The following is a 72,089-nucleotide window of genomic DNA, read 5'->3' as shown; positions in this document are numbered from 1 at the left end:
TGGGCAGGAAGGTGTATAAGTGCCCTGTATTGAAGTGGTTAAATAGAAAAAATGGAAAAATGGACTTTCCAGGCACCAATTATAGAAAAAATATATAATTTTTATTAAACACATAATACAAGAAAAGACATAAAAATATTGCAAAATAAATGTAACACTCAGCTAAACCTCTCCAATATGGATCATGAATGTCAGGACCATGTTGATGTGGACATGGGTGACTATACTAACATATAACACACAACAAAGCTCTATATGTTTTGCGAAAATCGCTTCTTCAGGAGCTTGATAAATATTCTAAGGAGAGAAAAAGGCAATCAATAACATTCATAGTAATTTGTAATAATGATATAAAGTCTCGAGAACTGCAGAGATTATCAAAACGGCAATCAAAGGGAGGCTAAAACCGAGGCATGCAAAGGGTGCACATTACATACTAAATACAGGTGTAACATGCTTCAAAAGGTGAACCTATCCTTTAAACATACTGTATAGAGGCACTTTATGGACTCATTTACACCTGTGTCACTTTTTGAAGAGCGAACTATAGTGGATCACTATTCAGAGAGCAGTGCAGGAACAGCTGACAGACATTCAGGAGGCAATACTGCCACTTCCTAAATGACTGTGTACAGATTCACTAGACAGAAGTGTGGTCAGTAGTCTGGGTTGGGGTTGGTAGCAGAGGCATGCAGTGTATTTGAGCAAACAACAGTAATCCAAAAGCAAGGTTAGAGAGGAAGTTGGGCCAGTAGCAGGATCAAGATGTGTATCAGGAACTGGATCACAGGAACAAGACTGAAGACCATTCAGCAAAGAACTAGTACAGAGCTCCAGTTTAAATAGGCTGGTTGGCAGCAGTGGACTTGAATACACGCTCACACGTGTGGGCTATGATTATTATTATACAGGGTTTATATAGCTCCAACAGTTTGTGCAGCACTTTACAACACGAGGGCAGACAGGACAATTACAGTACAATTCAATACAGGAGGAATTAGAGGGCCCTGTTTGTCAGAGCTTACAATCTAGGAAGGAGGGTCAATTGTAACAAAAGGTAATAACTGTGGGGGATGATCAGATGGAGGAAATTAAAATACAGTTGTTAGGTATGGGTAGGATAGGCTTTTCTGAAGAGGAGGGTTTTCAGGGATCATCTAAAAGCCAATAGAGTAGGAGATAATCGGACAGATTGGTGTAAGGAGTTCGATAGGATTGAAGAGGCTCTGTAAAAGTCCTGGAGGTGAGCATGGGAGGAGGTGATGAGGGAGCTAGAAAGCAGGAGGTCTAGAGAGGAATGAAGAGAATGATTAGGTTGGTATTTTGTGACTAGGCTAGTGATGTAGCTGGGGGCTTAGTTGTGGATGGCTTTGTAAGTTTTGTTAGTACTTAGAATTTAATTCATTGGGTGATTGGAAGCCAGTGGAGGGATGGACAGAGAGGAGTAGTAGACACAGAGCGATTGGTAAGGTAGATGAGTCTGGCAGCAGCATTCATGATGGATTGAAGGGGGGATAGACTATGTAGAAGTAAGCCAATAAGAATGGAGTTTCAGTAGTCGAGGCGAGAGATGACCAGGGAGTGAACTAAGAGCTTTGTTGTGTCATTGGTTAGAAAGGGGCATATTTTGGAGATGTTGCAGAGGTTGAGGCAGCAAGATTTGGACAGTGATTGGATGTGGGGCTTAAAGGGGAGTTCAGAGTCCAGGACTACACCTAGGACCTTGGCATGCAGGAATGGGTTTATAGCTGTGCCATCGATTTTGACAGAGAGATTGGGAAGGGGCATGTGGGGGAGGCCCCTTTTTGATAAATTGTTCCACAGGGATTCAAAGAATAATGATGTAGTAAAATTCATGCAATGCACTAAAATGCAACAATTTTTTAACTATATGTAGTGGTACCCCCGTAGGGGCTGCTGGATATTGTGGTCCCACCTGTCACCTCTGCCCAGCCCGGCATTCACTTCCCATTCACCTTAGAGACAATGAACAGTTCGTATGTTTGTTTTGTATTTGGCTGAGGGATTTTGAACTTGGATAGGGTAAAGGAAATTATGGAATGCCCAGAATCAATAGTAGAATCAATTGGATAATCAGTTGGAACCTCTTTTAATCTTCCAGAGCTCCAGCCTCCTCCAGCGCAACGCTTATTTGTAGACGGTTTCTCTCTCTCCTGTACAATACTTGGCTCCAGGCACAGCTAGCACATGGTAGGCCCAACTCTGACCCTGTTAGGCCTTTGTAACATGCCATTTGCAGGCAGAGACTGTGGGCCTCTTTAGTGTAGAAACCAATAGTGAAAGAAAAGCCTTTTAATGCTAGCTGGAGTATGGTGGACTACTGATCCCAGTCAGTCCTCTTCAGGCACTGCCAGCCCTCATAACTGCAGCTGCCTGACTCCACTGCCCATGACATCACAGTCTCTCCTGCTGACTCTACATCCATCTGAGACTGCACATTCCCAGTCCAGCTCTCACAACTGTGCCTGTTACTCACAAGCCCTCCTGGCTGCACTCCGGTGGATCCCTCCTGGAGACTAGCCCAGCAACACTAGCTCCCATTGTCCTTCTCGGTCCCTCTCTGTGCCTCCTGTCCAGATGCTTCTTTGTTTCTCAGAAAGGCTCCGACTTGCACCCAAACCCCACAGGCCCAAGGTCACCCCCCACCCACAGCCCCGGGGCCACCTCAAAGGCCCCAACAACCTAGTATATAAGTAGCAACTCGATTTGCACAGGACAAAACATATGGTTGGAAAACAAATAGGACACTCCACACAGGATGAGGATTCTTTGGTTGGGGCATTTAGAATGGCTTGCCTATTTTCATTTATGTGAATCCAGTGTGGCTTTGGTAAAGTTCTTATGCCGCGTACACACGGTCGGACTTTTCGTCTACAAAAGTCGGACAGCCTGTCCGACAGACTTCCGGCGGACTTCCGGCGGACTTGCAGCAGACTTTCTAACGAACGGACTTGCCTACACACGACCACACAAAAGTCCGACGGATTCGTACGTGATGACGTACACCGGACTAAAATAAGGAAGTTCATAGCCAGTAGCCAATAGCTGCCCTAGCATGGGTTTTTGTCCGTCGGACTAGCACACAGACGAGCGGATTTCGGGGTCCGTCGTAGTTACGACGTAAAGATTTGAAGCATGTTTCAAATCTAAAGTCCGTCGGATTTGAGGCTGAAAAAGTCTGCTGAAAGTCCGGAGAAGCCCACACACGATCGGATTACCAGCCAGCTTTAGTCCGTCGGCGTCCGTTGGACTTTTGTAGATGAAAAGTCCGACCGTGTGTACGCGGCATTAGTGTTTAGAAATCAATAAAGCATCAGTAAGGAATTTTTGAATACCAGTGCCTTCATAGCCAAATTTACTGTCACTCATTTAATTCAATTTTGGGATATTTCTAAATGTGTTTTATGATTTGTTTGATATTCTATAAATAGTTGACATTCAATAGCCTATCTCTTCTCATTGCAGCATGATCTCAAAATTATCTTCGCTCCTAATATTTGGTATCTTCTTTGTGTTCTCCATTTGTCTGAATGCCAAAATTGGGATGCCTTTAGAAGAAAGCACATTGCTCTTTCTTCAAACATTATTTGTACTAATGTCATGAATTGATACCCATTCCGCAGGTGACGCGGATGTAAGCAGCTGAACACCTTCATCCATGCTTCTGCAAAAACAGTACACAACATTTGCAGAGGTGTCATTTGATCTACAGACACAACGAGCACTGTGCCTTTCAGGTATACCACCTGTGTCAACACTTTCCACTGTGGTCATCATTGTATCTACAATGCTAAAATTGGCAGATGTGTTATTTGTGTACCATGTGAGCATGGGTCACCTGTGCACTTTGGTAGAGTAGGCCAATGCTAACAGGGTTTTCTGTATAACACATAATATACACCCTCAATTGTGTAACACACAATATACTCTCCTATGTATACATACAGTATATTTTCTCTGTAAAAATTTGTCATGATGACACTTTTAATTCCTGTTACATAAAATTGCAGCTTTTGAACATTATGGTCTAAAATCCATGTTTTTTTCCCAGTATTTGCTAACAAGTTCTTTAAAGAGGAAGTAAACCGCCGCCAATTTAAGGCAAAGTTATGTGTTACATTATGTGAAACTTACCTGCAAACAAAGCCCTCCACCGATGCGTTGTCACCACTGGAGGCCATATCCATCTTCACCCATCTTCCTTCCGGGTCCGCAGACTCCATATGTGTGACCGACTGGAGCCATGTGATGTCACTCCCACGCATGCACACGGGAGCCGACGGTTACGGCACAGGACCCTTATGGAGATGGCCGTTCCTTCAGAGCGCATGGGCTAATGACATCATCGGCTGCATATACAGTAAATATCTTCTAAACGGTGCACATTTAGAAATATCTTACCTATAGATATTTACAGTATCTATAGGTAAGCCTTAATATACTGTAGGCTTACCTATAGGCACAATTAATCTACAGGAGTTTACAACCACTTTAATGCAAATCACTAACATCAACTTAAATTTTAGTTTTTCAACAAAACGGGGTTGTTCATAAGGAGGGAGAAAAAAATAAGACAAGATAAACAACACAAAAGCCAAACAATCCAACATTCCAAATCCTAAAATTATATAAAAATGACTACAGATTTCATTGGACTAGCATGATACCAACTTAGTTGCACAAAGTAAAGAAAACAAAATCAAAAAGAAAAAATAGAGACAAAAATAGCATACAGGTTTAACAAAAACACAATAATCAACAACGATAATCATAATTTACTCCCCCAAGGATATTTATTTTGGGCTCATCTGCTTTTTTCCCAATACAAGTCTATGAGATTATGAAGGCTTGAAGCAAATGCAGGTCATGCAGGTCAGATGTAAGTCAACTCCAGGTCAAATGCTCCTGTCAATGAATTTCAAGGAATTCTGAATTCTGAAGCATCTCAAACTGATGTCAGGAGCAAATTTATTAACACAATTAACAAAGCCCAAAGTTCATTTTTACAGACACTTTAAATGATTTTGTAACCTTAAAGGTTAATTCCTTTATCATGAAAAAAATATAGCATGATAGCATTTGGTATCGTCCAGCGATACCAAATGAAAAGATAATGCAGCCAACAGTGAAGCCTGTAAAGTCATTTAAAAAAATGTATTCATAGTAACTTACAGTTTAGTACAGGAACAAGGGCATCTTGATATTCAAACGGCCGCGGCTCTCAGCATGCTAGCATCAGCTCGCCTGACATGTTTCATCCAACTGGGTTTTCATCAGAGGCATGGCTACTAGACACCAGCACGCCCTTTTATTTAAATGACCAATGGCGTCCATCCCGGAAGAACGAACCTCCGGGATGGCACGCCAACCGGAAGTGAGGTCAGTGGAGCGCAACACACACCATGTCTGCGCTCCATCGCCGAACACGTCCTAATACCTAAATGGTTAATGACGCTCATCACGGAGGGACCAACCCCCCGTGATGATGCGTCAACCGGAAGTGATGTCAGTGGAGCGCAGCAAACACCGCGCTTGCACTCCACCGCCAAGCAATCTGATATGGGTGACACCACTCCAAGAAAGGACAGACCAAACATAGTGAATGACTGGGCGGCACTAGATGAGTGTCATAAAAATGAGCAAACAAAAAATAAAATAAAATACAAACATTTGAATGAGCAATCTTAATAATGTCCATAAAGTAGATGATATTATTATAGGAGGCTACCTAGGAAGCACTCAATAAAAACGGTGTTTGAAATAAAATTCAAACAATTACTGATAGGGCTATCTAGCGGCAGACCAGAGAAACTGCTAATGTAAATAAACACAGTACTAATAATAAACAAAGCAATATTACTATTGACTGGATCAGCAATTGTTAATAAAGCTGTACACATCCCAGTCTACGTTCAGCCCAAAGGGAATGTAACATTTGAGGTCATAGATCCAACGAGTTTCCAACCGCGAGATTTCTCTCTTTGTCTCTTTGTCAGACTTCCTCACCAATGAGGTGTCAATCGATCTATGGCTATGAAAGTGGTTCCTACTGGATTTTTATTATGACATTCCAAGTAGTGCCGAGAAACAATGTGTTTAGGGAACCTTTTCCTAATATTTGCCAGATGTTCTTTAATCCTAACGTTCATGGCTCGCATAGTACTGCCGCATGGACAGTTCAATAGCTACAAAAAAAATTGAAAAAAAACAATATTTTTTTACTTTTTGCTATAATAAATAGCCCCATTTAAAAAAAACAAAAACGAATTTCTTTATCAGTTTAGGCCGATATATATTCTTCTACATATTTTTGGTAAAAAAAATAGCAATAAGCATATATTGATTGGTTTGCGCAAAAGTTATAGTGTCTACAAACTATGGGAAAGATTTATGACATTTTATGTCATTTTTATTTATTTTATTTTTTTTACTAGTAATGGCGGTGATCTGTGATTTTTAGCAGTATTGCGACATTGTGACAGACAGCTCGGACACTTTTGGGACCAATGAGAGTTGTACAGTGATCAGTGCTATAAAAATGCACTGATTACTGTGTAAATATCACTGGCAGGGAAGAGGTTAACACTAGGGGGCGATCAAGGGGTTAAATGTGTGTTCCCTCAGTGTGTTCTAACTGTATGGGGATAGGACTGAGTAGGAGAGGAGACATATCGCAGTTCCTACTTACTAGGAACAAACAACATGTCTCCTCTGACAGCACACAAATCCCTGTGCTGATGCTCGTGCACGCGATCGCGTGTGGCCGGCGGTGATCGCGACCCCCGGCCACATGCCTCGGGTCCCCCGCCATGCAGCGGACGTGCATCAGTGGTCAATCTATGATGAAGCGCATAGGGAGGAGCTTGTGACCAGACGTGGAGCGAGTGCATGCCGGGACCTGGCGGCCATCTTGTTGGTGATTTATGCTGTGGATACTACCTAGCAAACAAGTGTGTTTTAACAGTGATCATGTGAGTGCACAATCTTTCGTTTTATTACAAAAATTTTTTTTAAAGATTACTGCACCATGAGGTATTATTCCTTTGCATTTCATGGTCCACCCATATGTGAGGAGTTGATGTTATGAGCCTAGAGGAGGGAATGTGGAGATTTCATCATCCCTGTTTAATCTGCCTGGTGTATTGATCCTTGAGTGTGGATGTCAAGGCTATTTATATAATCCAAGGCTCATCTGACCCCTGTAATAAGGGTCCACAGAGGAGGGTAAGAGGCAGTATGTTTGGGTGTCGGTGGTCGCTTTCTTCCCTCTCTACACGATCAAGAGTTTTACCCCATGATGTGTGGTTCATATTGATTCCATCTAGGAATTTATATCTTATGTAGTTCATATTGATTCCATCAAGTAATTTTTTTATTTTAAGGACATTATTTTCGAGCGCTGCACCTTTTTCCCTATCTTAAAATAAACAGCTATTCCTTTAGAGCAATGAAATGTAGGAATCAGCTAAAATATCTGCTATGTACATTGATCGTCCAGAGGATAATGTTTTTTTCTTTACAAAAGTGAAGATATTATTTAAAGAAAAAATAAGCCTGCTGATGGGTTTACATTTCAGGCATCTGAAAAAGGGTGCTTGCACATATGTGTAGAAACTTCTTCTGTGTGTAGATGCTGGGACATTCAAATTCGGCAAAGCTTTGGTACTTTCTGATAGTAATAATGCCCAGCTGCCCTCTCCCTTCTCCCACACATATAATTAATAGAAATTAATGGGGGTGACAGGAAGTGCAGGCAAACAGTATAATGACTACAGTAATCCTTTTAAGAAACTAGCAAAATAAAAAAATATTTAAAAAGACAGAATATATGCTGCCTTGTCTAAGATAACATAAGGCAAGTCAGATTCTACTGCTGGTGACACATCACCAACAAAAGGCTTCCACTTACAGTATAGGTGTATTTGGGACTTTCAGAGTACCAAAAAAACATGAGTAAATGGTCTGAAATGAAAAGATCAATGTTTTTATTTGTATAAAACAGACTATAAAAGGAACAGAGAGCACATATTTCTCATTAACAATAATATATGATTACAGTATTCCAACACACATTGAATTTATTTTCCAACAGTTGTTCAAATATTAAAACCAATAATGTATTAATGTAGCTGCCATCCCATCACTTATAATTGTTAACTCCGCATAGAAGATTGATAGTTATAGAGCAGTACGAACAATCTGGATCATAATAAGTAGTAGGATTATGGCGTTGCCAGCTTTGATGCATTTTGAATTTGGCTTCCTCAGTCAGGATAAATAAGGATAAACAGGGGTTTATAATAATGCACGTTAGAAACCACAAGGTAGGTGTACAGTGCCACAAACAGGACAGGCATAGGGGCCCCTAAAAAGTGACCCATCCAGGGAGGACTATAGTGGGAGAGGAAAAGCCAGAGACATGGACAGTAGGCATCAATCTGTCCTTCACTGTAGAGTGATCAATATTCCAATAGTGTCCCCCTATAGCAGGGAAGAAGCCAGGACAGCTACAGTTGGTCAATCTTCTGGTAAAACATGTACCCCAACAACAACATCACGTTCCAAGAAAAAAGTGTTTTCAGCCGTTCTCTGCTCTTTTTTAGAGCCTATCACCAGTCCAGCCTTACTAAAGATTACCGAGATTGCACCACTCTCCTCAGCTTCATTCAGAAAAACAGGATATACATGTAACCACAGGACATATGGTATATTTTTAGGGGAAGCAAATACACTATATTGCCAAACTATATTGCCAAAGTTTTACTGTTGGACGAGAAGGCCTGGCTCTCAGTCTACACTCTAATTCGTCCCAAAGTGTCCTATCGGGTTGAGGTCAGGACTCTGTGCAGGCCGGTCAAGTTCCTCCACCCCAAACTCTCTTATCCATGTATTTATGGACCTTGCTTTGTGCACTGCTGCACAGTCATGTTGGAACAGGAAGGGGCTATCCCCAAACTGTTCCCACAAAGTTGGGATCATGAACTTGTCCAAAATGTCTTGGTATGCTGACGCCTTAAAAGTTCCCTTCACTGGAACTAAGGGCCAAGCCCAATCTCTGAAAAGCAACCCCACACCATAATCACCCCTCCAAATAGAACACCTCTGGGGTGAACTAGAGCAGAGACTGCAAGCCAAGCCTTCTCGTCCAATATCAGTGCCTGACCTCACAAAATGCGCTTCTGGAAGAATGGTCAAACATTCCCATAGACACACTCCTAAGCCTTGTGGACAGCCTTCCCAGAAAAGTTGAAGCTGTTATAGCTGCAAAAGGTGGGCCAACTCAATAGTGAACTCTACGGACTAAGACTGGGATGCCATTAAAGTTCATGTGCAATATAGTGTATATTATATGTTTTACAATATATAATTTTTTTTTTTTTTTACTGCTGTAAGTTCTTGCTAGTACTATATTTAGTACACTTTGCACTCCTTTGCTTATACATATTTTTGTGTATGGACCTTGCCCTGAGATGGAGTGTCCAGGTAAATTTTGTGCTTTTTTTACAGCTGGTCTGTAACCATTCTGAGTTTCGTGCGTGCATTTTTTTTCCCCTAAGTTCAAGACATTGAGTTGTCTCCAGTAGTTAGTGTGAGAAGTAACAATGTATTAGTTATGTACTGTATATTTATACACTTTAGACAGTTACTGAGGGTTTTGGTCCAGTGGTGTGGGCTAAGGGAATGTAATAAATGTTTGGTGCATACTTTCCAGAAGGGTCTTCCCTATTGGGTTTCTGCATAATGAGGAAGCGACTGGGGAAAGGGCTTTTCTCTTCTGACCTTTATTCCAGCTGGGTACTTGTGATTATAGATCAGGGGAACTTCAGGCGCCTCAATAAAGGGTACATCCACAGGGAGCAGAAAAGGAAGATGGCTGATTGTATAAAAGTCTTCTTTGCTGAAGAGTCTTCTTTGCTGAAGAGTGTTCTGAGAACTTGGAGGAAGGTGATATTGGTGAATATTATATATATATATATTTATTTATTTATTTATTTCAGGTACTTATATAGCGCCGTCAATTTACGCAGCGCTTTACATATATATATTATACATTCACATCAGTCCCTATACCCTCAAGGAGCTTACAATCTAAGGTCCCTAACTCACATTCATACCTATACTAGGGCCAATTTAGACAGGATCCAATTAACCTACCAGCATGTCTTTGGAGTGTGGGAGGAAACCGGAGTACCCGGAGGAAACCCACGCAGACACAGGGAGAACATGCAAACTCCATGCAGGTAGTGTTGTGGTTGGGATTCGAACCAGCGACCCTTCTTACTGCTAGGCGAGAGTGCTACCCACTGCGCCACTGTGCCGCCCATATATATATATATATATATTAGATCTCTCTGTCCATCATCTAAGTTACCGGTGACTGCCTACATAGGGTCAAGGGTCTACAATTCTGATGAAAAGAGGAGGATCCATAGGCCTGACAGACATTGACTGCTTTCACAGAATTATTGCAATCAGCTTTGCTGCTCCATGGTCAAGAACAATATTAACTGCTACTAAGATATCTGAGGCAACTTGCTTTTTTTTGAGGGGGGGGGGGGGGTGAATCCTGTGCCCCTAACCCTCTCTCCAGAATTCATTAAATAAATAAAACTAAAATTCTAAGCTTTTATCCCCACTATGACCCAAGGATGCTACCCTGAGAGTTTAGTGCTAGACTGCAACTTTACTTTAGGTGTCATCCTACGCTGCCCAGAAAGGAGGAGTGCTACATATGTATCTAATCAGTGCTGTTGGCATTTAACTTTTTGCACCTACTAAAACCCTCTGCTGAAATTTCATGTGTTTGATACTTTTTTTTATCCAGCACACCTGATTTATATCTATCTATGATACATTTATACTGCTCCTCAGCCTTGATGAGGGGTACGCAGATTTGCAGTAAGTACCACTGTACACCCAAAACCCAACCACAGGTGTTTACACTGGTGGTAAGTGAGAGTTGTTAATATTTATTTTTTGATTTTCTCCAATTGCTCTATTTGTGTTGGGGTCTAGGGGTATTTAATATTACTGGGTACCTAGTTAATGCTGCATTACAATAAGGGCAATATGAGAGATCCAGGGGAACCCATGAGGATGCTAAAACAGTTATGCATTTCAGTGCTCTTCATAATTAGTTAGTTTTAGCTTTTTTTTCAATTAGAAATTAGAGCTTCTGTAGTGCTCTTAACAAATGTTTCCTACAAAATTATAAACATACTGTATGTATGCCCACTACCTACACCTAAAACATTGTCTCTATATTATTTTCCACCTTTATATGAGCAATTTTCAAAGAGTTTACTACTATATAAGATTAAATCCAAAATGTAAACATTTTGTATGCTTTTGGGTCCCCTACTGTTGCATTCAAGATGGTGACCTCAGACAGTGGTTGTAGGCAGTAAGGGTTTTAGTAGAAGGGAAGCCTTTTAAGGGAGCATGGATAAGTGATGCAAGGTAAATTGACAAAGAATATGATTGGAAATGTGTTTATTACATTAATGAACTGACAATATGCCTCCAGTAAGGAAACTATCCCACGGCATACTTTGTAAATAGCATATTTTTGGCACACATTGCATGCTTTGTACATCATTTCAAGCAAAGTAACCATGTCATAGGGAACCAGGGGTAAGATATAAACTCCTTTATAGCCTCCTTGTTTAAAGAACAATACATATAATTCTCATGGTGGGTCCCCTCTTCTGGTGGACCTGGGGCAAATGCTTTATTTTTATTTGCTAGCACATATTAGGAAGTATGTGTTTTGTGATGTGATGGTAATGTTTCATAACTGTTATAACACATTTTACCGCGAGCCAAATACCCTTTGAAAGATAAGAAATTAAGATATAAGAAATGAAAATAGTTACAAATTGAATAATACCCAAATCATTATATACTGTAAGTGTCTTATCTGACTCATCATACATTTAAACATTTGAAGCTTGATACCACATTCACACATTAATTTAATCATGATGTTTAGATATCCATATATCCAAGTCTGAATATGTCCCATGTTCCTTACAGCTTCAATAATGCTTATTCTTTTCCAAATAAAAAGACATGCTTCTTTGCTTAGTGTGAAGCAAAATATATGGAAGAAATATTGGGAAACATTTAGGTGAATATTTTACTTCTATTCAACTTTCGTCCTAAAGCTACTTTTACATCTTTATTTTTTAAACTATAGATCAGTGGATTGAGCAGAGGGATGGCAACTGCATTAAACAATGCAAATAATTTCTTTGAATCCAGTGAGCTTGTTGAACTTGGTGTCAGGTATTGACTAGCAAGAATCGTATAGAGAAGGATGACCACTGTAAGGTGAGAGGAACAAGTGTAGAAGGCTTTATGTCTTCCAATGTTTGACTGGATCCTCAGTATGGCTGCTAATATAAAGATGTAAGGAATGAAGGTCAAAAGAAATGGGATGATAGTGAAAAGGAATAAACCTTCTATGAAGAATAATACATCCAAAAGGGAAGTGTTGCTACAAGTGATTTTCATCAAGGGGACAATGTCACAGAGGAAGTGATTGACTTCAACTGATGAGTAGCAAGAGAAACTAGATAATATCCCCACAAGAGGAGCAACAAGTAGGAAACCCAACACCCAACAGAGAGAGGCCAAAAAAGCACAATTTCTTTGGCTCATATTCAAATGGTAACGCAAAGGGTTACAGATGGCTACATAACGATCATAACTCATTGCAGTCAGTATAAATAGTTCATGTACTGTTAACGATCCAGACATGAAGGTTTGTGCCATGCAACCAGAAAATGAAATAGTTTTATCCCCAGTAACAAAGCTCATCAGGATCTTATGTAATGCAGCAGTAGTGCAAGTCATATCCACAATGGACAAATTAGCTAAAAAGAAGTACATGGGGGTGTGAAGATGGGAGTCCAAGCAGATCAAAAGAAGGATGGTCATGTTACCAACAAGAGTGATGAGATAAACCAAAAGAACTATGATGAAAATTGTAATTTGTATTTCAGGAACATCAGAAATTCCTTTAATGATAAAATAGTTTGTGATAGTGTGATTAACATACATCTGTACAGCTTTCTAGTACCTGAAATGAGAAGAAAGGAGACCTGCTTGCTTACTCATTTACTTAACATCATATTTTATTTTGTGGATGTAATCAGCTCGCCTGTGCGCTTTATTGTACCAATGGTAAACAAAGTGCCAAATTTGCATGTAAAAGTGTCATATTTGTGGCATAAAAATAAAAGCACATTTGCTAATCTAAAATAAGACAGAGGAAATAACTTTATTACATTACAAGTAAATAAGCTTGCCACTGTCTAATGAAAGACTTCTTAATCCTAAAGTCTATGTACATTTCTTATTATAATATTGGCATATGTCAATAAGATACAAAAAAATGCTAAAAATACAAGCAAACAAGCCCCCAAAACACAAAAATGACACATATTAAAAATGTTATAATTTGTGCGTTATATATTTATGCACATTTGAATATTTTTTTTATTTTTTTTAAATAAATTTTAATTCAAATGAAAGAAGCTAAATGTACATAAATCTTTAGGAACATATTAGCATTTAATAAAATGTAATCCTTGAAGGAAATTTCCCTTCATTTATTTTAGAAAAAATTGTTTAGCCGTGGTATTCGCTTTTCCTCTTATCAATAAACACTGTTAAAAAATACTGTATTTATTGGCATATAACCCGCACTTTTTCACCCTGAAAATCAGTTGCAAATAGTGTGTGCGTGTTATACGCCAATACTTCAATTTTAGCTGCCTCGGAGGGGACAGGGAGGGGGGCGGGACGAGTGCCGTCAGATTACATTCAGTGAGAATCTCCTGTTTACTTGGAGGCCTCTGGAAGTCCCGTCTCCTGGGCCGCCATGGGACCACTGTTCTGTCTATCATAGGAGATTCTCACTGTATGTAATCTGTAGGCGCTCATCCCACCCCCTCCCTGTCCCCTCTAGGCTGCAGATGGGCATCGATCATATGCTGATGGCAATGGTGAGGCTACTGCATTGATGGCAATGGTGAGGCTGCTGCATTGATGGCAATGGTGAGGCTGCTGCATTGATGACACTTGTGAGGCTGCATTGATGTGGACTGATGAGGCTGCATTAATGGCACTTGTGAGGCTGCAGATGGACACTGACCCTTATTTTGCTTCAAAGTTCCTTATTTAAAATTTAAGTTTTTTTTCTGAAACTTCCCTCTTAAAATGAATGTGCGTGTTATACGTCTATGTGTGTTATACGCTGATAAATATGGTAGTTACTTTTAACACTGACTATTCAGTATGATGTACAGCCAATACAATTTCTTCAAATACTTACTGTTAGTTAAAGACTATTATAACTGTGCACACCATGTGTATGCTGATGATTGCTCCTGTTTTCCATTTTTAATTTAGGGTTACCTTTAGGGGCATGTTCAGCTGCATATTTCACTTCTTTTATGCAGAATAACAACTTTTATTTAGCAATGTAGATAGACTGGGCCAAACCCACATTACTGTGCATAGGAATACATTACTATACTTAATGATTCCAAGTCTTTGTATTTGTGCTAACATACAGGTGGTGTATAATTCATTCATAAAGCTCAGTACATTGAATATATATAGAAAAGAGCATCTATGTGCAGCCCTATGTGCCATATGAGTCCTTTGCACTAATATATCATTTTGCATGTGTTGAAGTCCCAAAAAGCCCAAACCCCATAAAGTCTATCTGAATCCAGAAAACAAAAATATAATAGCTTGCCAGTCCTAGATGTGTTGGCTTTATTGACTTTATTTTGACCTGTTGATCCTGCCAGTAACACACTTCTTGTCCAACACACTCAATACACTAGATCTGTGGAGGAGCCAAGGCTGCTTTCATTTTTTAAACTAAAAACACATCCCTCTCTCTTCATCTCCAATCCAAGGGGCAAGGGGTTCTGTAGTTCTCAAAAGATAGCTGTGACATTGCTTGAGGTATATGGAATTCTGGCAGGCTCAACAAGGCTTTTCAAGGGGAATAACAAAGACATGTGTAAAGTCCAATTCATCAAACCTCACCACACAGACCTCCATAGGTAAGCTTTGTAGAGGAAGGCTGCATGGCTAGAGGTGCTGTACAAAATCCAGTAATGAAGGAAAAACCAGTACACCCAGAAGTAGACTCTGAAGTAGTATTTACTGAAGTTCCATAGAAGCAAAAAAGCTTGTCCCTGTCTTGGTGTTTTTTTCTGATAGGAAACTTCAGTAAACACTGCTTCAGAATCTACTTCTCGGTGTGCTGTTTTTCTTTTCAACTGGATGCTTAAAGTCTGGGTGACAATCTTGGATACCTCCATAGATACAGTGGAGGACTAAGCAAAGCCACCCAGGCACAAAACGTGTGTTGTTGCTATTGCTAATGCAGCTATTACACCTAAGGACTGGTAAGCTGTAATATATTATATTTTATTTTAGATAATCTTTAATGAGAAATACATTATAGAAAATGAAATCCCAAAAAATGGAATAACATTATCAAATTATTGTTTTATGTTAATTTTGATTAAAATTATTTAGTTGTACTTCTCAGCAGTGGTCATGTCCTACCTACAGAACCCTCAGCCCATGTCTCCTCTGTGGTAACACTGGTCTTAGCTAGTTAAGGAGAAGCTGGTTCCTGTGGACCTTGGAAATTGACGGAGACCCCAACACCCCACCCTACCTTTTGTTTCTGGCAAATGATTGACTAAATAAAAATGGTTGATTTAAAAAAAGGTATTTAGTTGATAAATTAAAAATTGTCTTACAGTGTTTATGGCATTCCTATATTTCTTCTAGGAAGCTAAAGCAATTGTGTAGCACTAATGGTATATATTGCCTCTTACCTCTCCAACCAGAATATTTTCTTGTTCTCAACATATGGTCTTTCATCTCAAAAAGGACTCCATCTTTCATCTCAAAAAGGACTCCATATAGCCAGATAACAGTTGTAGCCGTAGTGTTGTCTACATTCACTCATTGTATTGTATTTAATACACAGCAAGGGATATATATATATATATATATATATATACTGTGTATTTTGGATAGTCAATATAATTAAATCCCCTGGCAATTGAAAGTGACAGACGTGGTTATTGTACTGCTCTTATTAGTTAATGATCATTACTTCGTTCCAGGTGTCACATGCACTAAAATAATGAACTGTTAAAGATACAAGAGTAACTACAAAGATGATTAATGCAACTTAAAATGTTAGACTTTAGCTCTAAAAATAAACAAACAGAACAAAGTTTACACACAAAGTTTAAAAGGCTCCCTTTTGAGACTGGGTAACAGGTTATCATAGCTCTGTTTATGTTTATCTGTTTTTGAGATTTGTGTTGTTTATCTATAAACCTTTGAGCTTCAGCAATGCATGTATTGTTTGCCACTTCTCCTACCTATAGTTCCCTATTCCATATACTGTATATATTTGTAGGTTCAGTCATATTTGTAGATTTCAGAAATACATCTACAGTATCTCACAAAAGTGAGTACACCCCTCACATTTTTGTAAATATTTTATTATATCTTTTCATGTGACAACACTGAAGAAATTACACTTTGCTACATTGTAAAGTAGTGAGTGTACAGCTCAGAGTATAACAGTGAAAATTTGCTGTCCCCCCCCCCAAATAACTCAACACACAGCCATTAATGTCTAAACCGCTGGCAACAAAAGTGAGTACACCCTTCTTAACCCTCTTGGGCATAGAGTTCACCAGATCTTCACAGGTTGCCACTGGAGTCTTCTTCCACTCCTCCATGGCAACATCATGTAGCTGGTGGATAATAGAGACCTTGCGCTCCTCCACCTTTCGTTTGAGGATGCCCCACAAATGCTCAATAGAGTTTAGGTCTGGAGACATGCTTGGCCAGTCCTTCACCTTTATCCTCGGCTTCTTTAGCAAGGCAGTAGTCATCTTGGAGGTGTGTTTGGGGTCGTTATCATGTTGGAATACTGCCCTGCGGCCCAGTCTCCAAAGGGATGAGATCATACTTTGCTTCAGTATGTCACAGTACATGTTGGCATTCATGGTTTCCTCAATGAACTGTAGCTCCCCAGTGCCAGCAGCACTTATGCAGCCCCAGATCATGACACTCCCACCACCATGCTTGACTGTAGGCAAGACACACTTCTCTTTGTACTCCTCACCTGGTTGCCACCACACATGCTTGACGTCATGTGAACCAAATAAGTTTATCTTGGTCTCATCAGACCACAGGACATGGTTCCAGTAATCCATGTCCAAACTGTTTGCGGGCTTTCTTGTGCATCATCTTTAGATGATGGGACAACAGCCATGCAGACCAATTTGACGCAGGGTGCGGCGTGTGGTCTGAGTACTGCCAGGCTGACCCCCCACCCCTTCAACCTCTGCAGCAATGCTGGCCACTCTTGAATGTCTATTTTCCAAAGACAATTTCTAGATATGACGGTGAGCACGTGCACTCAACTTCTTTGGTTGACCATGACCAGGCCTCTTCTGAGTGGAACCTGTCCTGTTAAACCACTGTATGGTCTTGGCCACCGTGCTGCAGCTCAGTTTCAGGGTCTTGACAATTGTCTTATAGCCTAGGCCATCTTTATGTAGAGCAAAAATTCTTTTTTTCAGATCCTCAGAGAGTTCTTTGCCATTTGGATTAGCGGCAAGGAGGGAAAATGTCATTATAATGGGGGATTTTAATTATCCAGACATAGACTGGGCGGAAGGAACCGCACATTCATCTAAAGCTCACCATTTCCTAAATGTCTTGCAGGACAATTTCATGGGTCAGATGGTAAATGCACCAACAAGAAACAAACCTGATCACGGATGTGGAAATACGGGGCAATTTAGGAAACAGCGTTCACAGGTCAATTTGTTTCAGTATAAATCACACAGATAGGAAACATAAAGGGAATACAAAGACACTGAATTTCAAAAGAGCCAACTTCCCTAAACTATGATCTTTGCTAGAACATACTAAATGGGATAAAATCTTAGGAACAAAGAACATAGGAAGAACAAAGAAACAGGAAAAATATGTATGCTTTAAGAGCATATTCAATAAGGGTATTAGCCAGTGCATCCCAATGGGAAATAAATTTAAAAGAGCTAATAAAAGTCCTGGGTGGCTTAACTCCAACATAAAAATGCATATAAAAGCAAAGGAGAAGGCCTTTAAAAAATACAAGGCTGAGGGATCATCACCAGCATTACAACTTTACAAAGAATGCAACAAGAAATGTAAGGGTGCAATCAGGGTGGCTAAGATAGAACACGAAAGGCACATAGCGGAGGAGAGTAAAAAAAAATCCCAAGAAATTCTTAAAGTATATGAATAGTAAGAAAGGGAGGTCAGATCATATTGGTCCCATAAAGAGTGATGAAGGGAATCTGGTTACTAAGGATGGAGAGATAGCGAAAGTATTGAATTTATTCTTCTCCTCAGTCTTTACGAGGGAAACAGGGGGGCTTCAGTAACCAAAACTGCAATGTTTATCCTCATGACACGTCACAGGAAGCACCCTCATGGCTAAGAGAGGATAGAATTAGAAATAGACTTGAAAAACTTAACATTAATAAGTCACCAGGACCAGATGGCTTAAGGAACCCAGTCAAGTAATTGCCAGACCATTGTTCCTAATTTTTACGAACAGTCTACTGACTGGAATGGTACCAGCAGATTGGAGAAAAGCCAATGTAGCTCCAATATTTAAAAAAGGGCCAAGATACATCCCTGGGAATTACAGACCAGTTAGCCTAACATTAATAGTATGCAAGCCCTTGGAGGGGATAATAAGGGACTATATACAAGATTTTAGTAATGAAAACTGTATCATTAGCAGTAATCAGCATGAATTCATGAAGAATCATCCTTGCCAAACCAACCTATTAACCCTCTATGAGGAGGTGAGCTGCCATCTAGATAAAGGAAGGTCCATAGACATGGCTTATCTGGATTTTGCAAAGGTATTTGATACAGTTCCCCATAAACCGCGACTGTACAAACTAAGGTCTGTCGGCATGGACCATAGGGTGAGTACATAGATTAAAAACTGGCTACAGGGGCGAGTTCAGAGGGTAGTGATAAATGGGGAGTACTCGGAATGGTCCGGTGTGGAAAGCGGGGTCCCCCAGCGTTCTGTCCTGGAACCAATCCTATTTAACTGCTTGCCGACCGCTGGCTGTCATATGACGGCCAGGCGGCACGGCTCTCGTTTCGGGAGGGCGTTCGGTGGCGGCGTGTCACTGGCACACCTCTCGCCACCGAGGGGGGTGAACAGCCATTGGGCATGGCTGTTTACCACGCGATCAGCCGTGATGAAGTCACAGCCGATCACAGATGGTTCCACCCCACTGTGCACGGCACATGCTCGCGATCGCGAGCGCGCTGCGCATGCATGTCAGTGGCGGCATGTTCCCAGGAACACTGCTTGTCACCGACGCTGGTAAACAGCCGGCTATTTACCCATGTGATCAGCTGTGATCCTTTCACAGCCGATCACTAAATGTCAACAAACCGCAGTAACGAGATGTTACCGGGTTCTCCTCCTCACACACCGATCGTGTGTGAGAAGGAGATTACGGTAACATCTCATTACCGCTTGCAGTGTACACCAATCACACTGATTGCCCCCCCAATAAAGAGGACCTGTCATCACCTATCAAAGTACCTGTCACAGTTCATCTGAGTACCCGAGTACCTGTCACAGTTCATCTGAGTACCTGTCACAGTCAATGAGAGTACCCGAGTACCTGTCACAGACCATCTGAGTACCCGAGTACCTGTAACAGTCCATCTGAGTACCCGAGTGCCTGTCACAGTCCATATGAGTACCCAAGTACCTGTCAAGTCCATATGAGTACCCGAGTACCTGAGTACCTGTCACAGTACATCAGAGTACCCGAGTACCTATCACAGTCCATCTGAGTACCCAAGTACCTGAGTATCTGTCACAGTCCATATGAGTACCCGAGTACCTGTCACAGTCTATCAGAGTACCCGAGTACCTGTCACAGTCCATCAGAGTACCCGAGTACCTGTCACAGTCCATCTGAGTACCCGAGTACCTGTCACAGACTATCTGAGTACCCGAGTACGTGTCACAGACCATCTGAGTACCCGAGTACCTCTCACAGACCATCTGAGTACCCGAGTACCTGTCACAGTCCATATGAGTACCCGAGTACCTGTCACAGTCCATATGAGTATCTGAGTACCTATCACAGTCCATCAGAGTACCCGAGTACCTGTCACAGTCCATCTGAGTGCCCGAGTACCTGAGTACCTGTCACAGTCCATATGAGTACCTGAGTACCTGTCACAGTCCATCAGAGTATCTGAGTACCTGTCACAGTCCATCAGAGTACCCGAGTATCTGTCACAGTCCATCTGAGTACCCGAGTACCTGTCACAATTCATCTGAGTACCCGAGTACCTGAGTACCTGTCACAGTCCATATGAGTTCCTGAGTATCTGTCACAGTTCATCTGTGTACCCGAGTACCTGAGTACCTGTCACAGTCCATCTGAGTACCCGAGTACCTGTCACAGTCCATATAAGTACCTGAGTACCTGTCACAGTTCATCTGAGTACACGAGTACCTGTCACAGTCCATATGAGTACCTGAGTACCTGTCACTGCCCTTCAGAGTACCCGAATACCAGTCACCAGGCCATCAGAGTACCAGAGTACCTGTCACCAGGCCATCAGAGTACCCAAGTACCTGTCACCAGGCCATCAGAGTACCCGAGTACCTGTCACCAGACCATCAGAGTACCCGAGTACCTGTCACCAGCCCATTAGAGTACCCGAGTACCTATCTGCAGCTCATCAGAGTACCTGTGTACCTATTTGCAGCCCATGCGTCATAGAATATACGTTGGAGTGTTTGCTTTCCAAAATGGGGTAATTTTGTGGGCAATTCCATTGTCCTGGTGTCCCAGGGCCTTCAAAAGTGTGATAGGTAGATATGAAATGAGATGTGTAATTTATGCTCCTAGTATGCCTGAAGGTATTACTTCAGTGTTGGTCCTCTGTATGTGGCCAGGCTGTGTAAAGTCTCACACATGTGGTATTGCCATACTCGGGAAGATTAGCAGAATGTATTTTAGGGTGTAATTTTTGCTATATACATGCTATGTGTTAGAGATATCTTATAAATGGACAACCTTGTGTAAAAAAAATGCATTTTCATTTTTTTCCCACATTTTCCAAAAACTTCTGGAAAAAAATGAAAAGTTCAAAAGACTCATTATGCCTCATAGATTATACGTTGGGGTGTTTGCTTTTCAAAATGGGGTAATTTTGTGGACAATTCTATTGTCCTGGTGCTCCAGGGCCTTCAAAAGTGTAATAGGTGGTTAAGAAGTGAAATATGTCATTTATGCTCGTAGAACGCCTGAAGGTGCATGTCATTTATGCTCGTAGAACGCCTGAAGGTGCTACTTCAATGTTGGTCCTCTGTATGTGGCCAGGCTGTGTAAAAGTCTCATACATGTGGTATCGTCATACTCGGGAAGAGTAGCGGAATGTATTTTGGGGTGTAATTTGTTGTATGCATATGCTGTGTGTGAGAAATAACCTGATAATATGACAATTTTGTAAATAAATAAATACATAAATAAATACATTTAAAAAAATCTTCATTTTGCAAAGAATTGTGGGAAAAAATGACAACTTAAAAAAACTCACCATTCTACTTACTTAATACCTTGGAATGTCTGCTTTCTAAAAAGGGGTCATTTGTGGGGTATTTGTATTTTCCTGACTTGTTAGTTTCTCAAGAAATGAGATTCACCTGATGTACCGAAGTCCTGATCGGATCAATTTTTGATCAATTTTCAGAGATTGGCACCATAGTTTGTAGACTCTATAACTTTCACAAAGACCAAATAATATACACTAATTTGGGTTATTTTTTACCAAAGATATGTAACAGTATACATTTTGGTCAAAATTTATGAAGAAAAATTACTAATTAGCAAAATTTTATGACAGAAACAAAGTAAAAGGCATTTTTTTCACAAAATGTACATTTATTTTTTATTTATAGCACAAAAAATAAAAAAAAACACTAGTGATTAAATACCACCAAAGAAAGCTCTATTTGTGTGAAAAAAAGGACGCAAGTTTCATATAAGTACAGTGTTGCATGACTGAGTACTTGTCATTCAAACTGTGAGAGTGCTGAAAGCTGAAAATTGGTCTGGGCAGGAAGGGGGTGTAAATGCACTGTATTGAGGTGGTTAATTTATCTATTAATTTATCCATAAACTACCTGGAGGATGGGATAAACAGCTCAATCTCAGTATTTGCAGATGATACTAAGCTAAGCAGGGCAATAATTTCTCTGCAGGACGTGGAAACCTTGCAAGAAGTTCTGAACAAATTAATGTGGTGGGGAACTACATGGCAAATGAGGTTTAATGTAGAAAAATTTAAAATAATGCATTTGGGTGGCAAAATATGAGTGCAAAATACTCACTGGAGGGAGAACCTGTGGGGGAGTCTAGGATGGAAAAGCACCTGAGGGACCTAGTAGATGATAGGCCCAGCAATGGTATGCAATGGTCACACCTGTTTATCTCCTATAGACCAGGCCATATTTTCAGCTATGCATCTATTCATGAGGCTATAAGTTTGTAATTACTTATAATTAGGGATGAGCTGAACACCCCCGGTTCGGTCTGCAGCAGAACATGCAAACAGGCAAAAAAATTATGCGAACACACGAACACTGTTAAAGTCTATGGGACATGAACGTGAAAAATCAAAAGTGCTAATTTTAAAGGCTTATATGTAAGTTATTGCCATGAAAAGTGTTTGGGGACCTGGGTCCTGCTCCAGGGGACATGTATCAATGCAAAAAAAAAGTTTTAAAAACAGACATTTTTTCAGGAGCAGTGATTTTAATAATGCTTAAAGTGAAACAATAACAATTAAATATTCCTTTAAATATCGTGCCTGGGGGGTCTCCTTAGTCTGCCTGTAAAGTAGCACATCTTTCCCATGTTCATAACAGTACCACAGCAAAATGACATTTCTAAAGGAAAAAATGTAATTTAAAACTGCTCGCGGCTGTAATGTATTGTCAGATCCCGGCAATATAGATAAAAATCTTTGAAAAAAACCTGCGTGGGTTCCCCCCAGTCCATTACCAGGCCCTTTGGGTCTGTTATGAACATTAAGGGGAACCCCGTGTCTCAATTTAAAAAAATAATGGTGTGGGGGTCCTCCCCCCTCAAAATCCATACCAGGCCCTCCAGGTGTGGGATGGATATTAAGGGGAACCCCATGACAAAATAAAAAGAAATGGTGTGGGGGTCCCCCCAAAATCCATACCAGGCCCTTCAGGTCTGGTATGGATTTTAAGGGGAACCCCACGCCAGAAAAAAATGGCTTGAGGGTCCCCCCCAAAACCCATACCAGACCCTTATCTAAGCACGCAACCTGGCAGGCTGCAGTAAAAGAGGGGGACGAGAGAGCACCCCCCTTCTGAACTGTACCAGGCCACATGCCCTCAACATGGGGAGGGTGCTTTGGGGTCCCCCCAAAACACCTTGTCCCCATGTTGATGGGGACAAGGGCCTCTTCCCCACAACCCTTGCCTGTTGGTTGTGGGGGTCTGCAGGCTGGGTACTGAGTACATTGTACCCCTACTCATTCACCAAAAAAAGTGTCAAAAAAGTAAAAATGATGAGAGACAGTTTTAAACAATTCCTTTATTAAAAAAAAAGTGTCCCACGATGTCCATCCATCTTCAATCTCAGTCCTGAGAAAAAAAAACTCCCCACGACTGCAGTGTTTTTGCTTTGACAGCTGTTATATAGGATAGGGCGGGGTGTAACTGGATGTAACTGGGTGACCCCACCCCTTCTGGTGTCATATGACATCACGTGATATCAGAGGGGGTGGGGTCACCCCTATTATCATCAGGTGGCCCCGCCTTCAGGTATATAACAGATGTCATCATGAAAAGGCTGCAGTTGCCGGGACGTCGCCCATGGAGGCAGAGTTTTTCTGTTTTTTTCCTCTGGACCATCGGCGCTGTGATTGAAGATGGATTTACATCGCAGGATACTTTTTTTAATAAAGGAATTGTCCAAAACTGTCTCCCATCATTTTTACTTTTTTGACACTTTTTTTGGTGAATGAGTAGGGGTAAAATGTACCCGATACGCATTCCCATAGGGGGGGGCGGGATCTGGGGGCCCCCTTGTTAAAGGGGGCTTCCAGATTCTGATAAGCCCCCTGCCCACAGACCCCCACAACAGCAAGGGTTGTGGGGAAGATGCCATGGTCCCCATCAACATGGGGACAAGGTGTTTTGGGGACCCCCAAAGCACCCTCCCTATGTTGAGGGCTTGTGGCCTGGTATGGTTCAGAAGGGGGGCACTCTCTCATCCCCCCCTTTTCCCATGGCCTGCCAGGTTACGTGCTCGGATAAGGGTCTGGTATGGATTTTGCGGGGGACCCTCATGCCATTTTATTTTTAATTTTGGTGTGGGTTCCCCTTAAAATCCATAGCAGATCTGAAGGGCCTGGTTTGGATTTTGTGGGGACCCCCATGCCATTTTTTTTTTTTACATTTTGGTGTGGGGTTCCTCTTATAATTTATACCAGACCCTTCAGGTCTGGTATGGATTTTAGGGGGGGGCCCCACGCCATTTTTTTTTTAAATTTGGTGCGGGGCTCCCCTTAAATACTTCAACCCCGAAAGATTTGGCTGCTCAATGACCAGGCCATTTTTTGTGATACGGCACTGCAGCGCTTTAACTGACAATTGCACGGTCGTGCGACGATGTACCCAAACAAAATTGACATATTTTTTTCCCACAAATAGAGCTTTCTTTTGGTGGTATTTGATCACCTCTGCGGTTTTTATTTTTTTCACTATAAACAAAAGAAGAGCGACAACTTTGAAAAAAACACAATATCTTTTACTTTTTGCTATAATAAATATCACATGCATCACATACAAGCAAATAGGCTGAATGCAAAAGGTGGATCAGCGGGGATGAGTGTGCCAGGACAGGTAGGGGATATGTCTCATCTCTGCTTCTTTGCACCACTCTGCATATCGCACATATCATAGATGAGAAGGGGGTACAGCATTGGAGCAGATGAGCAGGGGGATTTAGCAGTGGGACAGAAGAGCAGGAGGGTACAATGGTGGGGCAGATGTGCAGGGGGTACAGTGGTGGAAGAGATAAGAAGGGGGTTCAGCGGTGGGACAGAAGAGCAAGTGAGTTACAGTGATTGGGCAGATGAGCGGGGGGGTTCAGTGTTGTGCTAGATGAGAAGGGGGTTACAGTGGTAGGACAGAGGAGTAGGGGGGGGTTCAGTGATGGGCCAGATGAGAAGGGGATTATAGTGGTGGTACAGATGAGCAGGGGGTTACACTGGTGGGGCAGAAGAGCAGGGGGGTACAGAGGTGGGGCAGTTGTGCCGGTGGGGTAAAGTGGCAGGGCAGAGGAGAAAGGAGGTACATTGGTGGGACAGATGAGCATGGGGTTACAGTGGTGGGGCAGAAGAGCAGGGGGGTACAGAGGTGAGACAGAAGAGCTTGGGGGTACAGCGGTGGAGCAGATGTGCAGGGAGATACAGTGGTGGGGCAGATGAGAAAGGGGGTACATTGTTGGGGCAGATGAGCAGGGGGGTTACAGTGGTGGGACAGAAGAGCAGGGTCATACAGTGGTGGGGCAGATGTGCAGGGGGTTACAGTGGTGGGACAGATGACCAGGGGGTACAGAGATGGGGCAGATTTGCAGAGTAGTACAGTGAGGGGACAGATGAGCAGTGGGGTACATTGGGGGGGGACAAATTTGCAGGGGGTACAGTGATCTGAGGTGTGAAGGGGCAGGAACTGGTGCTGATCTGAGGACTGGAGGTATAGGACTTAGGGCTGATCTTAGGCATGAGAGTGCAGGAAGTTAATTAGTCACTATTACTCAAGTAGTTTACACCATCATTTACTTTATAAAAAATCCTTTTCGTGATTGAGAGTGTGAAGTTAACATTTTGTTGTTAGAATATCGATACACTTAATTTCTTTGAAAACATTTTTCGGCACACTGTGCTCAAAAGGTTGCCTACCCCTGGTATATGTGATTGCTTACGGTAATTTATCAGGAAATCTACATCCCCCACACAGGGATTACCTCTGCACCCCTGTAAGATACAGAGTATATAGTGATTGCCATATTTAAATCTTTAGAAGGGATATCTTAAAACCTGCTTTTTTTTCTGCTACCCATCCCCTCTTTCTCATTGTCTTCTCTCTGTCCCTATACCCCATCTCTACCAACCCCTTCCTCCAGTTCTCATGGTCAAAGCCCTACCCCCTCTGGGAAATGCACTCCTGATATCTGATCCCTAGGAGCAAGGACATCCACAACTTTTGAGCTAAACACAAGCATGACCAATTGGTGCAGGATGAACAGGATTTTTAGATTGTAAGCTCCTTGAGGAAAGGGAATGATGTGAATGTACAATATACTGTAGATACAAAGCGCTTCATTAATTGTCAGTGCCATAAACAGTAAATACCTATAATAAATGAAAAAAATGTGTGTCACTGAACAATGAGAGATCGTCACTATAGTGTCCCGAGTCAATGCCATTGGTTATGGATGCCAGAGAGGGGGAGAATGTTTAATTACAGACTTCACAAGGGTGAGAGGCCACTGGCCACAACTTCCTTACCTGCTTTTAGTTTGGGATCTTACTAGTGCTGAGCATCTCAACAAAGAAACTCTGAGCCCCAAAAATGAAAATGAAACTATTTAGTGGGAAGGATTTGGAAAGACTGAAGACTTTTCAGCTTGCAGTATTGCCCTTTTATTTAGAACTCCCCTAGATTCAGGGTTCAGATGCAAAGACACTTGGTGCTATCATTGTTTGTGGTTTTGTCCAAATTCATTTATCTGCTACTGTGTTTTACTGTTTCCATTTTGCTGTTAGCTAAATCTCTGCATACCTTAATTAGGAATTAAGGAATTCCTAATTAAGGTATGCAGAGATTTAGCTAACAGTGCAGAAAATATTTACAGAAATGATTTACAAAAATACACATAAGAGGCAGGAAAATAAAAGTATATGGCAATAAAAAATACATGCTGCCTGTTTTTTGGTTCAGTACAGTGTATGGATCATTTACAGTAAATTCAATCTGATATGGCAGAGTCACTGTTCCTCCCAAATGATTTCTATTCCGTCATAGTTTTGATGGTAAAATGAGAGCTCAGAGTTACCAAATGCAACAGCTCCTCATGTCTGTGAAGAATGTTAAAGGTGTACACACCCTTAATGATATAAACACACCCATCTATATTTACAAATGGCAAGATTTTACAATCTGACAACCAGCATATAATTTAGCAGAATGAAACTACAATTTATTAAATACCAAGCATGATCTTATCTGAATTATGTTTGTCTTAGGAGGCTTAAAATGCCCTATTAGTCTTCTGGACCTTGTCAAATAGGCATGCTTGATGTCTAACTGACTGGTATCTACTTATACAATACCTCTGTGTAGTCACTTTTAATAAAGGCAATACCATCACAATAGCATAGCTCCCAACTGTCCCTGATTTCGAGGGACTGTCCCTGATTTGGAGCAATATCCCTCTGTCCCTCATTCCTCCTCATTTGTCCCTCATTTTGATATGATCTATATAGTTGTATATAAAATGCACTTTTTATCTATCAAAAAGTGTTTTCCAATGCTAAACCTTTTCATCTGATTGCTGCATTTGTAAATTCCAAAAGCCAATATAAAGGAATAGTAGTGGTATAAAAAGCACTTGTGGGTTTAACTAATCTTGTTTTTTTTTTTTTTTTTTGTAAAATTCTCCTTTAAGGGGGTTTGGCAAGGGTGTGTGTCCTATGCCTGCATACTTTTGCTGATAGGTGTCTCTCGTTCCCATCTCAAAAGGTTGGGAGTAGGGATGAGCTTCGAGTTCGAGTCGAACTCATGTTCGACTCGAACATTGGCTGTTCGCAAGTTCGCCGAACAGCGAACAATTTGGGGTGTTCGCGGCAAATTCGAATGCCGCAGAACACCCTTTAAAAGTCTATGGGAGAAATCAAAAGTGCTAATTTTAAAGGCTTATATGCAAGTTATTGTCATAAAAAGTGTTTGGGGACCTGGGTCCTGCCCCAGGGGTGAGGTATCCTTCAGTATATCCTGTGAGGTATCCTTCAGTATATCCTCATATAGAAGAAACAGGGCTCCATAGTGTGATACATTTTAAATAGTTTATTTATCTATCACAACAGCAGAGAAAATAGTCAAATAAAGAATAAAAGTTTAAAAACCGGGCAAACTAGTCACACAGCGTGTAAGCTGTTTCGTATGGAGAGTGCAGGGCATCTAGAACCATCAGCTGCGCGGCGTGCGCCTCAGCTGCGTTCCACACTCTCCTACTTCCGCGTGTGACGTCAGTGCGTAGCTCCGCCTTACGCGTTTCGTCATCGACGTTATCAAAGGCGCCAAGTTTTTCATCAGTTTTTTCATTAATTTTCCACCAGTTTTCTATTATCTAATGTGCAGTTTTGCACTATATGCCTAATGTTGGGACTATTCAAATTCACCTTTATGCTTATAAACACATTTGGACACATTTGGGGATCAATATAAGTTTGTACCGTGGTGTTTTATTTAACTTTATTTACTTATTTATGATTTGATTGTCACTATTGATTTTTATAAACTGTCACCTAATTAATTTATGTTGATTAGCCACATGGTGTACACCTGCATGTAGGTATGAGAGACCTGCTAGTACAGTCCACTCAGGTAACGTTGGACATCTAGATCCACTACCTAATGAGGGATAAAGGGGTGCATTTATTATATTTTTCCTGATTCCTTTGAGGTTCATTAAATTATAAATCAAGGTACCCTGATAAGGTAGCGCCATCTATCCCTAATTAATTTCTCTTTATGATTTAACTCACTCCTTCGGGGGTAAGTGTAAGGGGTGGCTGCAAGCCTTCAGGTCCGTGAGCGCGGAAACCCTTCCCTTATTATTTATAATAAAAGTGTCCCTTTAAATTTCGTACCTGGGGGGTGTCTATAGTATGCCTGTAAAGGGGCGCATGTTTCCCGTGTTTAGAACAGTCTGACAGCAAAATGACATTTCGAAGCAAAAATTCCATTTAAAACTACCCGAGGCTATTGCATAGAAGAAGGGATATTAAACTTTTATTGTTTGACTTTAAGCATTATTAAAATCACTGCTCCTGAAAAAACGGCCGTTTTTAAAACTTTTTTTTGCATTGATCCATGTCCCCTGGGGCAGGACCCGGGTCCCCAAACACTTTTTATGACAATAACTTGCATATAAGCCTTTAAAATTAGCACTTTTGATTATTCATGTTCGTGTCCCATAGACTTTAACGGTGTTTGCGTGTTCGAGCAAACTTTTTTCATGTTCGCATGTTCTGGTGCGAACCGAACAGGGGGGTGTTTGGCTCATCCCTAGTTGGGAGGTATGCAATAGGAGAAATTAAATATGAATTAAAGCTGGTAGATAAGATGTATGAAAGTTCAGTTTTAGGATATATGCACTGCCCAAACTGTTCTTTAGACTGTAAATGACAGGGCCTTGTCTTTTGAGGCCTTGAATAGTGGAGGTTTATGACTCCCTGCATTTCTTCTAAGTATATTACAGCAGCACTGTTCTTTGTCAAATGCGTCACCTTCCATGGATACCTACCACAGACATGAGATTTAGATCTGACCTTTGTTACCAACTTGCATATTCTGGGGAAATGAGGGTGTCACAGTGTTCAGTACTACTTCAACATTTTTCCATATAATTTGGGCTTTGTCAGACTTCATTATCATCACCATCGTCATCATCAATTCTCAGATTGCAGTCCCTAGATTCAGTACAAGTGGACCAATACTGAAACCTGTATAAGTGCTGTAAATAAGTGGCTCTTGATGCACAACTGATCACAAGTATTTATGATTTACAAGGTTCTCCCTATTATCTTTGTGTCAATGTATAGATTAAATGATAAAACATGTACAAATATATAGTATAGCAAAACATATAAAACAATAACAAGATACAGCCAAAAGGCCCATGTGTAACAATAACAAGATACAGCCAAAGGGAGGGCCCATGAGAAAGATTTTACAATCTAGAGTAATAAGGCAATAAATATATTATATAAACTGACATTATGTGGCTTGTCAGATAATAAATTAGGTAGCAGTGCTAGATAAGTAGCTGAAAAGATTGTATTAGGAGAGATTATGTACAGTACTTACCTGAAAAGGTGAGTTTAAAGTGCATGTCTAGCCATTTCTTTTACCTATTTTGGATAATGTGAGGAAGGTTTAGAACCTATCTGGGGCACAGTTAGAGAGATTTATTCTCTCTTCCTGTCCTGCTGACAGCATTTTACCAGACAGGAAGTGAGAAGACTCAACAACAGAGACATACAGGGGGTCATATACTATAGCGCTGAAAAATGATCCTACAGTCCCAGAAAATAGTGCCCAATTAAGGCCAATTTAGACTTCAACTCTCAGAAACTGGGTGCTAATGCAAATGGAAAGCATCAAAAATGCCTGTCAGATCACATATGCAGGAATAGTGGAAGTCAATGGGGCTCAAACCTGCAAAATACAAAGTTCTCACTAAAGGCTTATATGCAAGTTCTTTGCCATAAAAAGTGTATGGGGACCCCCAAAAACCATATCAGACCCTTATCCGAGCACGCAACCTGGCAGGCCGTAGGAAAAGAGGGGGGACAAGATAGCGACCCCCCTCCTCCTAAACTGTACCAGTCCACATGCCCTCAACATGGGGAGGGAGCTTTGGGGTCCCCCCAAAACACCTTGTCCCCATGTTGATGGGGAAAAGGTCCTCATCCCCACAACCCATGCCCGATGGTTGTGGGGGTCTGCGGGTGGGGGGGCTTATCAGAACCTGGAAGCCCCCTTTAACAAGGGGGCCCCCAGATCACCCAGATCCCACTCCCATGTGAATGGGTATCGGGTACATTGTACCCCTACACATTCACCAAAAAAAGGTGTGAAATGGACAAAAGACAATAGGCGGTTTTTGACAATTCCTTTATTAAAAATGTCTTCTTGTTTCCCTGCTTCTTCCTCTGGTTTTCTCCATCTTCCTCCAGCTTCTTCTTCCCCCACTTCTTCCTCCATCTTACTCCGCTTCTTCCTCCGGTCTTCTCCATCTTCTTCCGGCTTCTTCTTCCCCCGGTTCGTCCTCCAGTCTTTCTTCTCCGCTGCTCCCGCCGCCGCTCCCGCTGAACATTCAAAATACGAACCTCCTCCTTGCGACTTTACCACTTGGGGCATGATGGGTTAGTGATGTCACAAGAGGGCGGGTTCTCCTGATGATGTCATCCAGCGGCCATGCCCCATAGTTATATACAGGGCCACCATCAAGGGGGTACAGGCATTACACATGTAAGGGGCCAGAGTGTCCCTAGGGGCCCAGCCGGCCAGGGCCTGCTCCCCCCAACAGCAGAACCGCTCCAGAAGATAAGACACTTTCCCTTCACTTCTAACAATAGCATCCTCCCCCCACTGGCTGTGGTCAGTACAAGTCCGGCGGACACTTTCACTTCTGACCACACACCCCGCCCCCCCGCTGGCTGAGGTCAGCAGATGCATGCCGCTGCAGAGTATTCTTCTTCTGAGTATTCTTCTGCGCACACAGCAGGTGATTGCGTCCTGCTGATGGCTGCTGCTGGTTAACTTGAACTGTGATTGGTGGATCGGCAGGGGGGTGGCCAGCTCGTTGACGCTGCACATGGACACAGGGCACAGCAATAACAGGTGCCATGAGGATAGATCCGAGAGTGCTGCATGGATGGTAAGTCTCAAAAATTTAATGTGGTAAAAATGAGTTGCATTGTGAAAATGGATCACTCTGGGTGCATAGGAGAGTTACATTTTGGAGAGCCTCTTCACTATGTAACTCTCATCCCCACCCAGAGTCATCCTCATCCATTTTCACAATGCAGCTCAATCATCTTAATGCCCACCCAGCATCTACTCCATCCCTCCAGTCTCCACAACCCATCGCCACCCACGCCCAGCATCATCCATCCCTCCAAACCAGTCTCCACAACGCATCGCCACCCACAACCAGCACCATCCATCCCTCCAGACCAGTCTCCACAACGCATCGCCACCCATGCCCAGCACCATCCATCCCTCCAGACCAGTCTCCTCAACGCATCGCCACCCACGCCCAGCACCATCCATCAGCGGGGGAAGAAGAAGCCGGAGGAAGATGGAGAAGACCGGAGGAAGAAGTGGAGGAAGATGGAGGATTTGAAAACCGAAGGAAGACCGGAGGAAGGAGCAGGGAAAGAAGAAGACATTTTTAATAAAGGAATTGTCAAAAACTGGCTATTGTCTTTTGTCACATGTACCTGTGCAGTGTAAACCCTACAATTTTAAATTTCGATAGGAGACAAATAAAATGCCTGCATGTCTTTGGATTGTGGTGAGAAACTCACGCAGGGAGAACATATAAACTTCAACACAAGCATTAGCATGTTGGGGAATTGAACCAGCAACCCCAGCAACTCCAGTGCTGCAAGACAGAATTGCTACCCACTAAGCCAGCAGGCAGCCTCACACATGTTCCCTGCATCTCTGTTGTGTGAACCAGCCCTAAGTCCATAGCCATGCTCAGTGTCACAAACAAAATACAATATATTGGCCTAAGTATTGGGACGCCTGCCTTTAAACGCACATAAATTGTAATGTGATCCCAGTCTTAGTCCGTAGGGTTCAAAATTAATTTGGCCCACCCTTTGCAGCTATAACAGCTTCAACTCTTCTGGGAAGGCTGTCCACAAGGTTTATGAGTGAGTCTATGGGAATGTTTGACCATTCTTTCATAAGTGCATTTGTGAGGTCAGGCACTGATGACGAGAAGGCCTGGCTTACAGTATCTGCTCTAATTCATCCCCAAGGTGTTCTGTTGTTTAGAGGTCAGGACTCTTTCCAGGCCAGTCAAGTTCCAACACCCCAAACTCACTCATCCATGTCTTTATGGACCTTGCTTTGTACACTGGTCCAAATCATTTGGTGGAAGGGAGATCATGATGTGGGGTTGGGCTTGGCTTCTTAGTTCCAGTGAAGGGAACTCTTAAGGCATCAGCATACCAAGACTTTTTGGACAATTTCATGCTCCCAACTTTGTGGGAATAGTTTGGGGATAGCCTCTTCCTGTTCCAACATGACTGCACAAAGCAAGGTCCATAAAGACATGGATGAGCGAGTTTGGGGTGGAGGAACTTGACTGGCTGCACAGAGTCCTGACCTCAACTCGATAGAACACCTTTTGCTGAATTACAGCAGAGACTACGAGCCAGGCCTTCTTATCCAACATGAGTGCCTGGCCTCACAAATTCACTTCTGGAAGAATGGTCAAACATTTCCATAGACACACTAAACCTTATGGGCAGCCTTCCTAGCCTTCCCAGAAGCTATTATAGCTGCAAAGGGTGGGCCAAATCAATTTTTAACCCTACGGACCAAGACTGGGCTGCCATTAAAGTTCATGTGTGTGTGCAAAGGCACGTGTCCCAATACTTTTGACTAGATAGTGTATCTGGCAAGATTTACAATGGTGGTGGAACCCTCCTACACATAAATACTACATTTAGACATAGGTTTAGGACTAGGGATGAGCAGAAAACCCCCCAGTTCGGTTCGCAGCAGAACATGCGAACAGGCAAAAAATTTGTTCGAACACGCGAACACAAGTCTTTGGGACACGAACATGATAAATCAAAAGTGCTAATTTTAAAGGCTTATATGCAAGTTATTGTCATAAAAAGTGTTTGGGGACCTGGGTCCTGCCCCAGGGGACATGTATCAATGCAAAAAAGTTTTAAAAACGGCCGTTTTTTTAGGAGCAGTGATTTTAATAATGCTTAAAGTGAAACAATAAAAGTGAAATATTCCTTTAAATTTCGTACCTGGGGGGTGTCTATAGTATGCCTGTAATGTGGCGCATGTTTCCCGTGTTTAGAGAGCAAAAAGCCAATTCTAAAGGAAAAAAAGTCATTTAAAAGTGCTCACTGCTATAATGAATTGTCGGTCCTGGCAATACACATAAAAGTCATTGAAAAAAACAGCATGGGATTCCCCCACAGTCAATTACCAGACCCTTCGGGTCTGGTATGGATATTAAGGGGAACCCCACGCCAAAATAAAAAAAATGGCATGAGGTCCCCCTCAAAATCCATACCAGACCCTTATCCAAGCACACAACCTGGCAGGCCACAGGAAAAGAGGGGGGACGAGAGAGCGCCCCCCCTCCTGAATCGTACCAGGCCACATGCCACATGTTACGTAACCGGGTGGCCCTGCCCCCTCTGAAGCTATGGAAAAGCCATAGGGATGTCCCCGTGCGTCAGAGGGTGCGGGGTCACCCGGTGACATCACAGAGTGGCCCCGCCCTCAGTTATAAAAGAGCTGTCACCTGAGAGGACGGTCATTATCAACATGGGGACAAGGTGTTTAGGGGGGGTACCTAAAGCACCCTCCCCATGTTGAGGGCATGTGGCCTGGTATGGTTCAGAAGGGGGGTGCTCTCTCTCGTCCCCCCCTCTTTTCCTGCAGCCTGCCAGGTTGCGTGCTCGGATAAAGGTCTGGTATGGATTTTTGGGGGGACCCCCACGCCATTTTTGAAAAAAAAATTGGCACAGGGTTCCCCTTAAAATCCATACCAGACCTGAAGAGCCTGGTATGGAATTTGGGGGGAACCCCCCACGCAATTTTTAAAAAAAAATTTTGGTTCGGGTATCCCCTTAATATACATACCAGACCCGAAGGGATCCCAATGCTGTTTTTTTCAATTACTTTTATGTGACCGACAATTCATTATAGCCGCAAGTACTTTTAAATGACTTTTTTTCCTTTAGAAATGTCATTTTGCTCTTGGACTTTTCTAAACATGGGAAACATGCGCCACTTTACAGGCATACTATAGACACCACTCAGGTACGAAATTTAAATATTTCACTTTTATTGTTTCACTTTAAGCATTATTAAAATCACTGCTCCCAAAAAACAGCCATTTTTAAAACTTTTTTTTGCATTGATACCCAGGTCCCCAAACACTTTTTATGACAATACCATGCATATAAGCCTTTAAAATTAGCACTTTTGATTTCTTCCATAGACTTTTAAAGGGTGTTCCGTGGCTTTCGAATTTGACACGAACACCCCAAATTGTTCACTATTCGGCAAACACACAATGTTCGAGTCAAACTTACATTCGACTCGAACATCGGGCTCATCCCTATTTAGGACACAGGAGATGAGCCAACTTCTCAACATGAAGCGTTATGTTTGGGATTCAAACCCAGACACTCAGGGGTGCTAAGTAGAAGTTCTAACCTCTAAGCCATGGAGCTGCCACATGTGAGATCCTCTTCTTGATTTATTCTGTGATATTTGGTGGTTCTTTGTGGGTCAGTGTAGAATAGCGATATTACCCTTAAATTTTTGGGAATTACATTTTGATTTCTGATGTTGGTACACATATCACATTTTTGGGCTCAAATTATGATTATTTGGAAATAATAAAAAAGCACAAAAAATTGTGACTCATTTTAAATTAGCACCAGTAATGGTATTGTTTGTGCTTTGTAAAGACACCTGTGTGAGTTTGGGTAAAGATTGTTGTGAGATGGAAAGTAACAAGTGAAAGAGAAAAATATATTTTACCAAAACATCAAAACATTCCACATTCTAGCATTCCTAAAAAAACAAATATTTGAAGTAGAAGCAACAATGTTGCAAAGGAAAATTTATTTCAGTGAAAGATACATTTCATCTCAACATTAAAAGGATTTATTTGGGAAAGCTACAATTGTTCCATTAGAATCAATGGTTAAAACTTGCATTGGACTATAATAGCGCCAGTTTTCACTTCCCAAAAATGCTCTTTAACACAGCACTCATTTTGGTATTTACTATAGCGCCTTGTAAAAAAGACACTGGAGCTAAAATGAGAGGTGCAGGTGTGAGCATGCTCAGTTGTGTTGGCACCTAGTTGTACAAAAACGGGGAATTTATCTCTTCTAAGACTTTTAAAGATATTTTAGTGTAGAAATCACTTTTTCACATAGTTTAAAAGCAGATTATCTTTAAATAATATACATCATATTTCAGTACCATTTAGGCAATTATATCATGTTCTAAACAATATTTCCATGTGCAATTATCCAGGTTTTAGCAGTATGGGTAAGAGTAAGAGTTTGGGCACTATTTGTTTTCAGGGAACTATAGTAAATTCGATTTTGGGAGTATTTTGTTTACCAGCGCTATAGTGAATAACGTTTTAGTGCTAATTAGCGCAATTAGCGCAAATTCACAGTAATTAGTGCTAATTAGCGCCGTGGCGCTATAGTAAATGACCCTCACATTTTCCATGATTATTTCCATGATCTCACAAGTTTTTTAGTTGCATATTGGGAACAATCCCATTGTATGTTTGCTGGGTGCCTTGGAGGAAAAAACACTTACTCCTCATGGCCATGCAGCCATACTAAGACTATTGTAGTTGGCTCGTAAGTTGATAGCACGGTATTGGATGTCACCTCAGGTGCCCAGTAGGAGACGATGGGTGGACCAAGTGAATGATATGCTGATCAGGTAAAAATTCACCTATCAGCATAGAAATGTACCTCGCGAGTTTTACAACATGTTGCAACCATGGCTAGATTCACCAGGTCTTGCATCACAATGGCTGATCAGGGAAAGTTTAAAATTAATAAGGCAATTTCTGGACATGATAAGCATTAAGGATAAGGAACTGTATTTTATGAAAAAGTTAGCACCTAAGACCACACATTTCAGGAATTAGTTCATGATATCTAGTAGTTTAAGTGCTCTTATCTGTGTTTTATCCACTAAAGAAACATTGGTATGGTGCTCTTACATGTATGTAACTGAAGAGTTTTATATTTGCTGTTTATAGGGTACTCTTATGTATTGCATTGTACTAGACTGTTGTTATGTTGACATGAATCTAATGTGGATGTCTGTTTACTCTTTTCCTTTAACCACTTAAGGACCAGGTCTCTTTTTTAGATGTGTTGTTTACAAGTTAAAAACATTTTTTTTTTTGCTAGAAAATTACTTAGAACCCCCAAACATTATACATTTTTTCCTAACACCCTAGAGAATAAAATGGCAGTCGTTGCAATACTTTCTGTCATACCGTATTTGCGCAGCTGTCTTACAAGCGTATTTAAAAAAAAAAAATACACTGAGTAAATTGATACCCAACATGTCACACTTCAAAATTGCGCCTGCTCGTGGAATGGCGACAAACTTTACCCTTAAAAATCTCCATAGGTGACGTTTAAAAAATTCTACAGGTTGCATGTTTTGAGTTACAGAAGAGGTCTAGGGCTAGAATTATTGCTCTCACTCTACCCATCGCGGCGATACTTCACGTGTGTGGTTTGAACACCGTTTTCATATGTGGGCGCTACTCACATATGCATTCGCTTCTGCATGCGAGCGTGTTTAAAATTTTTTTAAAAATTTTTCTTATTTATTTTACCTTTTATTTTTTATTTTTACACTTTTTTAAAAAAAATTCACTTTTATTCCAAATACAAGGAATGTAAACATCCCTTGTAATAGAAAAAAATCATGACAGGACCTCTTAAATATGAGATCTGGGGGTCAAAAAGACCTCAGATCTCATATATACACTAAAATGCAATAATAAAAAAAAATTGTCATTTAAAAAAATGATTTAAAAAAAATGGACCTTTAAGAGCTATGGGCGGAAGTGACATTGTCTCCATGCTCAGCCACAGAGAGGACCGGATTACCTCCGCCGCTGCCGTCGGCTCTGATAAGCAGCGGAGGGCACCAGAGCGCGGTGGAAGGGGGGCCCCCGCCGCCGATAAAAGTGATCTTTCGGCAAATCCGCCGCAGAGACCACTTTTTTCTTGTAGCCGGCCGAACACGAGGATACCGTGCTGCCATAAAGACGATATCCATCCTCAAAGTAAAGACGTATATCCGTGTTCGGCGGTCGGCAAGTGGTTAATAAAAATCTTTCTTGATTAAAAAAAAAAAAAAAGATATGTTTAAAGGGAATATATACGAGGGTGCTCAAAATGTTTCCACACTTTTTTTTAACTCTATTTAATAAGAATTTCAAAAACAAATTACATCACTTTTGTAAATAGTCACCTTCCTTTGCGATGCATTTTTCCCAGTGTCATACCAACTTTTTAATGCCACAAGCAAAACTGCTCTCACTCTCACTGTTTCCAAACTAACTGATGGAAAGTTCAAAACTAATTTTACAAAGTACTATTTTACCCATAGGGTAGTTGATGCTTGGAATAAACTTCCAGTAGAGGTAGTGAGTCTGTGAACAGTAAATGGCTTCAAACATGCTTGGGACAAACATAGATCTATACTCAGACAAAAAAGTTAATGAAAAATAAATAAATAAATAAATAAAAAATAAACAAAAAAAAAAAAATGGGCAGACTTGATTGACTACTCTGCCTTTTTTTCTGTCATCACGTTTCTATGTTTCCAACAAAAATATAAAAGTGTGGAAACTTTTTGAAGACTCCTCGTATAATGGTTTAGTATATTGTTTCTTTTAATTTTAATTTTCATTTTTTTTAATATGTATAGAAATGGGTCATATAAAACACCTACAGCTAACAGGTAGCATGCACAAGGCTACTCTCCATCATTTCAACACATGAGTTTACTGTTATGCAGTGAATAACTTGAATAGCATTTATCACCTGTTATTCAGTTAGGCCTTGTTCACTTGGGTGTATCAATAAGTGCCCCTTATGAGGGCTGTGTTTATTCGCATGAGGGTGTACAGGTGTTCCATGCATCCCCTTGCAGGCAGTCCCATTGATGTCCACTGGGAGGCAGCGGCTGCACAGACACAGCTGCTTTACCAACTTGACATATGTGCGGGTGCAGGTGCATGGCTCTGAATGCAACCAGTGTGTGCTCGTGGCCATGCACTCACATGAATGTCAAATTGGGAGCAGCAGCTGTGTCCGTGTAGCTGCCTCAGCCCATTTGACATCAATTATGTCCTGTACACAGGGGCGGACTTTTCGGCAACAAAGGTCCGACAGTCTTTCCAACGGACTTTCGACGGACTTCCAATGGACTTTCGAACGAACGGACTTGCCTACACACGATCACACCAAAGTCCAACGGATTCGTACGTGATGACGTACGACCGGACTAAAACAAGGAAGTTCATAGCCAGTAGCCAATAGTTGCCCTAGCGTCGGTTTTCGTCCGTCGGACTAGCATATAGATGAGCAGATTTTTCTATAGGAACTGGGTCCGGCAGAGTTCCGACGTAAAGATTTGAAACATGTTCCAAATCTAAAGTCCATCAGATTTTTCAACAGAAACAATCCGCTAAAGGTCCGATGAAGCCCACACACGGTCGGATTGTCTGCCGGATTCGGTCAGTCGGACCAGTCCGGTCGAAAAGTCCGCTTGTGTGTACAGGGCATGAGACTGCCTGCATGGGGATGCCACAGGACACATGTGCATCCCAGTGTGGGTAAACACCGCCATTACATGGGTCACACATTGACAAGCCTCATGTGAATGAGGTCCTACTTATAAAATACACACACCTAATGTAAAAAGGGACAGAAGCCCCTAATTATGTTAGTTCAAGAGCTCCTATATGGGATTCCAGTAAGACAGCGACAGTCAAAATGTGTTCATGTGCAGAACAGAGGTTGTACTTATGGTGTTACCTGGAAACTAGTAATTAATGAGGAAATGTATGAAGGCAAAAGGTTGGAGTGGGCTTTGTGGGTTATAGTTAAAAATGTAAACCAAATGTCTTCTTTATGCTGCCCAGCCTCCTTTTAAAAGATGATTTCACATCTTTGTTTTTTAAACTGTACAGAATTGGATTCAGCATGGGGACAATAGCAGTATTAAATAAAGAGAAAAGCTTGGTGGATCCAAAGCTATTGTTTAGTATCAGATATTGTAAAATCAGTGTTGTATAAAGAAAAATGACAACAGTGAGGTGAGATGAACATGTGTAGAAGGCTTTACATCTGCCAGTATTAGAAGGTATCTTTATTATGGCATTGATTATCATAAAGTAAGAAATGAAAGTCAGACAAAATGGAGTTAAGAAGAACATAATTATCCCTTGTATAAAGGACAATGCTTCCAAAACAGAGATGTCACTGCAAGCTATTTTCATAACTGGAAGGAGATCGCAAAAGAAGTGATCAATTTCATTAGATGAGTAACAACTGATGTTAACTAACATGACAGAATAAGGAATAACCTGTATAAAACCTAACAGCCAACATAATGAAGCTAGCACACTGCAGGTTTTAAAGTTCATGATCATGTAATAGTTTAAAGGTTTACAAATGGCCATGTATCGATCACAGCTCATAGCTGTCAGAATAAATAATTCATGACCAGATAATGATCCAAAAAAGAAACTCTGTGTCATACATGCAGAGAAGCCCACAGTATTATCCTTTGTGACAAAGTTTACTAAGATCCTATGTAGCGTGACAGTGGAAATTGACATGTCCACTACAGACAGGTTGGCCAAGAAGAAGTACATGGGTGTGTGGAGGCAATTATCCAAGCAGATCAGAAGAAATATGGTCATATTGCCACCAAGAGTGATGACATATATGAGAAGAACCAGGAGGAAGATCGAAACCTGCAGTTCAGGTGCTATTGATATTCCTCTTATAACAAAATATGTAACCCCGGTATGGTTTACAACCATTTCTATGAGCAAACTTGGAAATATTTAAAGATGATGTGACCAGATTCCATAGGCAAACTCCTCCTTAGAATATTCATTGGTTGGAGCTCCAGTTTTTATGCATTTCTCCTTTTTTGAGCCCTGTTCATGGAAATTAATGAGACAGTGTGTTCAGATCTGAAAAAGAGACCACATTAAACCCATTGCATTCATTGAACATAACCCTATATGTCTGAGTTTTCTCAATAAATCAGATGTGAACAGCCTACATTACTTCTAATCAGGGATCCTAGAGTGACACTAGATGCTAGTTAAACAAAAAGAAATAGTTCTTCTTCTCTCCTCTTCCCTCTCCTAGAGATCACTTTCCTGTCTTTGGAGATTTGCACTATTCCAAGATGCAGACTACATACTGACTTCATACAGTTGCTAACATCAAACTTGCATATGTTTTTCTGGCTTAGTAATGTTCAATCCTTTTACAAAGTGTTTATCTATACAAGATTGTTTCAAACCAATTCATTATATCTCAATCATCAGCTGAACATTTTTGCAAAAAAGGGATTGATCCCCCATATGTTTATAAAAATTTTACGTACGGTTTTATATACTACCAGTGTAGTTTATGATATCTCATGACGGATGGAAACTGTATTTTTATTTCTTCTGAGGTTCCTGTATTGTTTCTTTTATTTCTGTATATCTCTGGCTATGTTTTAAAATAAATAAATAAAGAATTAAAAATTGTATGCATTTTTAGCTAAAAAAATACCTTTTATAGCCACATCCCAAATCTCCAAATTCTTTTTAAGCTGCAGTGATCTAGACACAGGTCCATCTAGTTCAACCAATAAAAGAAAAAAAAATCATAAAAAAAAAAAATCATACAATCCTATATACACAAATCCTATACCCACATTTGATTCAGAGGAAGGCAAAAAACCCAGCAAAGCATGATCCAATTTGTTCCAGCAGTGGAAAAAATCCTTCCTGATCCCCCGAGAGGCAATCAGATATTCCATGGGTCAACTTTACCTATAAATGTTAGTATCCAGTTATAATATTATAACATTCAGGAAAGAATCCACACCTTTTTTTAAGCACTCTACTGAGCTGGCCAGAACCAGCTCTTGTGGGAGTCTATTTCATGTAGGAACATAGCAACTCATTCTTGCTCCTTCCTGAGATGGACTATGGACTACGAACTATTGGATTTGTGGTGTTTATTCAGCTTTTCAGGTGCTGCTGATTTAAAAAGTCCATGTATTCCTAAGGAAAGGCAGGTGTAAACAGACCTGCATCCATTTACACCAGCCTACCTACCTCTGGGTCCGTTTGGGTCCACTAAAACAATAGAGAAGGACTCCATAGAGTGTATCAGAGGTAGTCGAGTGTAAACGGAACAGGGAGTCAGTTTACTCCCAGCCACCCACTCTGCTCCGATCAGCAGGGGATCACCATATAGATCCCCTGCTGATTGAAATAGAATCTGCCCCATGTGAAAGAGGATTCATTTTCTGTGTTGTAGAAGGTTGTACAGGACAAATGGCTACGGATTATCAGGTACAATATAGGAGGCTTTGTTTAAAGTGTTACTAAACACAGGACCATAGGTGTGCGCACAGGGTGTGCCAGGTGTGCCTGGGCACACCCTAATGTGTGTCTGGAGATCTGCTGTAAGATGCTGCAAGAGACTGTACAGGGAGCTCCCTGTGAGACAGTTTCCCATTGAGCAGTCAGGGAGGCATGTAAGAGCCGCTTAGTGCTTTAAACTGTAATGTAATGTCACTGCTTGCAGATAGGAGCTGTCAAAACTCGGGGCTGATGTCAGGGTGGGCGGGACCAAACAGCTAGCCTATCAAACACGTTGATGTCGAGGCTGCTCCGTGTATGTGGCTCCGCCCCTTTCTAATAGGCTATTAAACACCAGCCAATGATTAGGCTGCTTAAGAAAGGGGGCGGAGCTATATACACAGAACAGGGATGGTGGAAACTCCTCTACAGATAATTGCAATACAAATTAACTTCAAGTGCAACAACTTTTTAGTTGGGAGGTTCCCACCATTATAGAACTTTGGAATTTTTATTGTTTAGATTGTTACACTTAATTTTATATGTTTTAGTTACTATTATAATGTGAATTTTTACGCTTGAAGTTAATTTTCCACCACCCTTGCTCAGTCCATGTCTTCATAGACCTTGCTTTGTGCACTGGTGAGCAGTCATGTTAGAACAGGAAGGGGCCATCCCCAAACTGTTCCCACAACGTTGGGAGCATGAAATTGTCCAAAATGTCTTGGTATGCTGATGTCTTAAGAGTTCCCTTCACTGGAACTAAGGGACCAAGCCCAACCCCTGAAAACAACCACACACCATAATCCCCCTTCCACCAAATGATTTGGACCAGTGCACAAAGCAAGGTCCATAAAGACATGGATGAGCGAGTTTGGGGTGGAGGAACTTGACTGGCCTTCACATTAAAGTGGAGACTGCGAGCCAGGCCTTCTCATCCAACATCAGTGCCTGGCCTCACAAATGCTCTTCTGGAAGAACGGTCAAACATTCCCATAGACACTCCTAAACCTTGTGGACAGCCTTCCCAGAACAGTTGAAGCTGTTATAGCTGCAAAGGGTGGGCCAACTCAATATTGAACCCTACAGACTAAGACTGGGATGCCATTAAAGTTCATATGCGTGTAAAGGCAGGCGCCCCAATACTTCTGGTAATACAGTGTATATGTGTATATATATATATATATATATATATATATATATATATATGTATAAAAATATATATACGCATGTGTGTTTGAGCTTTGGGGTGCACACCCTAATGCAATAAGCTGTGCACGCCTATGCCCAGGGCCCTGCGTTCACTATATCTGGTCTCCCACAGTACACAGAACATGGAAATGCAATTATTTTAGTATGCTTTACTACATATACAGACTGATTTTACTGTTGTGGGTTTAATCTCTGTGCATCATCTGAGGAGAGTCACTTTCCTGGGTATATGGAAGGGTTTACAACCACTTTAAAGGGCACTGGCAGAAAATGTGCACCCTTTAGAGCAGTCTTTATTAACTAGGATTCCTCTAGAGGTTGCAAGGGGTTCCTTAATTATGAGCAACCTCTCAGAACAGGAACAACTGACACCAATGGTCTTTTTAGCTATCTGCAAAGGGAGATTCTTCAAAAAAAACCCACAATGAACATTCTTCTCAATTACTACCACACTAATGTACTGCGAGCTGTAGTTATTGTAATTATTAGCAGGGGTTACTTGAGACCAGAAAGTTACTTCAATGGTTCCTCCATATTAAAAAGGTTGAGAAAGGCTGCTTTAGAGGCACATATCACAAAGTACTTGGTAGATCTTTGCTGTTATTTCAATGCTTGCTTACTTCAGATCAGCAGACACAGACTCAACCCCTATCAACTCATTGGAATTATCAGTGTCAGCAAGATATATATACGCCAAAGGTGTATCCATGAGAATTATTTCCACTAAGCTAAAGAAAGTTTGCATGTATTTCTAAATAAAAAAGAATTAAAGAATTCATTGGTAATACTATACTCTGTGCTGTACATATGTGTCCTTTCCTGCAGATGTGCCATTACAAGTGCTGCACAGGTAGAACTGGTCAAACATCTTTGAGATTAAGCGCCTATATATATATATTATGAGCTTGTTGTGTAATTAATTCCCTTGAGACTAGCTAGGCTTGCCAGAGTTCACAAACTCATTACTCTTAATTAATTAGTTGGTTATACAGACACACATAAACAGATGGCTTTCAGGTAGATTTATCAGATATAAAGTGTAGAATTTTTGTGCAATACTGAGCTGCTTTTTGTCTTAAAGTGACACTAAACTCTGGTTTAAAAAATGTTTAAAAATGTTTCTGGGAACAAAATAGCAAATAAAAACATTGATATAGCATATACTGTAAATTTCTACACAAGTTATACTGTAATCAAAAGTTATTAAAGATTACCTTTCATTTTCAATCTGCAACGCTGTAATTTTCTGTAAAATACAATGCAATATGGCAACACCCACCCCCCCTCCCCTATATGTATTTTTTTTTGTGTGTGATTGGCTTCGGAATTCTCCCAGAAATTTGGATTAGGATACAAATCAGATTTTGGGCATTCCCTGCACCAAAAATATCAAAATATCATTTTTGGTGAGATAATCCAACAGAAAAATCACATCTAAAGGGATTCCTCATTAGAATCCTGCAAGTGCAGCAGCTGGTTGATAATTATAAAATCACTCCCATTGGATCCACTTTCCACATGGACACAGAGAAAAAAACAGCTATTTCTTCAGAATACCCAAAGGTAGGAATCTGCAACAAAGTTTGGTAAAATCCCTGCAATGTACATAGATTGCCCAGAGGGGACTATTTTTTTTCTCAGCAAAAATTGAGTTATTATTTAATTCAAAAAGTAACTTCTATTGCTCTCAGCCTCCTCCAAATCTCCAAAATGTCTTTTTATTTTGCAGCTGTGATCTAACTTCCTATTAGATGAAGGCCATGTTCAAACTCCATGGTCCCACTGTTTGTAGGACTATAGTCACTCTCTTTTGCTTTCTCCTGAGATAGACTAGGGACTATGGACTACGGGATTTGTAGTGTTCATAGTGTAGTACACTTGACTGCAACTAACGTGCACTACTCATTCCAAACAAATGAAATTAAGGGGGGAAAATGAGACATTCGGGTGCTCATTAAGGATTTTAAAGGGATACAGAAAAACACAGTATGAAACAATTTCAAGAAAAATAAATTGCAGGGCCATTAGTGGATGTGTATGGACTATTTTTTGGGGGAATAAGGATATAATTTAGTGTCACTTTCATTTTTGTAGGAAACAGATTGGCACAAAATCAATATACTTTTACTATACATTATCTATCTATCTATCGATCTATCTATCTATCTATCTATCTATCTATCTATCTATCTATCTATCTATCTATCTATCTATCTATCTATCTATCTATCTATCTATCTATCTATCTATCTATCTATCTATCTATCTATCTATCTATCTATCTATCTATCTATCTATCTATCTATCTATCTATCTATCTATCTATCTATCTATCTATCTATCTATCTATCTATCTATCTATCTATCTATCTATCTAATCTATCTATCTATCTATCTATCTATCTATCTATCTATCTATCTATCTATCTATCTATCTATCTATCTATCTATCTATCTATCTATCTATCTATCTATCTATCTATCTATCTATCTATCTATCTATCTATCTATCTATCTATCTATCTATCTATCTATCTATCTATCTATCTATCTATCTATCTATCTATCTATCTTTACAGTTACAAGGAAACACAATACAATGGAGAGGAATGGACACTGGGTGGGCACACCTACCACCGACTATATCCCATCCTGATGACGTGGCCTGAATTGATTAGTGCAGGCATCATAATGTTAGTGAGAAAGTGGCAAAAAGTTTGGTTGGCATATAGAGTGTCTTTGGCAAACTGGTCAACACAACTGGTAAGTAGGAAGGTCGTGGGAACATAAATTAAGATGAGTATTAAGGGTGTTAGCCCCTTTTTGTGTGAAAACAAGCAATATACTGTTTATCATTTGGGAAAATGGGAGGCTATTTTTTTATAAGAAGTGCATTGGGCTTAAAAAGTTGTACAACGACTTTTATTTGGTACAATGCCTTATTAAACAACCTGCTTATTTTTTAGGAGCTGACATACAAACATAAATGCTTAAAGTATATCTAAACCCAACCCTGATAGCACCCTTCCTGTCCCTGGGTGGTGAAGTCGACTTTATCTATGGAAAGAACCATGGTTGTCACAGAAGATGCTTTCCTGATATGGACTACAAACATATCTTCCTCTCTTCATCACCTTTACATGGGTATTAGCTTGGAACGAAGATACATAGTTAGTGCTTTCAGTTCATTTAACAGGAAGTGACAAATGGAGGGTGATGCTGAGATAGTAAAAGGCCTAGGGCATTCCAAGCATAGTAGTAATGCCACGCACACAGCACGCCGTGGAGAACAGTGGGTGTGGCTGAATTGGAATAGCAGTGGGAGGGGTTTAACAGGGCATAATTATATACAACTGTAGCAAGGTCTCCGGCCTTGTCCAGTCTAATGAGGACCTCCAAAGCCAAAGATAGACATACACTTCTTGGATGTAAAAGAGGTTTTATTTCTTTTGACAGTCCTTTTTGTATTTTTGGGGGAAAGAGGGTTAGGGCTAGGACACCCTTAGGTAGTTATAGATTCAATTGGCAGACTCCGAGACTTCAATAGGAGGACAGCCATGCAGGGAAAGGCCCTAGCAAGGTGCCACGTCTGCACCTACAGGAATGCTGTCTCCTATGGTAACAGTCTTTAACAGTTCCTAACTCAAACGTAACAGTCCTTTCAGCTCCACTACAACTGTCTCTTGTAGTTCTTCAACACTGAGCTCCCGGTCTCTTACTAGACCCTCTGATTCGTTGACTCTGAATCCCTTGAGCTCCTCCAAGGTTGGCGGTGGTATCTACCTCAAATTTATCTGCTGGGTCCCTAGCTTGGCACTCCAGATACTTCTCAAGCTTCACCCCTGCTAACCAGCGAGGTCCCTGGCTTGACTCACAAGGCTGCTCTGCAAGCATCTCCTCCACGAGTTGGGTCCCTGACTTGATCACCGTCTGAAGTTTCCCAATTCTCCACCATGCCCGTTCGGTGAGAATATAGTCCTGGTACTTTCTTCAGTTACTCACTGTGGTCCCTGGTAAAGGTGGTTGGTCCCTTTGTGGCGACAGCTTCCCTTCTATCTCTGACCACAGACAGGTTCTCCGGCTGACATAAACCATCACTTTTGGTTGGACTGCAAGCCGCAGTCCCAACCCTGCGCTGCCCTCTTACTTCTGGATGGGCCCTCACACAGCCTGGCAGCTAGATGTAGCCCAATCTCTGGCCTAGCAGCCCAGGGCGTACGACACATGTCCACCCAGACAGCCGTCCAGGTGGCACAGAACATCGATCACCTGACCTCACCCAAATATATAGGTTCTCCCAGCAGGCCAAGCGATTCAAGAAAACCCCTGCTCATTGGCTGAGATACCCCATATACTCATTACCTGACCTTGGGTTGCCCTTCTCATATCTAGTACCACCAGGTACCCGGCGACCTAGTGGTAGAAGAGAAGAGTGCAACAAGGCCAAACAAGGAGAAATCAATAGATCTCTATGAATCGACCAAGATAACTACTCTTGGCAAGTAAATTTGTGAGGAGCTCCATGACTAAACCCCAGGGTGCTACACAACAAAAGCCTTATTGTCAAAAAATGAGAGTCGCACTCCCTCATAAACCCATTTTAATGCGTTATTTGATAAAACAACCATGTAGCTGCATAAGTGTTTTCCCTACCAAAAAAGAAATAAAATTTCACTCCCTATATTTCGACACCTAATGGGCTTGCTCACAGGGATATAGTAGTAGTAGTAGTAGTAGTAGTAGTAGTAGTAGTAGTAGTAGTATATATATATATATATATATATATATTTATTAAAATAATGATAAAAGAATCAATATGTGTATATATGTGTATATGTTTGTGTACACATGTATGAATGTATATAGAAAGAACCCACAAATTAATTATATAGCAATTTTATTAAAAATGTACTTTTATTATTATTTTTTACCTATCCTATTTTACTGAAACTTATGATTTATATATTATTTATTATTTTTTATTATTATACAAGTATTTTTCTTTTGCAATTGTAATCTAATCAACTGAGTTTTTTTGCCAAGAGAAATATATGTAATTATATCTTGTGTATGTTGTATGTATTCTGCTCTTAAATGTAATCTAGTTGTCATACTATCCCCTATATGTTTTTCAGTAGAAGTTCGATAAATTCTGATTATAGGGTTAAAAAACCCAGGCCAGTTGTCTGTGGAGCCAGCCCATCCATCCAGCGGTCTTCTCATCTATTCTGAAGCACGGATCTGTCCCTCGTTTAGGCTCTCTATTGGAGGAACTATTTGACTCTGTTTATTTACCTCCACTTGTGTGTGTATCGATTTTGTTGTTTTATGTTCCATAAAAAGATGTTATTGCACCATAAGCCTGTGCGCTCGTATTCCCTTTTGTTTAAACAGCGGGGGAACGTAGTTGTCAGATTGAGCCTCACTGTTGGGGGTGGCTTGTGGGTGTGTTGAAGGGCGGGTTATGTGTGTGTTGCAACCCGCCCTTAGACACAGCCAAAACCTGCCATTCAACACACCAAACCCGACCTGCAACACAGACAATACCCGCCCTTCAGCACACAGAAAACCCGCCCCACAACAGCGAGGCACAATATGACAAGTATGGTCTCCCTCTGCTGTTTGCATGGCTTTGAATACTGCCCATCCTGTCGAAAAATGCCTCAGACAATCTGCGCATGTGCTCTGCTTACATTCAACTGATTCAACATATCAGCTGGAGTGACGTTTGTTACTGTGCATGCGCAGACCCATGGGGGGGGGCATTTTTCAACAGGAGGCATTTCTCGATAGAACACTGGCAAGGCATCCCATTTTCTGTGGACCTAAACTCTAATTTCTGTGAGTCTCCAACACTGGAAGCACAGGCATTTAGATGGACAAGTGTAGGCCAGATAAACCTGAAGGGAGCCCACCCCTTCTTAAAGGCACAGGGGCACACTGACATAGCTGCCAACTGTCCCGAATTTCCCGGGACATTCCCGGGACTTGGACTTCATTCCCGGATTTGTGGCGTCCCGGGAAATGTCCCGAAAAATTCGGTTCCGGTTTTTGAAACCGCCGCCGCCGCCGCCGCTAGAGGTCGGCGGCCGGCGGAGACATTGTCTCCGCCGGCCGCCATTTTGTTGGAGTTCAGGAAGACGGCTGGGGGGGGGCTAGACGAAGCTTCTGCGTCGCCGCCCACCCCCTGCCCCGCTCCGCCTCGGCCCGCCCCGCCTCGGCCCGCTCCGCTCCGCCTCGCCCCGCCTCGGCCCGCCCCGCCTCGGCCCGCCCCGCTTCGCCTCGCCCCGCCTACCCCCCGCCCCGCTGCCAGTCTGTTATGGAAAGGGGCGGGGGTTCTAGGTGGGGGGTGAGCGCGCGCACCGCTGTGGGACACGATGTGAGTGGGGGGGGGCACAGGGGACACCTGATGTGAGTGGGGGGGGGCATTGGGGACACCTGATGTGAGTGGGGGGGGGCACTGGGGACACCTGATGTGAGGGGGGGGGGCACTGGGGACACCTGATGTGAGGGGGGGACACCTGATGTGAGGGGGGGGGCACTGGGGACACCTGATGTGAGGGGGGGGGCACTGGGGACACCTGATGTGAGGGGGGGGCACTGGGGACACCTGATGTGAGTGGGGGGACACCTGATGTGAGGGGGGGACACCTGATGTGAGGGGGGGGCACTGGGGACACCTGATGTGAGTGGGGGGACACCTGATGTGAGGGGGGGGCACTGGGGACACCTGATGTGAGGGGGGGACACTGGGGACACCTGATGTGAGGGGGGGACACCTGATGTGAGGGGGGGCACTGGGGACACCTGATGTGAGGGGGGGACACTGGGGACACCTGATGTGAGTGGGGGGGGCACTGGGGACACCTGATGTGAGGGGGGGAGGGCACTGGGGACACCTGATGTGAGGGGGGACACCTGATGTGAGTGGGGGGGGCACTGGGGACACCTGATGTGAGGGGGGGACACCTGATGTGAGGGGGGGACACCTGATGTGAGTGGGGGGGCACTGGGGACACCTGATGTGAGGGGGGGACACCTGATGTGAGTGGGGGGGGCACTGGGGACACCTGATGTGAGGGGGGGACACCTGATGTGAGTGGGGGGGGCACTGGGGACACCTGATGTGAGTGGGGGGGGCACTGGGGACACCTGATGTGAGTGGGGGGCACTGGGGACACCTGATGTGAGGGGGGGAGGGCACTGGGGACACCTGATGTGAGGGGGGGACACCTGATGTGAGTGGGGGGGGCACTGGGGACACCTGATGTGAGTGGGGGACACCTGATGTGAGGGGGGGACACCTGATGTGAGTGGGGGGGGCACTGGGGACACCTGATGTGGGGGCTCCGCCGGGGACTCCTGGTGTGAGGGGGGCTCCGCCGGGGACTCCTGGTGTGAGGGGGGCTCCGCCGGGGACTCCTGGTGTGAGGGGGGGCTCCGCTGGGGACTCCTGGTGTGAGGGGGGGCTCCGCCGGGGACTCCTGATGTGAGGGGGGCTCCGCTGGGGACTTCTGATGTGAGGGGGGCTCCACTGGGGACTTCTGATGTGAGGGGGGCTCCGCCGGGGACTCCTGGTGTGAGGGGGGCTCCGCCGGGGACTCCTGGTGTGAGGGGGGGCTCCGCTGGGGACTCCTGGTGTGAGGGGGGGCTCCGCCGGGGACTCCTGATGTGAGGGGGGCTCCGCTGGGGACTCTTGATGTGAGGGGGGCTCCGCTGGGGACTTCTGATGTGAGGGGGGCTCCGCCGGGGACTCCTGGTGTGAGGGGGGCTCCGCTGGGGGCACCTGATGCAAGGACGGACTCTGCTCGGACATCTGAAGCAAGGACGGACGGCTGGTGGCAGGCGACGTGGCAGGTGACACGCTCAGGGATCCCACTGATTCTGCATTATGGTGAGTTGAATGATTTCATTTTATATTACAATGTAATAATAGAAATAATGCGCTTCAATCATCCTGACACCATAACAACCATGGTGCCGGGATGATTGAAGCATTAACACCAGGTGTTTGGAGTATCTTTATCTGCTGATTGTTAAACTTTCTAGAATACACATATTTTTATTGTGTAGGATCTGGGGCTGCTGTCCCGTCATTTCCCTCTCTCTCCCCCTCTCCCCCCCTCTCCATCCCTCATTCATTTCAGACTCTAACCACACCCTCTAGAGCCACGCCCATTTAAGCCACGCCCACAATGTCGCGTAAACCACGCCCATTTTTAGCAAAAAAGGTGTACCTGGAATTTTTTTTTTGAAATATTGCTAACTATGCTACTATTTTATGGGTGAAATAAGCCACTGCAATGGAAGTCTATGGAGCCACCAATGAGTATTCCATTAACCACCTCAGTAAAAACACGTACCCCCTCATCATCGGGCCATTTTTCAGTTTTCAGCGCTGTGATATTTTGTATTACAATTACTCAGTCATACCCAAATGAATTTTATAAGCATTTTTTTGAGACAAATAAAACGTTCTTTTTAAATAGAATTTTTATTTTTACTGTTTAAAGTAAAAAAGTCAAAAATTTAAAAAAAAACCTTTCCCTCCTTTCCCTTAATTTATGTTTTAAAACATAGCAAATAAAAATGCCAGGACAGTACAAATACCCTCCAAAATGACAACTTTTTGGAAATTAGACACTCCAAAGTGATATTTGCCAATATTTTTTTTTTAATGAAGACACATGGGGCTTGGTAATAGTGCACCAGATATATTAAATACACAGATGGATAAGAAGGTAAGGGGTTAATGCTCCAGTGCTTTCTGGTTACTGGCCAGTAAGGGGGGCACAGTTGCTAGCTGTAGCCTGTGTTTACACTCTATGATGCTGTGATTGGTCACAGAGATGACATGGTACAGAGACACGCTCATTGACTCTGTACCTTTTGTCAGTTATCTTCCCAGAGGATGTACCAGTACATGGGACTATACACAAACAACCACCCTGATTCCACCCCACCATCACCATCTGATCAATCATGATCAGATGGTGATCATGAATCTGAATCATGGTGATCATGAAGCTGAAGTCTAGTATCTGGTGCCTGTAAAAGTCCAGACCTCTAACCAGTGCAGTATAATATCCTCACTTCCTTGTTTTTGGTCCATGTACCAAGCCCAACACTTGACATACAGCCCCTCTGTTGTCAAGATGCCCATTGTTAATAATGTTAATGAAGTTTCTTTGAGGGAGTACAGCAGAGAACGTAATGAAGATGTTAGAATATGCCTGCTGATAATTTATTGGTGGAAGGGAAAGCATAAGGGAGTTATAGAAAAAAGTTGGGGAATAATTGTGTTCTGGGGCTGGTAGTGTCCATCACCTGAGGAGCAATATAGCAGTATTAAAAGACCTACAAAAACTGTATTAACAAACTGCAACAACCGCTTAATAATAATATTAGTCCTTGGTAGGTGCTGTGAAAGGCAGATTGTTATGTATAATACAGTGACCATCTGTTAATGTAATTTCAGACTGGTATATTTAAAGTATATCTCTAGGCAAAAATGCTGGGACATTTTTGCTGATCACTGACCAGCAGGCGGGACTGTTGCTATACTCCTGACCTTTGCACTCTGTGCTGTGTTTTCTACTCCTGACTTATGTTATATAGTCCTGACCCATTGCACTTTGTATTCTTTGTTGTACATAACATACTCCTAACCATGGTGCTTATTGTCTCTACTGTTGCTGGCTGCTACAAACTGGTGAGGCTGCATGGAGGGTACACTAGTGAGGCTGCATTGAGGGGACACTGGTGAGGCTGCATTGAGGGGGCAGTGGTGAGGCTGCATGAAGGGGACACTGCTGAGGCTGCATTGAGGGAACACTAGTGAGGCTGCATGGAAGACACTGGTGAGGCTGCCCTGAGGGGACACTGGTGAAGCTGCCCTGACGGGACACTGGTGAGGCTGCATTGAGGGGATACTGGTGAGGCTGCATGGAGGGGACACTGGTGAGACTGTATGGAGGGCACACTGGTGAGGCTGCATGGAGGGGGCACTGGTGAGTCTGTATGGAGAGGACACTGGTGAAGCTGCATTAATGGGCATTGATCAGGCTTCACTGATGGACACTGGTGAGGCTGCATTGATGAGCACTGATGGGGGTTATTTCTAACATAGACTCTCAAATGGACACAGAGAGGACCCGCACACGCGCAAGCGATGTCATTATGTTGGGCCTGCCACAAACCTTCTAGTTCTACCGTCCCGGATAGGGCAAAGATTGCCGCCTCCCTTCAAGTCCCTCCCTCACCTCGCCAGACAGCCACCCAGAGTGACCCACCCACAGCAGGGCCAGGGTGCCAGTTAGCCAGCCACCCACAGTGACCCACCCACACCAGGGAGCCAGCCAGCCACCCACAGGAGCCAGCCACAGAGGACACGGAACACAGCCAGCCACAGAGGACATGGGAGCCAGCCAGCCACAGAGGATGCGGGAGCCAGCCAGACACAAAGGAAAGCAGGAGCCAGCCACAGAGGACGTGGGAGCCAGCCAGCAACAAAGGACACGGGAACCAACCACAGCTACAGTACCCATAGTTAAGGTAAGAGGCGTGCTACACAGTGCCAATTTTATTTCTACTTTGTGAGAGGTTGGGGCAGGGGTGAGAGTCATGGCACAAGGAGGGGGTCCCATGAGGACCAGAGTGAATGAAGGTGTTCACTGTAAACTCTGTTAGATAGAGGCCCCCTCCAGGTCCCATTATACTCCTCTGTAGTCTCAAATGGGTCCTGTAGGTGGGTCTCTCGCTAACAGAGTGTCAGAAACCATGAAATCAGATCAAGACAGAAGTACAGTTAAATCACACTTGTTTAATAATAAAAGTAAAAAGAACAAACGTAGTCAAAACATAACCAAAGTTCAGTAACCGGAACGGATCGTCAGCCAAGCCAGGAGTAAGGGATCAAAATAGTGGAACAGCAAGCAGGACCTGTAGCCTGAAGGGCTACCTTAACTTACCTTAACTATGTCAGCAAAGCCAGTCTTTAAAACAGGAACACGGGAGATAGTTTCTTGTGATGTGACCATGGCAAAAACAGAGCTCCTCTGGACTGGACAACTTAAGTAGGCATGACTGACGAGCAGGATTAACTTCAGCTGGGTAACTGTGGAGAGAGATGGGAGCTGGCAATTATCTGACAGCTGAGCGGCCAGCTCAGAAAAGGAAGGGGTGAGCCCTGACAGTACCCCCTCCTCAACGACCCCTCCCCCTCAGAGGACCACCAGACTTGAGGGGTAAACGTCTATGGAAACAGGGGCATGTACGTCTGAGGATGAGACCCAATAGCGTTCCTCCGGACCGTACCCTTTCCAATGCACCAGGTACTATATGCGCCCACAGAACCTATGGGAGTCAACAATGGCTTGTAATTCATACTCCTCATGGTTCTCAACCTGCACAGGGTGAAGACGTGGCACCGAGGTGGTAAAGTGGTTGCAGACCAAAGGTTTTAATAAGGAGACATGAAATATATTCGAAATACGCATATTAAAAGGAAGGTCTAATGCGTAAGCCACTGGGTTAATCCTGCGAAGAATACGGAAAGGCCCAATAAACCGAGCTGTGAACCTCAGTGAGGGAACACGAAGTCGGAGGTTGCGAGATGACAGCCAAACCCTGTCCCCAACCTGGTATGAAGGAACAGGCAGGTGTCTGCGGTCAGCATCGAGTCTGTGCCTATAATTAGCATGACGCAAAGCTTCCTGGACTTGTGCCCAAGTGGAACAAAGACCATGGAGATGCTCCTCTAATGCAGGAATACTCTGCGGAACAAACGAGTCAGGCAACATGGAAGGTTGGAAACCATAATTCGCCATAAACAGGGACAATCGGGAAGCAGAATTCAAGGCACTGTTGTGAGCAAACTCTGCCCACGGTAATAGGTCTGACCAGTTGTTATGATGGTCAGAAATATAACAAGGTAGGAATTGCTCCAAGGACTGATTGGCTCGTTCTGCGGCCCCATTAGACTGTGGGTGATACGCAGAGGAGAAAGCAAGCTGAATTCTCAACTGTGCACAAATGGCTCGCCAGAACCGAGACACAAACTGACAATCACCTTGGGTAGCCCATGTAAGCGAAAAATCTCCCGAGCAAAAATGGAAGCCAGTTCCTTAGAAGTGGGCAACTTCTTAAGTGGAATACAATGACACATCTTTGAGAACTGGTCAACCACCATAAGGATAACAGTGTTGCCTTGGGAGTTGGGTAACTCCACAATGAAATCCAAAGACAGGTGGGTCCAGGGCCTCTCTCCATTGGGTATGGGTTGTAGGAGGCCCACTGGAAGGTGTCGTGGAGTCTTACTCTGAGCACACACGGAACAGGCAGCTACGAAGGCAGTTACATCAGCACGTAGACTAGGCCACCATAATTGTTGGGAAATGGCCCAAATGAGTTGATTCTTCTCAGGGGTAGCTACCTTGGGAGAATGGTAAGTCTGGAGCACGGCAGTACGGAGACACTCTGGGACAAAGCAGTGGTCAAAAGGTTTCTCAAGAGGAACATGGACCTGAGCAGCAAGAATTTTGTCACCCAAAGGAGAAGTGAGACTGGTGCAAACCGTAGCCAGAATACGATCAGGAGGAATCACAGGAACCGGAACCGACTCCAAATTGGAAGTAGAGGAAAATTGTTGTGACAAGGCATCAGCCCTTACATTCTTAGTACCGGGTAAGAACGAGACAATGTAATTGAAACTTGACAAGAAAAGAGCCCATCGCGCCGTTCTGGGAGAGAGGCGTTTAGCCTTAGACAAGAATGTGAGATTCTTATGGTCAGTAAGAATGAGAACCAGCACAGTGGTAACTTCGAGGAGATGTCTCCATTCTTTCAGGGCTAAAATGATCGCCATCAGGTCTCTGTCACCAATCTCGTAATTGTACTCCGCAGGTGACAATTTCTTGGAAAAGTAGCCACAAGGATGCATAGAGCTCTCAGAGGTAGGACATTGAGACAGAAGGGCGCCAACACCAGAAGCATCAACCTCAAGGATAAAAGGTAACGTAGGATCAGGATGTGCCAACACAGGAGCAGCAACAAAGGCAGCCTTGAGACTCTCAAAGGCCTTAATGGACTCTGGAGACCAACTCTGTGGGTTACCGTCCTTTCTGGTCATGTCAGTCAGGGGCTTGACCAGAGATGAGAAGTTACGAATAAACTTCTGATAATAGTTGGCAAAGCCCAGGAAATGCTGCAGAGGACATAAACCCACAGGTCGGGGCCACTTTAGGACTACCGAAAGTTTCTCTGGATCCATCGAAAAGCCTGCAATGGAAATTACATAGCCCAGGAATTTAACCTGTTCATGGTGGAACTTGCACTTTTCCAGTTTACAATAGAGATTGTTCTCTCTTAGTTTCTGAAGCACACGACAGATATCTGTGTGGTGGCTCTCCAGGGCCTTGGAAAATATGAGGATATCATCAGGATAAACCACCACACATAACAGCAACAAATCTCGGAGGACATCGTTCATAAATTCCTAGAAAACTGCCAGGACGTTACAAAGGCCAAAAGGTATAATGAAGTATTCATAATGACCTGTTCTGGTATTAAACGCAGTTTTCCACTCGTCGCCTCTCCTTAACCCTCACGAAATTGTATGCCCCTCTCAAATCAAGCTTTGTGAAAACCGTTGCTCCCTTGAGGTGGTCAAATAACTCTGTAATCAACGGAATCGGATAGGCATTCTTAATCATGAAACGATTAAGACCCCTAAAATCAATACAAGGTCTCAGTTCATGGCTCTTCTTATTCACAAAGAAGAAACCAGCACCAGCAGGAGACGAGGATTTGCGGATGAAACCTCGAGAAAGTGTGTCTGCAACATACTCCTCCGTGGCCTTATCCACCAAGACCGACAAAGGGTAAACCCAGCCATGAAGGGGTATGGCACCAGGTTGAAGGTCAATTGCGCAATCATACGACCAGTGTGGAAGCAAACTACCGGCTTGACCTTTGTCAAAGACATCGCTAAAATCACAGGACTCCTCTGACAGGAAGGAGAGTGAAGAGGTACACAGGACCTTGGCTACCTTCTGGAAGCATGTCTCACTGCATTGTGGTGACCAGGAGAGAACCTCAGCACGGAGCCAATCAAAAGAGGGGTTGTGCCTCTGTAACCAAGGATAACCAATAAGTAGCAGAAACTTAGGTGAGGAAATAACTTGGAATTGGATTATCTCATGGTGAAGAGCCCCTATGGCCATGGACAACAGAACCGTCTCATGAGTCACATGGGCAGACTGTAGAGGTTTCCCATCAATAGCCTCAATGGCAAGTGGAGTGCCACGCAGATGCAGCAGAATCGAGTGCTTCGATACAAAGGCAGCATTAATGAACAGGCCTGCAGCCCCAGAGTCGATTAGAGCCTGTATCTCGATGGACGACTCAGCTCAAGAAAGGGTGACCGAAACCAAGGGCTTATCCTTCTGGATAACTGGGGACGAAACAACGTCACCTAAAGTCTGTCCACGACAGGACCTCAGAGTTCGGGGGCGTTCCCTGGACGGGTAGGACAAGACTTCAAAAAGTGACCTGCCTGGCCACAATAAAGGCACAATCTCTCCCTCCTCCTAAAGGTTCTCTCATCCACAGAGAGACGCGTGAAGCCCAAGTGCATGGGTTCATCTTCACTGACCGCCTCGGTACCAGGAGGCATGGGAGGTGAGGGAGGCACGGGTGGGACTGCAAAGCTCGGAGGCAAACGTACAGGAGGCTTCCGCAAGCGCTCCTTCAAAGAGAGTCTTTCTCTGAGTCTGGAGTCAATGAGGATGGCTAACGTGATCAACTTCTCCAGCTCAGTGGATATATCTCGGGCTGCTATCTCATCCTTGATGGAATCTGAGAGACCATGAGAAAAAGCAGCCACCAGGGCCTCAATGTTCCAAGCAACCTCTGCTGTCAGAGTACAGAATTCAATGGGGTAGTCGGCAACAGTTCTCGTACTCTATTTGATGGACATGAGGCACTTAGCAGCAGAAGCGGAGTGTGCGGGAGCGTCAAATACCCTTTTAAAGGAGACCACAAACTTAGGGTAACTCAAGACAACAGGATTTTGCGTCTCCCATAGAGGATTTGCCCAGGTCAAGGCTCTCTCAGAAAGCAAAGAAATCACCTGGGGCAGCATCTCAAAGTATATCTCAACCTGGTTGAGAAACCCTCTGCATTGAACTGGATCACCTCCAAATCACTGGGGAAGTGGAGTGGAACCAGACATACCTCTTATGGAGGTAATACTCGAGGCGGGTGCCTGCACAGAGACTGGCTCAGCAGCAGGGACGGCCTGCAACTCAGGTTGTATCGGAGCAACCACAGTGGGAGATTCCAGGTGAGCTATGCGACTCAGGAGCGTTTGTAACGCTATGGCAAACTGATCCATGCAGTGATCTTGCTCGTCCAATCTGGAAAAAATATTACCAACAAGTGGATTGACTGTAACTTCTGAATTCATGACCTTCGCCTACTGTCAGAAACCATGAAATCAGATCGAGACAGAAGTACAGTTAAATCACACTTGTTTAACAGTAAAAGTAAAAAGAACAAACGTAGTCAAAACAGCCAAACCAGGAGTCAGGGAACAAAGTAGTGGAACAACAAGCAGGACCTGTAGCCTGAAGGGATGTCAGCAAAGCCAGTCTTTAAACAGGAACGCAGGAGATAGTTTCTTGTGATGTGACCAAGGCGAAGGCAGAGCTCCTCTGGACTGGACGGCTTAAATAGGCAGGACTGCTGAGCAAGATCAACTTCAGCTGGGTAACTGTGGAGAGAGATGGGAACTGGCAATTAGCCAACAGCTGAGCAGCCAGCTCAGAGAAGGAAGGGCTGAGCCCAGCCCTGACACAGAGACTCTCTAAAGGACAATGTTAGAGAGAGACCCCCCTGCAGGTCCCATTAGACTCTGTTGTAGACTCTAATGGGGCCTATAGGGGATGCTTTCTAACAGACTGTCTAATGGACACTGTTAGAGAGAGACCCCCCCCTCCAGGTCCCATTAAAAAAAAGGCAGAAGTTGTACTTTGTGCAAAATGTAGGGGCGGGGTCAGGGGTGGGTCATGGGCCGGGTCTGACAGGGGGCCTTTGCTTTATTTTGTCTGAGGGCCCTGAGTGTTGTCAGTCCGCCCCTGTTACAATGGCTAAAGTTTTAGTCCATGGGGACAGGGGGGAAGGAGTGAAAGGAGAAAGGGAGGGGAAAGAAAAGACGAAAAAGTGCAGAGCAAAAAATAGTTTATAGAAATGGTTTAAAACTCAAAGTTTCACTTAAACCAGGAAATGTGGTTGCTCTAAAAAAGTGAATCCAACGGGATTCTAATTGTAAGAGTTTCTGGTCATTATTTCCTCCTAGAACATCTATGGGAATATGAGGGATCAGGGAGTGTCAGGGGCTACTCCATAAAAATGCCCCACGACAACAGGAATTGTTTATGGAATATCTCGGTACCCAGGGAATGGACAAGGTAATGTAAAATTATTAATTTATTGTAAAAAACAAACATTTAAAAATATTTAATACAACAATATATAAAAAAGTTATTGCATACTATGACAAAATAGTACAGACTAAACGGTGTGAACCCCACAATATAGTGGAGACTCAAAAGATGTAGGTCCAAGAGTCGTCCTGAACATGTTTCGCAAAAATATTCACTTCTTCAGGAGGAGTTGACCTTAAACATCTATAAAGAAATACAATCTTAGTATTATAGTCAGGCATGGCTTACCAATGGGGACCCAAAATGAGGGTAACAGGCAGCACAATTTGAGGCACCCTGACTGGGTCGGGCATGCTTAACCTTGGGATTCAGGGGGCTTGAGACGCTACTCCCCCCAGTGGCGGACATGCGTCTTGCCATTGGGAGGCGGGCCTCCAATGCCTTGGATGGCCCTCCCTCCTTCTTCCCTCATTGGCAGCCTTGTGCTGCCTTCTGTGTGGGTCACGAGCGTGCACACTGTGCTCCCGCGCAGTGGCCACACATCGTGAGTGTCACGCGTGTGCGCATCTGTGCACGCATCGTGGACGAGACAGATCAGCTGACGTGCACCTGATTGGAGGCCCTATAAAGATATGCCTATGGCGGCCTTTATTGCAGCGCCACCCAGGGACAGGCTTCAATTCAACACCTGTAAGGTAGGACTGGTTTCTTTGATGGTTGCTATCGCACACCCTGATGATGAGGAAGTACTTGATACCCCTCATCGCCCCTCGCTATATGATGGTAGTTTCTACCTGCATATACCCATTATACCTCTTTTCAGTTTAACGTTGCAGGGGGATTACCTATTGGCAGTGTTTCAAATGCTGGATATGGTCTTTGCTATAGCCCATCTACCCATGCTTGCTGCATTGTCATTTCTTGAATTTTGTTCCTGGACCCCGGGTGTTCTACTCTTCATACGTCATCTATTGGGTGGGCCCAATCTCTAAATGGATAGATATGTCCCCATCCCTTCCCTTCTCCCACCCTATACCCTCCCTCTCCTCCCTCCCACCCACCCTTTTCTCCCCCACTTCCCCCCCTCTTCCCCTCCCCCCCTTTCCCTTAAAACAACAGTCACATTTTCTACAGGAAAATGTCCCCGGAGATGTAGTACAATTTTTAGGAGATGTATAGTGACCTTGAACTAAGCGGTACTTAAGGGATTTAGATCACCTATATGTGATTTGTGGTTGTTTTTCAATATATTTACTTAATTTAGCATCAGCTAATAATAAAGGCCAAAACTTGCTAATTATTTGTTTGACTTGTTTGTGTTGTTTGAAATAGGTGGCAATAATTCTAACTGACTGAGATTTCGGTTGCGTTTTGGCTTTATAAATCAAAGTATTTGGTGCATGAACATTAGCCCTATTGAAGGCCTTTTTTATGGTTCAATGTTTTTATTTGGTTTTATCAAACAGAAGAATAAAACAGTGAAAAACAGTATCTGTCATATATCAATACATAGTAAAGGTACATAGTCGTATGGTTACAGATGACAGAGTTAAAAATAACAAGCATGTATGAACATCAGAGGTGTGTTTAAAAGCTTAATGGGAGGTGAAGGGCATTATCTTTCCCCCCAGACACCCCATCTGGGAACACATTGTGTTCTGAGGGGGAGACAACACAGCCAACCCGAAGGCCTTTTTTTTAAATTACTATGGGTATAGCCTCTTTGTCGTAAACGTGATTATAGATCGTTGGCTTCAATTTGAAAGTCTTCATTCCTACTACAGTTCCTCCTCAATCTGAGGTACTGACTGTATGGAATGCTTTTTACAAGAGATTGAGGATGTCATGTGACCTCACCAGTGTCCCCCTCAATGCAACCTCACCAGTGTCCCCTCAATGTAGCCTCACCAGTGTCCGGGTTAGAGAGGAGAGCCACCGGATCACACAGAGTGGGTATCTCCATATGGGAGTGTCCTGTGTTGGAAAATCCTTGTCCTTGTGTCCTCTTTTTTTCTCTGCAAACCATACTTGGTAAGTTTTTCTGTATCCTCTAGAGCAGGGATATGCAATTAGCAGACCTCCAGCTGTTGCAGAACTACAATTCCCATGAGGCATAGCAAGACTCTGAGAGCCACAAGCATGACACCCAGAGGCAGAGGCATGATGGGACTTGTAGTTTAGCAACAGCTGGAGGTCCGCTAATTGGTTGTAAATGTATACACCATGGGTATTTTACATTATTACTATCATTGTTTTAGTTTAGTACTTATTTGGCACCTGTGGTTGCCTCCAGTCCTCAGTTGACTTTCTGGCATTCTATGACCCATTGAACCACCATTGACTGTAGTCTCATGAGATAGCTTACTATTCCCAGGGTGAGATGGGACAATTGTTGAGATGAACACACACGTGTATATTGCTTTTATTGTCTGTGATTGTGGATTACTTTGTGATATTTACAATATATATATATATATATATATATATATATATATATATATATATATATATATATATATATATATATATATATATATATATATATATATATATACAGTGGGGACGTAAAGTATTCAGACCCCACTCTTTGTTATATTGCAGCCATTTGCTAAAGTTAATTTTTTTCCTCATTAATGTACTCACAGCACCCCATTTGGGGGTCCTCTGCCATTCCTCCTTGCAGATCCTCTCCAGTTCTGTCAGGTTGGATAGTAAACGTTGGTGGACAGCCATTTTTAGGTCTCTCCAGAGATGCTCAATTGGGTTCAAGTCAGGGCTCTGGCTGGGCCATTCAAGAACAGTCACAGAGTTGTTGTGAAGCCACTCCTTCGTTATTTTAGCTGTGTGCTTAGGGTCATTGTCTTGTTGGAAGGTAAACCTTCGGCCCAGTCTGAGGTTCTGAGCACTCTGGAGAAGGTTTTCATCCAGGATATCCCTGTACTTGGCCGCATTCATCTTTCCCTCAATTGCAACCAGTCATCCTGTCCCTGCAGCTGAAAAACACCCCCACAGCATGATGCTGCCACCACCATGCTTGACTGTTGGGACTGTATCGGACAGGTGATGAGCAGTGCCTGGTTTTCTCCACACATACCGCTTAGAATTAAGGACAAAAAGTTCTATCTTGGTCTCATCAGATCAACGAATCTTATTTCTCACCATCTTGGAGTCCTTCAGGTGTTTTTTTAGCAAACTCCATGCAAGCTTTCATGTGTCTTGCAATGAGGTGAGGCTTCTGACGGGCCAATCTGCCATAAAGCCCCAACTGGTGGAGGGCTGCTGTGATGATTGACTTTCTACAACTTTCTCCCATCTCCCGACTGCATCTCTGGAGCTCAGCCACAGTGATCTTTGGGTTCTTCCTTACCTCTCTCACCAAGGCTCATCTCCTCGATAGCTCAGTTTGGCCGGACGGCCAGCTCTAGGAAGGGTTCTGGTCGTCCCAAATGTCTTCCATTTAAGGATTATGGAGGCCACTGTGCTCTTAGGAACCTTAAGTGCAGCAGAAATTTTTTTGTAACCTTGGCCAGATCGGTGCCTTGCCACAATTTTGTCTCTGAGCTCTTCAGGCAGTTCCTTTGACCTCATGATTCTCATTTGCTCTGACATGCACTGTGAGCTGTAAGGTGTTATATAGATAGGTGTGTGGCTTTCCTAATCAAGTCCAATCAGTATAATGAAACACAGCTGGACTCAAATGAAGGTGTAGAACCATCTCAAGGATGATCAGAAGAAATGGACAGAGCACCTGAGTTAAATATATGAGTGTCAAAGCAAAGGGTCTGAATACTTAGGACCATGTGATATTTCAGATTTTCTTTTTTAATAAATCTGCAAAAATGTCAACAATTCTGTGTTTTTCTGTCAATATGGGGTGCTGTGTGTATATTAATCAAGAAAAAAAATGAACTTAAATGGTTTTAGCAAATGGCTGCAATATAACAAAGAGTGAAAAATTTAAGGGGGTCTGAATACTTTCCGTCCCCACTGTATATATATATATTCATATTCATATCTTTCTTATTAGAAGGCTCTAATTCCAAGCGAACAGCATCCCCCCAGGTAGCCCTGTTTTAGGGCAAAACATGTTGGGAATTATGCTAATACCGCTGTACCTATAAGGACTGTATCATAAGAGCCTACTGTATTGTATTATATGGTTATGAGGATATAATACTTTTTAAACTGATGTTTAAAATAAAAAAAATTAAATAATTCTTTTAATTTAATCTCTTTCCAAAATGCACCTAAAAAATCCCATAAATTTGCAACTACACCCATTATCTAGGGATGCAGTGCTATAACTAGGGTGTATAACTAGGGTGTCTTGTACAAAATAAATCGTGTCCCAATATTCAGTATGATTTAGCCACAAGTCCTCATCTCACTAAAGCATCCCTCTTTTTCAAGGTCTAAAGTTGGAATGTATGCAGTACCGGTATACTCACAGCACATACAGTAGGTAAAGTGATTGTAAAGGCTTTTTGTTTTTTACGTTAAAATAAAAAAGATGTCCTTACCTGCTCTGTGCAATACCATTGGTCAGAGTAGTCCATTACTTCCTCTTTTTCTGTCCCTCCTGGTGCTGTTCACTCCTCTCTCAGCAAGCTGGCATGTGGGCATGCTCCCAAACGAGGCTGTGCCACACCCCCGCTCTTCACATGATTGATAAGATTTAAATGACAGCAGCAGAAGCCTGTGGCTGCTGAATCTAGGAAGAGGGGACAGCGGCTCTGCAGACAGGACAGTGCTGGATCAGTGGAAGAGTCAGGTAAGTGTTTAGGAACGGGGTGGGGGGGACTAGTAGTGGAGCATTTTTTTATCTTACTGCATAAAATGCATCAGGGTAAAAAAATGCTTAGACTTAGGCTTAGACTTAGAATCACTTTAAGTTTAAAGTATATGCACACTCTGACCAGACGAATAACAATAGCCATAGCAGCCTGCATAGTCGCTATGGAGCTTGGGCGGAGCATTGCAGAGGTTACTGATGAGACCGGCCCTGAACCTCCCCATGGCATTTCTTTGAAAAAACAGCTGAAATCAGACATATATGTAGCGCTATCCCCGTAGGGGCCGCTGGGGATTGTGATTTGTCTCCCACCCTGCACAGCCAGCCACATGAATTTCTAAACACTGAGTCAAGAAGAAGTCCTTGCATTTTTTTTTTTTTTATTAGGGGAATTAAACTTGGATGAGGATGGGGTACATATGGGATGCCCACTTGATTGAAGAAATATACATAGGGACTGAACTATATACATTCCGGTATATACAACCTCTTCTTTTTCACATCCAGCACATCCACTTGCTTGCAGACTATCACTCCCAGGACCAGCTAGCACTGTTGTACGGACCTGACACTGACTCTGTCAGGCCCAAAGCAAATGCCCTTTGCAGTCAGTGACCACGGGCCCCTATGGTGTAGCAAATATAGGTAGTCCTTAGTGTTAGCTGTCTCACATGTGGCTACTTCTCCCAGTACCACCTCTTCTGGCCCTGCCAGCCCTCTTGGCTGCAGCTGCCTCTTTCCACTGCCTGTGCCACCACAGTCCTCCTGACTAGCTCTACACCCATCCCAGACTGCTCCATCCCAGTCCTTTCAGGCCTTCCTCCCAGTCCTCCTGAGTGTGTGTCACTCATCAGCCCTCCTGGCTGTTCCTGTTGCTCCTGGAGACTTGCCTGGCAGTGTTCTCCTGCTGTCCTCTCTTTGCTCCCAGTGTCTCCTGTCCAGGATACCTCTGTCTTGTCTGTGTGTCTTGAGAGGGTCCTGTCCTCACCCGAGCCCAGGCCCAAGGTCACCCCCCCAGACTGGGGAGCCCCCTCAAAGGCCACGACAGCCTAACAATCCATCTCCAGCTTCCAACCAAACAACTCCCAAGCTGGGCTGACCCAGAGTATTTGAGGGGGCCTGCCCCGCCAACCCAAGTTAGGAATTGGTCAGGGCCCTCAGAATACTCCAGGAACTCCAGGAAGCTGTACCTTACTTCCCCTCCCATCTTTCTAGAAGGTTCCAGTACATTCTAGAAATAGGGGGGAAGTCTCAGTGATGCTGCCTGTGAGTCATCCAGCTCTCCCTGGATCTCTGCCCAACCCAGGAAAAAAACAGACAGGCTTGGCTACCAGCAAAAATTTACCTACACTACACAAAATTATAGCACCCTAGCAACACATCTAGGTGGTGCTACATACAGGAGGAGACTGCAGGATGGTAGTTGCGAGTCACAGATCCCCTTTGTTGTTTGTGCAGTAAAGGGAATTTGTGTAGTTGTCTTAGTAGTGCAGATTTATTATGTGCTTCCTCTGACTGATGCAGTAGCTCTGAGCTCAGATTTCAGAGCTCACTCCTGTGATGGTGGAGGTGGACAGTAATGACTAGGCTCACTCAAAAACATCCTAGCAATGTCCTGGGAGTATTCCAGTCAGGCTTCACAAGGTAATTAAGGCCTACACCCTTAGGCTCCATTCACACTAGCGCGTTTTTTGATGCATTTAATTTTTAAAAATTTTTTTTTTAGACTGTAAAAAAAAACTGTAAAAAAAAAAAAAAAAAAAAAACGCAAAACGCAAATCGTGGCAAAATCGCGGCAAAAACGCTGCTCAAAAACGTGGCAAGCATGAAAAAAAACCTCCAAAAACGCCCAAAAGCAACATGCATAGGTGTGAATCGAGCCTAAGTCAGAACTGCACAGTTTGTTTTCATCTACTGACCCCCCTTATCTGCATAGGCAGTTTTATGGTAAAGGTGAACTAACCTTTTAAGTACAGAACTGAAATTAACTCTGTATGCCCAATGAAGTCTTCCTCAGACTGTAAAAATCCCAAAGTGTTTCCTCAGCTAAAACAGGGGGAAAAAAAACCAATTTAATGTGGTTATAAACCTTCCCTTTTTAAATAAAAATAACAAACATGCTTATACTTACCTGCCCGATCCTCTTCTTCTGTGGTTACCCACTGGCGCTCCAGGCCCCTCCTCTTCATGCTGCTTTTCATAGGGGCACCCATGCAGGTTCGCTCCCGAGTCCTGTTGCTGCGTCCATTGACACAGATAGCAGGACTTAGCCCCGCCCACAATGGCTCCTGCTGCTATCAATCTGTCCAATGGGGAGAGAGACAGCAGCTGGAGCTGTGCACATCGCTGGATCGGATCGGGCTCTGGTAAAAAAAAAGGGGGGGTGGTCTGAGGGACAGAAGATTTTTCACCTTAATGCATAGAAAGCATTAAGGTGAAAAATCCTAAAGCTTTAGAACCACTTTAACTAGTTAAGGACCAAGTCTATTTTTCAGACTTGGTGTTTACGAGTTAAAATCTTTTTTTTTGCTAGAAAATATTACTTAGAACCCCCAAACATTATATATATTTTTTTCAAACACCCTAGAGAATAAAATGGCGGTCGTTGCAATACTTTATGTCACACCATATTTGCGCAGCGGTCTTACAAGCGCAATTTTTTGGGTATTTGAATTTCCTGCCCTAAACTCTGTTTCCCTCTACCCCTGTGTAGAATCTTCCAATCAAATCCACAACCAGCTGAACCATAAACAGACACAGGTAACCAACCTCAGCATCTCTGATTACAGAGCAAGCCAAACTAAATTTGCCTATCTTCCTATACGAGAAAGGTGCTACAAAGGATTGTAAGACATTTAGCCTGTCACTAATATGTAGGTTCATAAAAGTTTACTTCTACCTTTACAGTATAAAAATGCAATAAAGATATAAAAAAAAAAAAACAAAAACAAAACCATGTAAAATAATATGTGTTTACTGGAGATTGTGTTTATAGTAGAGTTGTTTCTATCATACCCTTTTTCTAAAAGCTGACTTCATATCTTTATTTTTTAAACTATATAGAAATGGATTCAGCATGGGAACAATAGCAACACTAAACAAGGAGAAAAATTTTGTTGGGCCCAAGCCGTTACTTGGTATTGGATACTGTAAAATCAAAGTCAGGTATAGCAGTACGATGACAGTGAGGTGTGATGAACATGTGTAGAAGGCTTTACGTCTACCAGAATTGGAACGTATTTTTAGTATAGCGATAATTATAAAAAGGTAGGAAATTAGTGTAAGGCAAAATGGAGTTATGGTAAACAGAATTATCCCTTGTATAAAGGTTAAGGTGTTCAAAACAGAAACATCACTGCAAGCTATTTCTATCACAGGAGCAATGTCACAGCAAAAGTGGTTGATTTCATTGGATAAGTAACAAGAGATATTAGCAATTAGAATAGGATAAGGAATGACTTGTAAAAAACCTAACAACCAACAGAATGAAGCTAGCGCACTACAAGTTCTAAAATTCATGACCAATTGATAGTTCAAAGGCTTACAGATAGCCACATATCGATCAAAGCCCATGGCGGTCAAGATAAATAATTCAATACCCGATAATGATCCAAAAAGGTAACACTGCATCATAAGTGCAAGGATTCCAACAGTATTATCTTGAGTGATGAAATTAACTAGGATCCTATGTAGGGTGACTGTAGAAGAAGACATGTTCACAATAGATAGGTTGGCGAGGAAGAAATACATTGGAGTGTGGAGGTGATGATCCAAGCAGACCAGGATAAATATGGTCATATTACCACAAAGAGTGATGATATATATAATCAGAACCAGAAGGAAGATCGGAACCTGCAGCTCGGGTGCTTCTGATATTCCTTTGATGATAAAATATGTAACATGTGTCTGATTTACAATCATTTCAATCAAATAAAAACGCTTAGAGATATTTTAACTTGACTTCAGAGGCAAAAATGCAGCTCAAATATTTATGCAGTTTTTTTTTAATAATATTGAATATGAAGGTCTCTGTGGAGGCATCTTAATGGGTACTGTACATGGAGTAATGTAATCATTAGACTTCTTTATCCTGCAATATGCATTTATCAGAGTTGAACTAATGTTACCTCCTTGCTGCTCCTACATATTCACTGACTTCAATATATCCACTGACCACAGATTATTGATTGTAATATCAATATAATTGCACTGACTGAAAAGAGCAGTAAAACACAATTACTCTGCCATGCTGCTAAACCAGAAGCACAGTATTTATAGGAAATGATCAAATACAACTCACCTTGTATATTTTCAAATACACACTTCATATGGGTTTTTAAAATAGTAACATGAATTGATAAAAAAAGTATATTGATATAATTACTTAAATTAAGTGATCACTTTCATAAGAATACAAAAAAAAAAAAAAAATAAATAAAAGTTTACTTTTAAAAATTGTCAATGATAAAGTTGTATTTTCTTGTTTGAATAATTTGTTCTAATTTTCAAGGTAAACATGACTCCAATGTTTAATTGCAGGTATCAGGTAAGTAAATAAAAAAAAGTGAATAAAAAATTGTGTGTGCAGTTTCTTTTCCATAGTAGATGAATGATTCAGTGTAAAATTCTGAACAATATACCTGTATATATAGTAATCCTTGCTGTCTGTAATTAATTCCCCAGATTCCAGGAAAGCTCAGACTGGGCTGATATATCATTCATCCTAATTAGTCAGTTATATTGATGTACATACATTTCTAGTTCTAAAATAAATATAGAAAGTTGCCTTTTGGAAATTAAACTCTGTCTTAAAACATTTTTTAATTAGACAGAGCAGGCAAATATTAGAAGCGTTGTATAACTATTAAAAACCAAAATAAATCTGTGCTAATAGTAAAAAATTACAAAGAAACAGCTGTTATGCACAATGTCCACACACTTGACATATAAGAAATACAATACAAACTGTGCAGCACTAAATTATACGTGTGAAAACGTGATGAACATGTGATATAATTATTCATTCCAGGAAACTTGTTAACTATAGTCCCAAAAAGATTTTCCAAGAAAATAATCAGGATGAGGAGTCCCACATATCGTGATAGTAATGGAAAGCAGGATAGGATAGGAGGTGTCACCAGCCAAATCTCATGCTGCGTTTACCAGAAATTGTGTGACCCCCCTAGCAAAGATTGGTCAATCTGCACTTCATTTACAATAACCGGGCCAAAGCTCCAGATTGTTTAGATATCCTTCCCAGTCTGCATATTACACCCTCCCAGCTCTGGACCACTGCACATTACACCCCCCAGCCTTGGACCCCTGCACATTATACCCCCCAGCCTTGGACCACTGCACATTACACCCCCCACCAGCTCTGGACCCCTGCATATTACACCACCCAGCTCTGGACCCCTGCATATTACACCCCCCAGCTCTGGACCCCTGCATATTACACTCCCCAGCTCTGGACCCCTGCATATTACACACCCCCCAGCTCTGGACCGCTGCATATTACACCCCCCCAGCTCTAGACCCCTGCATATTTCACACACCCCCAGCTGTGGACCCCTGCACATTACACCCCCCAGCTCTGGACCCCTGCACATTACACCCCCCAGCCTTGGACCCCTGCACATTACACACCCCACCAGCTCTGGACCCCTGCATATTACACCACCCAGCTCTGGACCCCTGCATATTACACCCCCCAGCTCTGGACCCCTGCACATTACACCCCCAGCCTTGGACCCCTGCACATTACACACCCCACCAGCTCTGGACCCCTGCATATTACACCACCCAGCTCTGGACCCCTGCATATTACACCCCCCAGCTCTGGACCCCTGCATATTACACTCCCCAGCTCTGGACCCCTGCATATTACACACCCCCCAGCTCTGGACCACTGCATATTACACCCCCCCAGCTCTAGACCCCTGCATATTTCACACACCCCCAGCTGTGGACCCCTGCACATTACACCCCCCAGCTCTGGACCCCTGCACATTACACCCCCCAGCCTTGGACCCCTGCACATTACACACCCCACCAGCTCTGGACCCCTGCATATTACACCACCCAGCTCTGGACCCCTGCATATTACACCCCCCAGCTCTGGACCCCTGCATATTACACCCCCCAGCTCCGGACCCTGCATATTACACACCTCCCAGCTCTGGACCGCTGCATATTACACCCCCCCAGCTCTAGACCCCTGCATATTTCACACACCCCCAGCTGTGGACCCCTGCACATTACACCCCCCAGCTCTGGACCCCTGCACATTACACCCCCCAGCCTTGGACCCCTGCACATTACACACCCCACCAGCTCTGGACCCCTGCATATTACACCACCCAGCTCTGGACCCCTGCATATTACACCCCCCAGCTCTGGACCCCTGCACATTACACCCCCAGCCTTGGACCCCTGCACATTACACACCCCACCAGCTCTGGAACCCTGCATATTACACCACCCAGCTCTGGACCCCTGCATATTACACCCCCCAGCTCTGGACCCCTGCATATTACACTCCCCAGCTCTGGACCCCTGCATATTACACACCCCCCAGCTCTGGACCACTGCATATTACACCCCCCCAGCTCTAGACCCCTGCATATTTCACACACCCCCAGCTGTGGACCCCTGCACATTACACCCCCCAGCTCTGGACCCCTGCACATTACACCCCCCAGCCTTGGACCCCTGCACATTACACACCCCACCAGCTCTGGACCCCTGCATATTACACCACCCAGCTCTGGACCCCTGCATATTACACCCCCCAGCTCTGGACCCCTGCATATTACACCCCCCAGCTCCGGACCCTGCATATTACACACCTCCCAGCTCTGGACCGCTGCATATTACACCCCCCCAGCTCTAGACCCCTGCATATTTCACACACCCCCAGCTGTGGACCCCTGCACATTACACCCCCCCAGCTCTGGACCCCTGCATATTACACACCCCCAGCTTTGGAGCCCTGCATGTTACACCCCCCAGCTGTGGACCCCTGCATATTACACACACTGCCAGCTCTGGACCCCTGCACATTACACCCCCCCAGCTCTGGGCCCCTGCAAATTACACTTCCCAGCTCTGGACCCCTGCACATTACACCACCCAGCTCTGGACCCCTGCATATTACACCCCCCAGCTCCGGACCCCTGCATATTACACACCTCCCAGCTCTGGACCGCTGCATATTACACCCTCCCA

The 72,089-nt window shown here is 43.0% G+C and overlaps 3 protein-coding genes across 3 annotated transcripts; all 3 read right to left on the bottom strand.

The window, feature by feature from the left end:
* Positions 1-12,147: 12,147 nt before the first annotated feature.
* LOC141108944 (olfactory receptor 13F1-like) lies at positions 12,148-13,086 on the bottom strand. Its single transcript, XM_073600904.1, has one exon. The coding sequence runs from the start codon at positions 13,084-13,086 to the stop codon at positions 12,148-12,150; it is 939 nt and encodes a 312-aa protein (XP_073457005.1).
* Positions 13,087-39,917: 26,831 nt separating this feature from the next.
* Positions 39,918-40,862, bottom strand: LOC141107194 (olfactory receptor 6C3-like). The gene has a single exon (XM_073597934.1). It carries the CDS (start codon positions 40,860-40,862, stop codon positions 39,918-39,920), a length of 945 nt encoding a protein of 314 aa, XP_073454035.1.
* A 26,471-nt stretch (positions 40,863-67,333) lies between these two features.
* Positions 67,334-68,783, bottom strand: LOC141108943 (olfactory receptor 6C3-like). The gene is made up of 2 exons (XM_073600903.1): positions 67,876-68,783; positions 67,334-67,364 (listed from the first exon to the last, which is right to left on the bottom strand). The coding sequence occupies exons 1-2, from the start codon at positions 68,781-68,783 to the stop codon at positions 67,334-67,336; spliced, it is 939 nt and encodes a 312-aa protein (XP_073457004.1).
* Between the last annotated feature and the right edge of the window lie 3,306 nt (positions 68,784-72,089).

Source organism: Aquarana catesbeiana, linkage group LG09 (genome assembly GCF_042186555.1).
Source record: "Aquarana catesbeiana isolate 2022-GZ linkage group LG09, ASM4218655v1, whole genome shotgun sequence".
Classification (NCBI taxonomy): Eukaryota; Metazoa; Chordata; class Amphibia; order Anura; family Ranidae; genus Aquarana; species Aquarana catesbeiana.
Note: the sequence above shows the minus strand (reverse complement) of the source record. Positions and strands in the feature narration are given on the sequence as shown.

Excerpts from the sequence above, each read along its gene's own strand:
- LOC141108944 (XM_073600904.1), bottom strand. The coding sequence starts at position 13,086 with ATGTATGTTAATCACACTATCACAAACTATTTTATCATTAAAGGAATT.
- LOC141107194 (XM_073597934.1), bottom strand. The coding sequence starts at position 40,862 with ATGGTTGTAAACCATACCGGGGTTACATATTTTGTTATAAGAGGAATA.
- LOC141108943 (XM_073600903.1), bottom strand. The coding sequence starts at position 68,783 with ATGATTGTAAATCAGACACATGTTACATATTTTATCATCAAAGGAATA. Across the intron at positions 67,365-67,875 it reads TCAGCTTTTAGAAAAAGGGT|ACCAAGTCTGAAAAATAGAC; the intron begins ATGATAGAAACA and ends TAACTCGTAAAC.